At 41.6% G+C, this 72089-nt stretch overlaps 3 protein-coding genes across 5 annotated transcripts; 2 read left to right on the forward strand and 1 right to left on the reverse strand.

Annotated features, from left to right (window-relative positions):
* Positions 1–4799: 4799 nt before the first annotated feature.
* Positions 4800–5506, forward strand: LOC123180926 (probable E3 ubiquitin-protein ligase XERICO). The gene has a single exon (XM_044593113.1). The coding sequence runs from the start codon at positions 4977–4979 to the stop codon at positions 5304–5306; it is 330 nt and encodes a 109-aa protein (XP_044449048.1). The 5' UTR covers positions 4800–4976; the 3' UTR covers positions 5307–5506.
* On the reverse strand, positions 5497–29943 carry LOC123180924 (DNA polymerase epsilon catalytic subunit A). Of its 2 annotated transcripts, XM_044593110.1 has the most exons (49): positions 29541–29943; positions 28818–28883; positions 28657–28716; positions 28297–28392; positions 27611–27771; positions 27374–27462; positions 27061–27278; positions 26571–26657; positions 26343–26477; positions 25812–25934; positions 25234–25317; positions 24878–25042; positions 24135–24311; positions 23852–23965; positions 23378–23482; positions 22106–22224; positions 21901–22042; positions 21735–21829; positions 21419–21524; positions 21255–21334; positions 20955–21131; positions 20151–20235; positions 19955–20035; positions 19679–19822; positions 19463–19558; positions 19159–19359; positions 18905–18959; positions 18684–18826; positions 18187–18614; positions 16503–16644; positions 16220–16417; positions 16069–16143; positions 15798–15988; positions 14648–14819; positions 14493–14557; positions 13896–14028; positions 13709–13810; positions 13545–13628; positions 9892–9966; positions 9739–9798; positions 9053–9309; positions 8911–8959; positions 8433–8593; positions 8298–8364; positions 8071–8196; positions 7762–7932; positions 6885–7088; positions 6143–6249; positions 5497–6049 (listed from the first exon to the last, which is right to left on the reverse strand). In XM_044593110.1, exons 1-49 carry the CDS (start codon positions 29751–29753, stop codon positions 5689–5691), a joined length of 6645 nt encoding a protein of 2214 aa, XP_044449045.1. In that variant the 5' UTR covers positions 29754–29943; the 3' UTR covers positions 5497–5688. The 2 variants fall into 2 exon arrangements, with proteins under 2 accessions (XP_044449045.1, XP_044449044.1); XM_044593109.1 differs by having other exon boundaries at positions 18684–18959.
* A 193-nt stretch (positions 29944–30136) lies between these two features.
* LOC123180925 (uncharacterized) lies at positions 30137–35027 on the forward strand. 2 transcript variants are annotated; one of them, XM_044593112.1, is made up of 3 exons: positions 30137–30381; positions 33042–33577; positions 33649–35027. In XM_044593112.1, the coding sequence occupies exons 2-3, from the start codon at positions 33366–33368 to the stop codon at positions 33911–33913; spliced, it is 477 nt and encodes a 158-aa protein (XP_044449047.1). In that variant the 5' UTR covers positions 30137–30381; positions 33042–33365; the 3' UTR covers positions 33914–35027. The 2 variants fall into 2 exon arrangements, with proteins under 2 accessions (XP_044449047.1, XP_044449046.1); XM_044593111.1 differs by having other exon boundaries at positions 30139–30381; positions 33042–35027.
* The last annotated feature ends 37062 nt before the right edge of the window (positions 35028–72089 follow it).

Here is a 72089-nt window from a genome sequence, read left to right on the forward strand (position 1 = left end):
TTTATAGGGTGAAGGGGAGAGGGGGTCGGCCCCCTTAGATGCATCTAGAGGGGGGCGGCCAAGGGGGGTGCTTGCCCCCCAAGTTGGTGGGGGCGCCCCCACCCCTAGGGTTTTAACCCTAGGCGCCTTGGGCCCCTTGGGGGGTGCACCAGCCCACTAGGGGGGCTGGTTCCCACCCATATTCAGCCCACTTGGTCTCGTGGGGTAGGTGGACCCCCGGAAACCTTTCGGTGGTCCCGGTACAATACCGATAACCCCCGAAACATTTTCGGCGATTGAAACTGGACTTCCCATATATAAATCTTCACCTCCGGACCATTCCGGAACTCCTCGTTACGTCCGGGACTCCAAACAACTTTCGGTAACCACATACAATTCCCATTACAACTCTATCGTCACCGAACCTTAAGTGTGTAGACCCTACGGGTTCGGGAACCATGCAGACATGATCGAGACACCTCTCCGGCCAATAACCAATAGCGGGATCTGGATACCCATATTGGCTCCCACATGTTCACGATGATCTCACCGGATGAACCACGATGTCGGGGATTCAATCAATCCCGTATACAATTCCCTTTGTCCATCGGTATGTTACTTGCCCGAGATTCAATCGTCAGTATCCCCATACCTTGTTCAATCTCATTACCGGCAAGTCTCTTTACTCGTTCTGTAACACATGATCCCGTGGCTAACTCCTTAGTCACAATGAGCTCATTATGATGATGCATTACTGAGTGGGCCCAGAGATACCTCTCCGTCATACGGAGTGACAAATCCCAGTCTCGATTCGTGCCAACCCAACATACACTTTCGGAGATACCTGTAGTGCACCTTTATGGTCACCCAGTTATGTTGTGACGTTTGATACATCCAAAGCATTCCTACGGCATCCAGGAGTTGCACAATCTCATGGTCTAAGGAAATGATACTTGACATTAGAAAAGCTCCAGCAAACGAACTACACGATCTTGTGTGCTATGCTTAGGATTGGGTCTTGTCCATCACATCATTCTCCTAATAATGTGATCCCGTTATCAACGACATCCAATGTCCATGGCCAGGAAACCACAACCATCTATTGATCAACGAGCTAGTCAACTAGAGGCTCACTAGGGACATGTTGTGGTCTATGTATTCACACATGTATTACGGTTTCCGGTTAATACAATTATAGCATGAACAATAGACAATTATCATGAACAAGGAAATATAATAATAACCATTTTATTATTGCCTTTAGGGCATATTTCCAACAGATTGAGCACCGCAAGATTGAACCCATCACAAACCACCTTTCCCATTGCAAGAAAAATCAATCTAGTTGGCCAAACTTAACTGATAGATCGGAGAGAAATACAATGCTATAATAATCATGCATAAAAGAATTCGAAGAAAACTCAATTAATATTCATAAATAATCTGATCATAAACCCACAATTCATCGGATCCCAACAAACACGCCGCAAAAGAAGATTACATCGAATAGAACTCCAAGAACATCGAGGAGAACATTGTATTGAATATCAAAGAGAGAGATAAGAAGTCATCTAGCTACTAGCTATGGATCCGTAGGCCTGTGGTAAACTACTCACGCATCATCGGAAGGGCAGCAAGGATGGTGTAGAAGCCCTCCGTGATCGATTCCCCCTCCGACAGGGTGCTGGAAAAGGCCTCCAGATGGATCGCTGAAGAACAGAAACTTGCGCGGCGAAAAAAGTATTTCGGGTGGCTCTCTGATGTATTGGGAATATTTGGGAATTTATAAAGGTGGAATTAGGTCAAGAGGTGCCCCGAGGGGCCCACAAGCCTGGAGGGCGCCCCCTAGGCTTGTCCTCGTGACTCCCCATGTCTTCTCCCGAACCTTCTAGGGTCCCTTCTGGTCCAGAAAAAATTAATCCAAAGTTTTTTCTCTGTTTGGACTCTATTTGATATTGATTTTCTAAAAAGCCAAAAACAAGCAAAAAACAGCAACTAACACTAGACACTAGGTTAATAGGTTAGTCCCAAAAAATGTTATATAGTTGCATATAAAAGATCCAAGATTGATACTATAATAACATGGAACAAGTAAGAATTATAGATATGTTGAAGACGTATCTTTGCCCAAAAACCAGCTCTCTTCTGCCCTAAAACTCTTTTAGGCATTAACTTTTACATCATCTGTTGGAGATGCTCTTGTGTGCTCGTAGGCATAGATTTAAGGACAACGCTAATGCCCACACGTGTGGTGGGAGCGAAACCCACCCACACGCCCTATAACATATAGACTGCGCCAAGTCACCGCATGCATGCATGTGGAAATCTTTTTGGATTTTTAGTTTTTAAAATGTTTTATCTCTTAAATAAAAAATTTGATTGAAGATCCGTTTTCAGCATTAAATCCCTCGCGGCGAGATCGAACATATCAATATATTTCGATGAAATTTTTTGGGGGTTAAAAGTTGCCATGTCTATTGCACACGGATTACCATGGTGTTTACACTGAAGTTGTCATGATATGTTTCAGCTATTTTCTTCTACATTTAAAAGTAAATTTTGACATATTATAAAACCGGGGAATTAAGAAACTAGACTTGCCATGAACCATAAACTAAAATTGCCATAATACATGCACTTAAAATTACCATCGTTCATACAAAAAATAATTTCCATGGTCAAAGTACTGGAATTGCCACCATCGAAATACTAAAATTGCCATGCTCTACAAACTAAAATTGCCGCATGGCAACTTAAGTTTAAGCACGGTGGCAACTATAGTGTAAACATCATGGCAACTTTTGGGCAAAAAAAATTGGCGTAGCAGCGATATTTCGATTCATCCTTTTCTTTCAAGGATTTCATAATTGGACGTTGAACCCATTTCATATGATGGGAGTTGCCGGAGTATTAGGTGCGGCTCTGCTATGCGCTATTCATGGAGCGACCGTAGAAAACACTCTATTTGAGGACAGTGATGGTGCAAATACCTTCCGTGCTTTTAACCCAACTCAAGCTGAAGAAACTTATTCAATGGTCACTGCTAACCGCGGAACATATCAACACGGAGTCTAGTTTTGAAGATCTCGTTGAGACGGATATAATGGTGAAAACGGATTTTTAATTAGGAGATAAAATATTTTTAAGCCGAAAACCAAAAAGATTCCTGCTGATGTCATCTGTTCACACGTGGCAAAATGAGTGGTAATGAAGGCGTGTGGGCCATGTGCAAAATGCCACACGTGTGAACATTAGTTTTTTCCTAGATTTGATTGCATGACGATGTCCACACCAAGGATATGCACATGAGCCGCTTGTCTGCTCACTCTGCTACTGCTCTTACTAGTGTCTCTTCCTCTACTAGTAGTTTTGAGACACGGCATCGTGCCATGATATGGGTGCGTCTCCATGAAGTTTTTTTTTGGCAAGTGGTAGCTGCAATACACGGTTACTTTGGCTTGGTAGTGCTCTTCTAGCGCCGGTTCCCGAGCTCTGAGGTGAAAACCCTTAGGCTGACCTTTGGTGGTTGAACCTGACAATGGCGGTGTCTTGCGGGCTGGTTCCTTGTTGAAGGCATTGCTTTGGAGTCTGCTCAAACATGTTCTTCAAGGGAAAAACCCAAGATTTGACCTGCGATGGTTGGATTCCTCGACGACGGCGATTGTGCGTTGTTACCTTCCCGGAGGTGGTGTCTCCGAAGAACCTTTCTCGTTCGAGGTCTTTTTAACGTGCTCCTTCTAACCTCCCCTTTCACACGAGAGGTAAGAGTATAAATAAATATGAGCCGTTGATTGCATTAAGTAGTGGATTTGATTAACTCTTACCTTCTTATCTCCTATGTGAAAAGAGAGGGTAAGAGGGAGCATGCTAAATTGCTCCTCTCGTAACTCGTGTGTTGTCAAATACGTTGGTCGACATTGATGCTGGTTTGTTGCAAGTCGTCGGCCATGTCAGCTATCTTTGCCTTTCTTCCTTCTTCTTTTCATTTTTTTGGCAGTATGCATTATTGTTGTCTCGCCTAGGCCTTGATGTTGTGTCGTTGATGTAATTGTTATAGCTTGATATTAATATATTGGTCTTTGTCAAAAAAATCACTCCTTCTGATTCATAATAAATGTCGCAGTTTTAAACTAATGTTGAGGGAGTATCCACTGGCACATAATTGACCAGATTACATGAAACTTAAAACGATCCATTGGTACAGGAGTGATGTGACACGTTACGGGCAGAGCTATGATGAATGACCGCTCACCTTCGCCCGCATTCCGCCTGCAGCTCCAGTCAGTGTACCTAACCACTGATCACTCACTCATTTCCTGCGGTTAATCCCATCCATTGCAGGTTACCTGGGTTGCTTAGCCATGGGAGAAGCTCCCCTGCTTTTGTGCGGATGAAGCAACAGGCAGGCGGCATAGCTCGGCCGACCGACACATATGGTTGGCTACAGCCGACGAACCCATGCAGGCCCTAACTAAACATATTTTTTTAGGAAAAAACATTACTGTGGGAGTATTAAAATTCTACGTACATAGTGTAGTTCTTGATGTTACTCAGGTTGCTTTTTGATCGATCTACCTATCAATGTACGTATACCCTCCCCGCTAAAAAAGTACGTATACCCTCCGCAATTCCGCATGTACGAAGTAGTATACCTCATGAAACCTTGCGGTTGGTCAGACTGACATACACGAATGATCGACGTTGCCGCTCAATTAGTTAGCTTTCGCGTCGCACAAGCTTTGTATCCACGGAAAGGGAAACGGCACTGGGGTTTCTAGGTGCGCCTTCTCCATCACTCCCTTTCCTAATCATTCCATGCAACATCCAGAGAAAATGAAAATGATTCCACGCACACACACACAGTACACACACACTCGCCTTATATATAAGCCATCGCAGTCCATCTTGGACGCTGATCCACTCGCATCAAATCTTGGCACACGCACATACATTTATATGTAATCTGCATCGCTATTTTGATTCAGATAGATAGATAGATGGTGACGACGATGGGGCACGTGGTGGCGCTCCTCTCCGCTGCCCTCTCCGGCTCCGGCTCCGGCGGCGTGGTCGGCTGCGGTCGCCACGACGACCACTACCACTCGGGCGGCTGCTGCGTGTGCATATCGAGGTTCCGCGACGGGGAGGACATACGCAGCCTGCCGTGCGGCCACGCCTTCCACCGGCAATGCGTCGACAGGTGGTTGGCGCTGTGCCGCCGGACCTGCCCGCTCTGCCGCCTGCACGTCGGCGGCGTGACAGATGAGCACCAGCTCAGCGACGACCTCGTCATCTGGTTCTCTTCTCTCTTCGTTGCCGGCTTGTAGCCTGTAGGAACATCAGTCCATCGCTGCTCTGCGGTGTAGGCTCTTAGTCGATGAGCATGTCAAGCATTTCTCATGGAGAAATCTCACCGCTCGTGGCGGGCCCTACTTCTACCCCTTGTTCTAGGCTTTGCTTCACTGATATAAGTGATAAACAGTTCAATATGGAGGCTCATGGCACCAAAAAGTTAAATTATGTCAAACAGACAGACGTCCTTCTCATTATACAACATGGGTGAAGTGTGCCAACAGTTATTCTAGTTGTCCCGACAGTTATTCATGTATACATTCTTTGCGGCCGCAAGTTGGTTGCTTCAAAACAACAAGTTACTGTAACTAATTCACTACGCTACACTAGTTGTCAACTGAAGAACTGCGACAGGCATCACCTGACCTCCAGGATCCATCGGACGCAGTCCTGGAGTAGCTCGAACTTCTGGCTCACCGCGACGTTCAGGAAGACCCGCATCTTGCCAAGGAACTGCGGCGCCTCCTCCTTGCACCGGAACGAACCTCCACAGTTGCACTGCTCCGACACATGGGCCGCCTTCACCTGCCTGCACCGGACGCACACCAGGTCCTGCAGGTGGTACAGCCTCTCTCGCTGCCGCACAATCTGCAGGAGCGCGTTCTCCATCTCCTCGCGGTGGTACGGCTGCCCGCACTGCGGCACCGCGCACCTCCACTCGTGGCCTTGCAGCGTCGAGTCGCGGCAAAGGTCAAGGTCCCGGCAATCGTTGCAATAGCTGCCAACATCACTCTATTTGTAAGAGACAGGGTGACGCTAACATAACAACATCAAGGGGAAACAAAAGCGGCTCGGTTCAAAGTTGCAATACCTGCAAATCACGTTCGGGAGGATGAATGAAGCACAGGGATCTTGGAACTGTGCTTCTGGAGCAAATTCCTTTACGCGCACCAACTTTAACAAGTTCTTTCGCATTCTCTGTCATAGATATATTGGATAATGAGAATATTAGTAATAATAATAATAATAATAATAAAGGAGTTAACTCTAAACCAGAACATGACACAGTATTCATAGACATGTAATAAATAATTCAAAATCAGGAGGCGACAGTACTACATTTAAGAGATATATCAAACTAAAATAGTCGGTTATGCACCGGCGTACATGGCCCCACCATGGCAGCTCCCAGTTATGGGATGGGATCCTCAATCTCTATATTATGTAGTCTATCAATTAAATTAAATTAGGAAGGTATCTTTCAGCTTGGCCCATAGGACAATTAGAGATAAGATCTACAATTTGTTACTAAGGTTGGGAGCCCCTATGAGGAATAAAGCAACCAAGAATTACAAGAATAGTTCTAATATTTTGCCACCAGGGGCAAGAGCCTCTTCTTAACCCTAGTGCACAACAGTACAGTACAGCGTCAATCAAGAAAGAAAACCATGCTATTAGACTGCATTTCACTTGACAACTAGATTGTGACACAAGAACAGTACAGGTAGGACACTGAACAAAGTTGATGAGCAGATGAAGATAACACATAATACCGGTTTTAAGTTGCTAAAGACAAAAGGAATCAGGCTGAATATGGTTCGATAGAGAATTACCAGAATATCATGCTGAACATTCTGATCGAGAGCAAGAACAGCACATATATGTTTAATGAACTCCAATGCAGCATTGCCTTTATGTAAGTGAGGATCAAGTTCACTATTTGAAGGTCCAACTGATTCAGACTTGCCTTTTCCTTTGAAATGGAGAAGTATATCGCTCACAATTGTGAGAAGCTTTTCCGCAAAATAAGTGCCGATCTGCAAAAAAAAAGATTATAGGAGGTCGTGTTTGATGATTCTGACAAGGTATAAAAAAGGTGGTAAATTCCTGGTTGGTAGGGTGTACCTTCATGGGCAAAAAAAAGTAGACTAAATGGCTAGAAAATTCCATTTGAATGTTGTAAAGATCATACTATATGAGCGTGTGCAAGCTAATTAAAGCTACTACCACCAATGGGTTGAGCGATTTCCATGATTTCTGAGGTGTTCAATTTACTAAAGCAATAAAACCTCGCAATGAAAATAAAAAGCCAAAAAGATTCTAGATGTACTTTAATTTACTTTAACTATGTGTACAGTTTACATCTTCAAATTCATGGCAAGTTAAGAGTAACATTAATGAAAATAATCTGAGAAATGATAAACTAAAAGTAATTGGAAGGACAAATATCACAAGATTTAATGTTCAAATCCCCAGAGAACGTATCTTTTTTGTTCCAGAATTTCATGTCTAAGTTTTGAAGGTTATTAGGACACCCTTACATAACATATTGCAGAAGATATATTCTTTGTGTCAATCTATGCCCACACCAGAAGTTGACTGAAGTGCATAATCAACACGCAGTTAAGTGGTTACGGATTAGATTACACTATAGACAATGCCAATGTCCAGAGTGACATATAATATATGAGCAGAGGATACTGGAATTACCTGCCCACGGAGGTAATCAACGACCTGTCCCTCAAGATTCTCAGCAGCCATGATTGTTATAGATGGAGTGCATGAGGTGTCATCCCTCATAGCTGCTCGACAAGCTACTTGTTCTTTCATGTATTTCCATGGAACATATAGGAACTCCGATACGATCAAGACAAAGTGATCCTGGAGATTTTTAAAGAATGTCAAGTGACTGATTATCAATTGCAGAACTATTACTGAACATTTGATGCACAATTGAGAACGCCGCAGTCAGCAAAGAGAAATGCTAATTTCAAGTGGCTTTGACTTAAGATGTCTGACCTGTGTAGCTTTGGGCAAGTATTCTGCTATGTTCCAGCTTGACACGATGTCAATATCATCATCACCATCTGAACTGTCTGCAGATGTTACATTTTGTGTTTTGGCCTGAATCCCACCGTAGTTGTACTGAAACAGGAAACAGAAAATGAAACATCAAAGGTGGAAGCGTGTTCTTAAGACAAACAGTTAATTAGTCCATCTTTCGTAACACAATAAAATATACAAACCTGATCCATGAACAGTAAGGAGTGCCAATAGTGCAAAGGTTCCAGCTCTATCCACTCAAAAAGATCCCTAAAACACAGATGCTCTTAGTTTCACTTAGGTGACACACATATCTGCAGCAGGAGGTCAAACAGTACCTTGTCTGTAAGGTTTTCAGCAAGCTATCACAGTATGCGCGTGCTGACGGCAAGTCCACTTTTCCGGTATCTATGATTATCTTAGAAAAGTTTGCAAAGATAACATTAGCTCCAAGCTTTCTAAACTCAGCTAACAATAGAGCAAAGACCTTCTTCATGACCTGATAAAGTTTGACAGCCCAAAAGAAAAGACAGGGTAAGGAAACTTACAGGCAAAGAAACAAATGCCCACAGGGTATCAAATGATACAGAAATAGAGAAGAGCATTCATCACTACGGAAAATACTTATTACACCACAAATGTATTAGCGAATACTCCCTCCGTTCCAAAATAGATGACCCAACTTTATACTAACTTTGTACTAAAGTTAGTACAAAGTTGAGTCATCTATTTTGGAACGGAGGGAGTAACAGGCAACCTGTAACTCTTGTAGCAATAGAAGAAGTCAAAGACTGACAGAGAAGTAATTTAACTTACATTATGAAGGAGGCGATGGAGAGCTGGGTCATGAAGTCTTGATCGTGGGCTGAAAATGTAGAAATGAGAATGTCAAAAGAGCATATTAAAATTAGAAAAACAATTAGTAAGAGGTTCAAGTACAAACATATCAAATTATAACCTGCAAAGCCAACGGTAGAGATGTTGCAATATCGCATCAGCAAATACATTTCCAGAAGACACTGCATCCGAGATGCATCTTTGAATGAGTTGCTTCAGCACTTGGAAAGCAGGTAGACACAAGCTGGCGTCATTATAGTCAGTTTCGGTGGCCTTTGGACCAGGAGGAATGTCATTTTCAAAGTTGCCGATAGATCCTCCTTCCATTTCATCCACTTGACTGCTCTTAAGGAGAGAATTAACCGCCAAATGATGAATCTGCAGAAGAAATATGTGCAAATGTAACTAAATTACCAGGAGATACATAACCACATGTGGATGCAGATTTGCAAGAGGCCAAACACCAGACGCCGGATCAACTCTCCCATCTTTCAGCTGTTTGCTCTAGCAGCATGGGATATTCGGAACCAACGGTTTCAAGGCTTAGTTCTTCCAATCATGGGAGCATAGATTTCAAGATCTATCTCTGCTAGTCTATAGGGTCAAAGACACCCTTAGGCTACATATTATCTCTTTCCTAGAACGCCAGTAGTTTTGCTTCTTTCGTTTGGGGCTCTCCATTGGACCATTTTGAGCTTTATAAATATTTAGAGTTTATTAATATAGCACAGTAGGAACCCCACCTACTGTTTTCAGGATGAGCTTATTACGTTCTATGATGTCCAGGCAAATGCATTAGGGGCTTACCTTAAGCTCGACAGAAATCCTCCTATAAGCGCCAGGATATGTTAGTGCAGGTTGTATGACCTGCAAAATAAGCTCATATTTAAGTCAAGCAGCAAAAAAAAGGACAGCGTAAAAAACCAGCCAGTCTTAAGACAGCGAAAGAGGGCTTCTCACTTCATCAGCAAAGCATATATCTCCTTCATATGTGCCGCCTAAATCAGGAATACCATCATCAGATATCCATAGTACCTAGCATGAACATGTCAGAAAGAAACTTAGAATTAGATGTCCATACCACACCATGCTAATTGCGACCAGTATTGTGGAGAGAAAAAAAGGGTTCCAATGTATAATTTCTTGAAAACTAATTTTGAGAAAGGACACATGCAAGGGCCAAAGAACTTCTAGCACATAAGAAAATAACCCAATCAAGATGGCGTGACAAAGGTCTCAGCATGCCATCATTCCTAGTTTCCTACTTTCATCAAAAACTGGCCCCTATGAAGGCAGAACCAACAAGTAAAAGATTGGTTTTCCAAGTCTGCCCCCAAACTATCACACAAAGTCTGGATAAGCCCCACAGCAGAACTTATTTACCCAACTTCCAAACCATGCTAAAGTACACCCTGAGGTGGTTTTGCTAACATTGATCCAACCATCCAAATCAGCATGGTCTTGCCACTGTGTTTGCCATAATGGCATGCCATCTGACTTTCACTAAAATTGGATGGTAGTCTCTCCCAGTTCTGTCGCACCATTGCCGTGAAAGCATGTGTACCATGTTTGACGAAATGTCCCAACGCAGTATGTATCAGGGCAATGGACGTAGGCCAGAGTAACTGCAGGCACAGCCATCTGAAAACTTGCCGTCCAAGATGCCCAGCACTAGAGCTGCTAGATAAAGGAGATGACTGGATCTGGCATTGCCTGACTCGAGGCACAGGCTCGGTCACACAAACTCCTAGACTTCATGTTTAGTGGTTACTTGCCTAACCAACATATATGTTCAAAGTTCTTCCTATTATGTGCACACTGTCTGGAGGTAGTTAAAGCTGGGGCTATCAATCAATCATCTGAGTGACGGTGGCACCGCAGCTCTGTACCAGCTGAGTGCCCTGACTCTGATGCTCCCTCGTAGGCCAGCACCATGGCTGTCTGTGTGACGTATGGAGCTCGACATGCCAGGAGGAAAGAGGAACAACGCTGGAATGTTGAGGTGGAGCAAATTGAGGGATCAACTAGGCATAGCATTATCGAGTGAGTTTCGGATCTGTCACCACGGAGCAAGCAGGGAAGCGAATCCGCTCCAGAAATTGAGCAGAACAGCAATGAGCACTTACGGGATGTGGAGAAGGCGGTAAGGTAGATGCTGCCAGGTTGTGATGAGGGGATGAATATATTTTTTTGCTAATTATGTACTTATCAGCAAAAAATCAAGTGGCTGGCAAAGAAAGTGACAAACCCACATTGATTTGGATCAACATAACCAAAACCACCCTTTAGAAAAAACGAGGCCAGAGGGGGGGGGGGGGGGGGGGTGATCCCTCGGCATATTTTTATAGAAGGAGCGAGCAACACAATTGTAATATCTGCTCCCTGTGGGGATCAAACCCGGCTGCCGTGAACACAGTACAGTGTCCCTACCATTGAGTTAGCGCTCGGTTCTCTACCAAAACCACCCTTTGTAACTGCCTCAAGGTGTAGTAGGCAGGAGTTTCTCAAGTCAAGAAGAACTTCACAAAGCTTTCGCATATTGACATGTTACGCAAAGCTTTTGCATATTGAAATGACAGGCAAAGTTTTTGCGTACACGTAAAAAAAACTCAACCAGAAAGCAATTTGTTCCTTGCAAAAGATGGCCTTAGTCACTAAGTTCTGAATTTTGCTTTGCACTTTTAGCAATACAAAAAAGAATCAACTTCACCATCCTGAAATCTGAAGAAGTCTGTAGTGCTATACCAATCCAATGTTCAGTTGAAGATGTGACAATAGTCAGGAGCATTTGCCTTGTGAGATGGAAGAGCTTTCTTGAAATTCTCTTGGACTGCCCTTGTCCATCAGAAAGTTAACAAAAGCCCAAGTTCAACCTATTATTGATAGAATTGCTGACCAACTTCCGGGATGGAAGGCTGAAATCATGACACGGGCTGGCCAAGCAATTATGGTTAAGGCTGTGCTAACCTCTATGGTTAAAGCAATTGAAAATCAGAAGAGAATTCTTGTGGAGAGGAAGGAAAGAGGCTAGAGGTGGTCACTGTTTGATTGCATGGCCGAAGGTTTGCCGATCCAAGGAACTTGGAGGTCTTGGTGTTCTTGACTTAAAAGGTTGGGCCCTGCGAATGTGATGGCTTTGGCTGTGCATAAAACCCAGGCGGATAATCCTTGGGCCAGGTTCACTGTACAAGTTCATCCTTGTGTTAAGTCTCGGTGGTGGATGATGGTCGTAACACCCTTTTCTGGAAAGATTGATGGTTGGAGGGGAAGCCATTTGCTGATCTTCTTCCCTCGTTCCTAAGCGCCGGGCTAATAGTCGTACAGCTCATGATGCACTGATTGGGCATTGCTGTGTTCAGGATATACAGGGCACTCCCTCAGTGGCTGTCTTGTCCGAATATTTAGATATATGGGACCTTGTGTCTGAAGTGGAGATACAGAATGATATACAAGATTTGGGGATTTGCTGGAGATGATCAGTATTCAGCAAAAACGGCTTATGTTCTTTATTGATTCAGTTAGTCTGGAGCATTGGAAGTTGATCTGGAAGTCATGTGCCCCTAAGAATGCCAATTCTTCCTTCGGTTGGTTGCCCATAATAGATGATGGACGGCTGACCGCCTTTCTCGGAGGTGTTTGTCACGTTCAGCATGCCCGCTTTGTGATCAGGACGAGGAAACGATACATTACATCCTTGCATCTTGTATCTTTGCAAAAGAGACCTGGTCGCTCCTGTTTAGATATCTTGGTCTCCCTGACTTGGCGCCCCAATCACCTTCTGCATTTTTCTTTGACTAGTGGTCCAGAACCATCTGTATTGTGCGAGGTTCTATGCAAGCTGGTTTGAACTCCTTAATCGCGCTTGGTGCTTGAATGATTTGGAAGCATCAAAATGAATGTGTATTCATCAGAAGTTCACCTAGTGTCCAAAGGGTGCTGCTGGCCGTGTCAGCTTCAACCTGGACGAGGTCGTAGCTGTGGCACTAGAAGCTTGCATCGGTAGACTGTGCGGCAAGCTTGAGGTCGTATCCCTACTAGGCCATGTGTTTCAATTCTCTGTATCCTCCAAGCGTGTTGGCCGCCAGATTGTCTCAACCTGATTCTATGGGTGTGTTTGGATCGATGCCTACGGCAGCCAAGCCAAAAACAAATGGGTGTTGACCAAAGGGTGAGCATGTGGTTGGTTGTGGGCTAATAATTTGGATCGCCCGGACCAATGCTGCTTCACCAGTTCATTTTTGCGCCAATGCTTTGGCGAGTTGCCAGCGGCTGAAAGCTGCGCCATTTTTTTGGCAAGCCCGTGGTTTAGTAGGGCAAGCAGGGGCATCATCCAAACACACCCTATAGATGTGATGCTTTTGCTCTCAAGATCTGGCTAGATCAGCTTGAGGCTAATTCTTGAGCTAGTGCCTAGCTTTCTGCAGTTTCATCCCTCTGTTTACACCCCCACCCAAATATTCTCTAGTTCAATAAAAAAATACTATCGGGGCCTCCCCTGCAGTTTTCCGCTCAAAAAGTGAAGGGGCTCACAAGGAACAGAAAAGAAGTAAAGTGTGATTTAACCTATTTAGATCAAATACAGCCTAATTACATCAACTCAAGATAAAACAAACCTGTTGTTGATCATGCAATGCCCTTGAGAAGAACACATCAGCAGTAAAAAGAAGCCAATCAAGTTCAAAGTTTCCCAATGGCACCTGTTTCAGTAAGAATTGATGTAAAGTCATTTTCATGTAAACTGAAATAATTCACTAGAACCACAATAAAGAACCCCTACATGTGCATATCTAGCAAGTGAAATTCTTTCATTGAACCATTGAGTTGATGCAGCACAGCGCTGCATGCTTGTTCTACCAGCTGTCGCTTGCCAACCAAGAGCCTGGATAAATAGGTGTAAGCAAAACAACAAGGCAAAGAAACAAAAATGCAAAGAAAATATAACCATTGGGGCCCCCATTACATACCTGATAGTTGTTATCCCGTGCATTGCAAGGAATGGTTACACACGGGAAATCATCAAGTGCACGTACAGATTCCCTTATAGCTTGGAGTTTAGGGCATTCAATGATGCCTATGACAGGTCCAGGATGTTGTTGTCTGAAATATTTCACTTAGTTTATCGTAAGAAAATATCTGAAATAATCATTACTTGGCTAGTTTTCTTTTGTTGAAAGCTTTGACTAGTATATTGCTAACAGACCAACTGGTAGAGATAGACATTCTTCAATTTAATAACATTTGATCGATACAAGACTCTACTCCATTATTGCTGCATGTACATATTTACGATGCTGTTATGCATCACAATTTTGCCAAAGAAAAAGAATATTAAATTGAGATTATGCTGAATAATTTTAGATTCAGATAGTTTTATTAAACATGACTGGCCAGTACAGGTAATCAGTAATTTACCAACAAAACCAGGCTACAGAAACTGAATACATACATGTCCATACTTGTTAGTGCCACAGCTTACTGAAGCAATTCAACAGCATAGACGACTCATAGAAAGAGACTGATGGAATACGATTGATGCTTGATTTAAACAGAAAGTGGCTTACCTGTACTCAAGTAACATTCGTTGCACATATTTGCTACCTGCATCCATTGATGTGTGGTAGTCCACCTAAAATAAGGAATCAACAATCAGAACTTAGCAAAGAAACAGCAACGTCAAGTTTGTGTTTTATGTATCATTTTTCCCTGTTATACATACCTGGAAAGTGAGATTTTCATGCAAAGGGTCAGGAGTCTGGCAAGCATCCCGAAATTGCTTTTCAAGAAACACAGGTGACAGTTCTTTATTACGGAAAGGATTGATAACCACTGCATGTACTCTGAGAGATGTAGGGAAGTACATGACATATACAGCCCTTCCTTCAGACACACTGGAAATAGGAGAATCCATAGATCAGTGTCAAATTAAAATCAACATTTTACTGTAACAAGAGCACAATGGCTTACGCACGGCAACAAGAATAGCATTGAAGTTGCCGGTTATCCAACATATCAGTACTCAAGATTATATAGTTTTGATTAGTAAATTACAGGGAAATTGCTTTTGGATCCCAGGCCCGATGGAGCCTGAATTTTTGAAAAACACAAAAAAAAACATATTTTTGAAGTTTCAAATAATTCTTCTGAAAAGAATACACATGAACATAGGGATGTATCCTACATTTATGTACAATTTCATGATGAAATGCGTTTTGGTGCAAGTTACACACAAAAAATCCATGTATTGCTAGCACACAAAAAATCATGTAATCACTCTAAAAGTCCATGGGTTTTTTTTTGTGCAGCTCACACCAAAACGTATTTCATCATGATTTTTTACAGAAATGTAGTATGCATCCCTACATTCATGTATGTTTATTTTCAGAATTTTTTTGAAACTTCAAAATATGATTTATTTATTTATTTCAAAAACCAGGCCCCATGGAGCCCAGTAGCAAGAAATCCGCTATCCTAATGTTCAACCTACCATACATTTAGGAGGGTAAAGATAGTTTTACTAGTAACGGTCTAGTTTTCATCAGAATCAATCCTTGGGTCCTGGAAAGGATTAAAAATAACATTTTACTCCATAAGTGCTTGAATGACTGAACTTCTCTTGCCTTTTCTACTTTGACAGAGACAAATCATGGGTTTAAGTGATCCCTAGAGGAAAAGTATATGATGAGTCAAAAATACAAAGATAATGCAGAAATAAGGCATTAAAGAAATAATAGTATCTCATGCAAAACATCTTTAACTCTAGCTGTACAATGATATTTACAACAAGCAAAATATAGAACTGGTATAAAGCACTTCAAATCAATTTATATAGCCATTGTAGGTCTTCTCACAGCTATCGTCAGGCCTACCTGTGGTATAGATAGAAAAATGAAACTGTTTGTTCCAGGTATGAGAACTCTGCAGTTGTTTTCATTTGCAACTCAGCAAGATCCCATCCATCTTGGATATTTCGTTTCTTTGCAGATTTGTCCACTTTGCAGACACAACCAATTTGGAGAATAGCATTTAGTTCCAGTGGAATTTTCGTTTCATATATGCCCTACATGCAAGTCCAATGTCAGTTAAGGAGATAAAATAAAAACAACACAAGACCATATGCACAAGTTGCCAAATACTCACTTCAACATCTGGCTCTGCAAGATGAGCAGCAAGTTTTCTTCCTTCAGCCCTGAACTGTTCTTCACTAGTTACAACCTGGATGCTACAGCCATTAGTATGTAATCTAAATCACATCCCTAGTTACTTTCCAGCTACTGTTTAAGATTTTCACCTCGATGAGATTGAAAGATGGTTTTCCATGAGGAAGAATCTTCTTTACACGCCTTCCTGGAAACTCATCTGTGATAGGAGCTTTTGAGTTTAGGTAGAAAACTCTAGGCACATTGATGGGAATCTTGAACATGATCCCCTCGGCAACAACCCATGCAAAAAAACGGCCTGGCAATGTACTTGGAGCAAGCTGGATTATCTGATGCGGAACATATATATGAACTTGTCAATAAATATAACTACAAATGCTACAGAAAAAAATTAAATTTTGAAAATTTACATGCCTGCCAATGTGATCTAAAGAGGGACAATTCTTGTTTCTGGAAAAATGTAGACCTATTCCTACTATTGCCATGTAACTGACTGACATTTCTTGCAGAAAACAAATTATTACTGGGACCCTCGGAAGAGGCTGCAGCACCCAACCTGATAGAAGCAGAAGCAAATATGAGCATTAATTGTCCATCAGTACTTAGCTCACTCAGCTTAGTCTCAATTGTATTAGTGGCTCCAGCATAACAGTAGATGAGTTCAAATAACATAAGTTGTCTATTTAACCCATACAAAACATGGATGGTCCATTGCTTAAAAAAACATATTAAAAAATTGGTTTTCAATGACATCTGAAACACTGGAACCTGGTGCAGCTATCATAGCACCACAGTAAGAGTTCAACTACTTTATATGATGTCTTGATCTCATAGGCAGGCAATGGCTAAAAAAATGGCCAGCGGGACTGCTTAGGCCAGTATCGCTTGACTCAGCATATGGGCTTACAAGCTGAAGATGAGGAACAGGGAGACACTATTGCTAAATTAATTCATCAATAAACTAAAGTACACCGCCCACATAGGAGCGCCACACTGTTACACTGAATTCAGTCGGCAACAGTTGTAGTCTCAAGGCATTGCATAAATTGGTACATGAGTATTAAATGTGGGTTATTATTGGTGATGGGCAACCTTAACCCATCAAAGGATGTATCTTTGGAACTTGGTTTGCAGATAAGCATGGAACTCAAGATAGATCTCAAAAAAATCAAAGTGCGGAACTCAGACCAGTGTAATCTGGCATCCACGGGCGCCGCTGTTGGGACTGGCACTGCAGCGGACCTGCCGTCCTCAGACAGGACGTAAACATGCCAGTTTTGGAGGTTTGACTGAGTTCAGCACCCATCTGGTTCATAGCTGCACTTTTGGCAAGATCCCTTTTCTACTATGTGTTCGACGCGTCCAAGACTTAGAAAAGTATGGCAAGATTTCCTTATGCCAGCCAAAGTGTGGCTCTGATTTCAGTAACCTAACCATAGGCAAGTTTGGCAAAAAAAAATGCTGGAAACTTTAGCAGCCTTAGTATATGAACCAAGCATCATGCTTTTTGAAATGAATCTGCCTGGAGTGAAAAGTAGAATTTGAATGTGGGAGAGAACAATTACAAGACATCTAGGAGGACGAGGAAGAGTCAGAGACAACTCCTCAACTATGAAAGGGGATGTGTCACATTGGTTTTGTGCATCCAATCCCATGAGTTCTGATTTTGAAACTTGTCTTATTTTAGTTAATAGGGCAGCAGAAATCTGCTAGGTAGACCTTAGCTTTACACTATATGATGATGACAAATTGACAATACAGCCCTTCATATTGCTCTAGTTGACTAAGTTTTACTTCTACCTTGCCTCTTCTTTCTTGTTGATCATCTAGTATACGGGAAACGTTTTCTTTATATTAAAAGCATTTCTATCTAATTAGCGGGTCCCTTTAAATCATAGTGATTAGGTCGATTTTGTGGATCCTTGCGTTTTAGTTTCTTTTATGGTTTTGATTGCGCACAGATTCAATACATCCTTACAATCAAGGGTCATCACAGCAGCTAGTGGTTGTCACCGTAGCAATATTTATTAACATCAAACAGAAGGGCACGGATCTACCAGGCAAAAAATATTTAACTGTGTATATTGTGTGCCATTACCTTCGACGTTTCTTCTGTTCACGGACATATTTCCATTTTCTCTTCCTGGCCTCAAGCCATCCTTGATAATCAGTACTTCTATCAACTATTTCATCAGCAGAATCATCTCGGAGTGGTTCATTTGACCTGATTACAGATTTTTGCTGGTTTTTGCAATGACCCAAACTAGCTTTTGCTGATGGTGACCCATTTGGATGATTTTCTTTGCCGATGTTAAAACCATGTGATGCAGTAGTTTTTCTCAAACCTTTGTCTGATGTTAATAAATCTTCTATGTCTCCAGTTCCATTCAAGTTATGCATCCCCATGTCTTTATTCAAGGGACTGAACATATCACGTAGTTTGCGTTGACGAAATCGATCATCCTTCTCTCTGACCTTTTTATGCAACCAATCAGGATGAAGAACTCGGGGAACAGGATTTGAAATCTGTAGAGTTGAATATCTCAGAAAATGGTGCATAATAATTAACAGGAACAAGAAAGAGTTATATATTACCTTTTGCATCGCTGCAGGAATAGTTATGATCTTCTGAATAGCCGAGCTTAGGCGCTGCTTGTAGTAAGACCAATCAAGAATAAATCGGATGTTTGCTTCCGTGGAGACTTTGCACCATTTTCTTAAATAGAACTTTGCAACCTCTGTCAAATATGAGGATAGTGTAAGTAAGTTGAACAGTTTGGAGATACAAAAGCAGCGATTTGCATGAAAAGTATTACCAGCATCTGTCTCAAAAATAGCCACCGGAACAGCACGCTCGCTCACTGGGGTGCCCTACATGATTTGGGAAAGACAAAATAACCATAACAAATTAAATACAACAGTTCAATTCACTTAAAATTATAGGAGCAAACTATTGTCATCAAATGAATGAGGGGATTTTTGTCCAGATGCTGAAAGGGTCACATAATTTATTGGCAAATATAAAGATTAATAAGTTATAGGGTAAAAAACTTAACACTGCAGTACTTACTTGTGGCTCTCGGGCAACTATATATTGGCAGTGCAGTCCTTTGTCTTTAACCATTGAGTCTCCAAGGAATTCTGCAAGTCTTTTTGCTGTAGTTACAGCACATGACTTCTGTTCTCCATAGTCAACAAGGGACTTACTCATTGTGCTTGACTCTGATATGAACCCAAGCAACTCACTGTCAGAAATATCAATTCCTTGATTCTGCAATAGACAAATATTGTTAGATAATACTGCATGGGTTTAACAATGCAAGTGAGTAGGTTAGACAAAAAGGATAAGATTGTGAATTTTGCAAACCACTTACGTCCAGTAGATCTAACCAGCGGTTAGCAACAGAGGCAACAGCTGCATAGCACTCCTCTAAAGTAGAGCCATGGAGAAATTTATCGAATACCTCCGCCTACAAATAAAAACATAAATCAAAGAAAATATATCAGCCATATACTAACTGATGTAGTAGTCCCCGTGTCCCTGTTTAGGACGCAACAATTAGTAACTGATGCAGAATTGGAGCATGTACCTGAAAAACTTTGATGAGCTTCAGCTCACCTCGACGCTTAATCTCAAAGCCTTTAAGTTCTGCCAGGGTGCCATCTTCATTGAAGACAGCATACCTCTTCTTTATCAGAATCCCTTCCTCTTTAGAGGCAGGTAGAATCATGGCCTGTAATTTTAGCATGCATTGTGACATGCAAATAAAAGTTACGATCAGTTTTGGATTAGACAAACTAACTTGGATCCGGGAATGGAAATACTGCATAAGTAGAAGGAAAGTGGTCCTAATAAATCACTTCACCTTGTATGGTCCATCTACCTCAAATTCGATGGAGCATTCACTATTTGTTGTGTATAGCTTGCTTACAGGATCTTTCAATGTCTAACAGGACAACACAGGAATAGAGCAAATATTATTCCAGTTGTTAGAAAGAAGAATATCAACAATGGATGGACCTGACAATTTAAAACATAACTTGCAGAAGAACAACTCTTACTTGATATTGATCATTGGTGTTGGTTCTTGCAACATCAACATTAAGCATCACACATGGATAAGATATTGTGAGCTTCTTCTCAGCTCTGCAATATCATCAACTAGTGTTAGCATACTAAATTGAGTGTAAGATGAACATTGGAGCGTCAGTTCATAATAAACTGGGTAAACGAATCATTTCCCTGGATAGACAGTTACTCGTTTTTTTACTACCTTAAATCCAAAATAAAGGTAGCTATGAATATGATTCACATGAACTTAAGAACTGAACATTCTTCAATTTTGGTCACTCGCATACTAAGGCGCATAAATTAACAAGAATGGACTCAAGCAAAATCATAAAAAAGGGGGTACCCAGTGCTGAAAGCCCCCACACAAGGTGGGGAAGGGAATTTCTAGACAGCCTTACCCCTGCATAATAGTTCTGCAAGGAGGCTGGTTCAAACCCAGGACCTACAGGCCAAGTGGAGAGACTCTACCAGTGCCACAAGTGGAGAGATTCTACCACAAGAATGGACTCTCAAACAAAATCATAGTATCACATTTTTATAAATTTTACCACAGTATTATGATCAGAATAAGTAGTTGAACTAGTGCCTTGGAGAATGCGCAAAAAAATGCACTAATGACAATTCTACATATGGTATCTTGCCACTAACTTGTGCCTAACTCATTGTTCGAATCACAACAGCAGCTATGGAAAACAGGAGAAGAGAACAGACTAGTGATAATCAGGCAAGCACGATACTCAGCAGAGACAAATACTTCCATTGAAATACAACAAATGGATAATTAGTGTCCTCACTTTGTCTTGAAAGTAAAATTCTCTGGGAAAGAACCAGGCAAAACACACCAAATGCCATCTGTGTCGAGTTCCAGTGGTCTTCCAATTTTGTCTACAAGTAATCGAGCATTTTGGATGATCTTTGCACCAGTATATGTTACAACACCAGCCATTTCCATAGAGTACCATCTTGCACCCCTAAATCAGAAAGTACATTCGCTATTAATTACCTTCCTTTGTAGAGAATAAACTAGTATTACATTTCCATGGAGTACAATACATGAAGACAAAGGAAATACTGTCTGTATAAGTTACACTTACTTGCGCATAACATATCCATAAAAAGAATTTAATATGCACTTGTGAGCAAGTTGCAAAGAATCATATAGCACAACCATGTCCTGCAAAAGTTAAGTAGACATGTACTAAGAAGAAGCTCAAAATGACCAAAAACATAATAGGCACCTAAATAGGCATCACTGAACCTGTGCTTCCTGAATTTTGATAGAATTTCCACCGGCTTTTGCTTCTGACAGTTTTCCTTTCCATGTTTTATTCAGGCCTTTGTATTCATACCTTCTATCACGAAAGCTGCAGCACCAAAGAAGGGGAGATTTTAGAGCAACTCCAGAAAAACACTAGCAGACAATAGTATGAAATCAACAAGAAAGTGCAGTTTTCTTCATCAGAAATTATCATGTGAGATTAATCCAAGACCAAGTTACTATATAGTATACCATCAACTTTTTTTGGAAGCTAGTATAACACCAACTTTAGGGTTATAATGAACATCTGACAGACCTTCGCACTGTATCTACGTAGAAAGAATTTTCACGCATGCATATTCCAGCTTCTCTAACTTCTGTAATTGGTTTGTCAACTACTCTTTTGTACGCCTGCATTGTGCCATAAGTATAGTCAGCGAATGCCCACCAAAAGGGTTAATCCATGAATTCAAATATACTACCTTCTGGCAGTACTTCTTCAAACGATCCTTCAGCTTTAGTAAATGCTCTGGTTTTGAGAGGTCGAGGAAAGGCTTTGAAGATGTAACCCCACCAGTTTGAATCATCTCTGACTCAATTTGCCTCTTTATATGATGATAGTCACTAGAAAATAGAATAACATTAGAACGGAAACTCAACATATTCATGCAAGTTTGTAAAGCTTACCTCTTTTTTGCCGTGTAGGTTTCTCCTCGCCAGACCCATTCGAGCGTTCTAAGGCAATTCTTTCCAGGGCGATTGAAATCACATGCCGTGCAGTCCACATCTGTAACTATGGATGGTGGCTGCCATCAACAAGTGAGGAAAAAAGCTTAATTTGGTTGCTGGGTTATAATCATGCAAATATCTAGTCTGACACTACAAGCGATGTGACAAAGCTGAATATTTCTGGTGATATCTTTCATGGTATAGGGTGATTGGCATATCTCATGGGTGTGTAGCACTGTCATCGGCAGACATAATATAAACCTCCGCCTAGGTAATAAGGGACAGACCCAGTGCTAGAAGCTCCCACACCAGGTGGGGTCTGGAGAAGGATTATACGAGGCAAGCCTTGCCCATGCACAGTGCAATGCAGAGAGGCTGCGTCAAATCCAGGACCCCTTGGCACAAGTGGGGAGTATCTTCACCACTGCGCCAGGCCTGTCCTTCATACCTCCGCCTAAGGTGCCTGCTGAAAGATATATCTAATATTCTTACATCACCCGCCATTCCATTATGACCATAACAGCTAAACTTTTAGTTCAACTGGTTTGTTCATGGAACTCTATGGTACGGCAGCAAGAAATCCTAAGCTATCCAGCACCCCTTGTGCTGATTTGACACAATGGACCTGTGAGACTTGACGTGAGTGGCAGTATTAGAGTATGAGTGAACTGCTTGCCTTCCCCTAAAGACACGTGAACTGGGGTGAAACGTAGTCACTCACTCTGACCAAGTTCTGGTGGCAGTGACAGCAGCGCTGCTGCTTGCTCAGTTTTGCCATAGTTCAGCTTAGTTGGTTTAGTCACTTTTTTGCTCTTTGCCTTTTTTTTTTTGCTTTCTTGTTTAAGTTGGTTGGGTTTGTACTTCACGTCTTCTCGGCATTCTTCTTTGAAGAAGCAAAGACACACTTGATGCATATTTGAGAAAAAGATTTGGGGTGAAAACATCTAGTGGTAAACACGCCTAACAAAAATTTGTTAATGCAACAGTCCAGATTTCCCATCCAACCTTCATATTTTCTATAACTCTCAGAATGATGCTTAAGCAAACGGTACCCAAAGAGATTCTGCATCTCAGCCAGATAATCTTCACAAATCACCATATCACCAGAACGCCAGAAAAGAAAGTTCAGCTATCTCTTAACATATTATACCGATAAAACCTTATCAGTCATGGAATTATCAATACCAGCAATACAACATTCGAATACTTCATTAAAGTATAGAAAATTACCTGGAGCCTATTTGTCAAAATGATATTTGGATACATTGCAGCAACATCCAGATGATATATAAGAGGGCATTCTTCACGAGTTGGGTGGTCTCGCAATGAAACAAGCTGTGAATTTGACATAATAACAAAGGTCAATCAAGCATGGAGCTGACAAGTTATAACATTTTATTGATGCCAGTTATGTAGATATTTGGCTAGCTCCGGTTCTGGGTTGGAAACTTATTTACTAAACCAATGAGGCCCAAGCCATCCAACATTTGCAAAATCAAACCTCAAACTGTAAATAAGTATCTTGCTAATCAAATAAAGAATGAGCTAAAATGGTGGAATAAATTTGCTTCAACAGTCAAACTTTTCATGTTTCAATGTAACCAACTATGGGAATTGGCACTAAGCTTCAGTTTGTCACATTGATCTTAAAGAGGCTGAGCAGAGAATGAAGATCAAAGACCACAGCAGGACAGGACACGATACCTTTTGCTTTATGGCATCCTTGACTTCATCATAATTTGTGACAGAATCAATATCCAATTTTCCTTCTACAGCAATGGCATATTGCAGATCACGGTCAAGGTTTTCAATTAGTTGCTGAAAGAACAAATATGCATTGAGTTAATACACTGAACATATGCATACAAATTCTTGTATGAAACCACATCGATGTCCAACAAATTAATAATCCAACCAGGTACAAAAAAGCTCAGGAACATTTTCACTAAATTAAATAACATTTCCAGAATACTATAACTCAACTTACCTCAAATGCTGAGGGTTCCAGCTGAAATTTTGTAGGAAGATCAGATCTAAATACACCAGTTTCAAGACACTCAACATGACCACCGATGTATGTTTCGCTTTCTACTAGACGGTTATTGTAAAACTTCTCCAGATCAGCTTGGTGCTTGTTAGGACAAATGATATTAGCCTGGAATGCCTATATACATAAGAAGAAACTGATTTCAGCAAGCATCACAAATCAGAAACAGTTGAGAAAGTGGTACTCCTATATTGTCACGACTTGGGAGTCCCAAGTGCTTGGAGTGCAAAAATTTTGTTTTTGCCACTCTAGATTTTGCCAATTTTCCTTATGCCATTCTAGATTTTGATATTTCACTTTTGCCACTCTTAGCTTTTGACAATTATCACAATTGCCATTCCGTGGCAAAAGCAAAATAATTTTATTTCATTTTTGCCACGGGAATGGCAATTGTGATAACTGTCAAAAACTAAGAGTGGCAAAAGTGAAATGTCAAAATCTAGAGTGGCATAAGGAAAATTGGCAAAATCTAGAGTGGCAAAAACAAAATTTTCCCAGGCCAACAAAGGGGGGAAAGACTCATTCGAAAAGATGTTGAAAACGTGGTAATTAATTTACATCTTGTTAAACAACAGGCAAGTTTTATGTGTCATATAGTTGTCCACAGACCAAAAAGGGCTATCTTTTGACTCAAATAATAACAACAGTACAGAAAACGTGGCAACAAAGTTTATTCAACACACCTGGACCATTAGCAGCATTTCACATAGTGTCCCACTTCCTTTCCGCAACACCTCATCAGGTGACATAGGTATTATGGTCGCAAGGGAGAAGATAAATGGATGAACATAAGTCATGTATAAGTAGTATGTGGCAACAGCATCTGATACAGAATAAGAAGCCATTGTCTGAAAATGAGACAATGCAAGGTAAAATGAGTAGTAGTGTCATTTCAGGTCAAGTAATGACAAGTACATTTTAAACAACAATATAGACAAGCAGCAGTATTCACAGTTAGTTTTCATGTAACCATTTGCACTTCAGCTACTTCTCAATGACAAAAGTTACCCCATCACCAAGACAGGTAGACTAGAGATACCTGTGGCTGCTCCATTGCAAAGCGAACCATATCTTCTGGATTGACCTCCAGAGGATCATAACCAAGCTTGGCTTTTGTAACAGCCTGTAAGTGTCAAAATGGAAGGAAAGTCACTATATAAATGCAAAAGCAACATATTTAGAACAAGATAACAGGCAAATAAAGCCGTCTACAACGGCAACAGTTCGGATTTTGCTAGCTACGTGGATATCATCCAGTATGGGGCACGGGTGAGAGCACCAGCCAGAGATAACGGACTCCAGACGATTCTACCAGACATATTAGTTTAGTTTCTGTTCTGTAGCATGTAGTCAGCCTTCCATACATAACTTTCTCTTATCAATGCAACGAGATGCAAGGGTTTTGCGTTTTCTCCGAAAATAAAATAAAATAATGCAAGAAAAAATCAGGCAATAAAAAAGGTTAAATGACTAACGCTAACCTTTTAATGCTAGTTCAATACCCAAACTTCAAATTTTCATAGCATTGTCAAAACTGAAGTTTGACAAATCATTTAGTACCAAAAGCATAGAACTCTCGAATTTAGAGTATTTTTCTTTCAGTATGTAAATTATCACCTTTAGACCTTGGCTTCCCTGTGGAAGGTAACTGTCTCGCTTCACCCAGGCAAAACAGTCAAGATGACAGGAAAATTTAGCTCGGCATTCACCTTGATTACTGTCGCATTGGAAACCAATCTCCTGTAAGAACAAAATAGGAAACACAAAAATGAAAAACACAGTTTTCCATTCCAACAATTTTCCTCAAAATCTAGACAAAGGACAAATTATAAAACATATGTACTACAGAGGGAGTACATAATTTCCCTCTGTAAACTAATATAAGATCGGTTAGATCACTACGAGTACATGATATTCCTTGAAACGTTACGGAAGACACTACCATGCTACTGACACTATCCCAGTCTTGTGAACTTTCCCATTTAGCTGCAGAAGTGCAGATGACTTTTTACAGATAACTTTATTTGCATGCAACTGTTTGGCCAAGATTGTGAGCATTCTATTACATAGTTTATCATATCATATGCTACATGAGTCATACCAAGAGCAACTATTGTCTGCTAAATTAAGGAGAAATTATCAGCATACCTCATTCATTTTTATCCCATGGTGGGCAGCTCTCTTCTCCAAAAACGGCCAGTCAAAAAAGTCACCGTTGTACGTAACATAAATACCAGGTTTAACCTCTTGCATGTGAGAAAACCAAGCTTTAAGTAGACCCACCTACAAATATAAAATAAGAAGAAAAAATGAGCAAATTAGTTACGATGCTGAAAAATGCATATGCCACTGGACATAATATGCAAAAGTTCATACCTCGTCTGCGACATTCTTAACTCTAAAATGCCCCTCGAATTCTGGTTTAGGTGTGTATTCCAAATCTTCAATGTCTTCCCCTACACACTACAAATAAAATAATGTGATATGCAAAACCTATTTTAAGGGAGAAAAACCATATGGTTCTTGCAAGCACAATCGAGAACAGTAGGTTCAGCTAAGTTAATGATCTAACTGTTATATGTATGTAGTTGATTCTGAAGTATGCATCTGGTGGTTAATGCACGTGACAGCTCTTGGATTCCCCTTGGCAATTGCCATCTTTTTTAACATGGAAATAACATTCTTGTAAAGACTTTTTTCCCGGAGGAAGGAGAACTGGAGAATTGCATGTTGCTTCAAACAAACAGAAAGTAAACGGCATACAGACATGCCAGGTAACTGATGCTGTCCAAGACTAGGCAATAAATTGAACACAATAAACTGGACAAGTCATGAATAACTATAGCACAAACAAAACAATTCGTACCTCTCGGTTGATTATCAAGTACCCTTGCCCATCTATCATGTAGGAGATCATCATTACACTGTCGTATTCAGCATCTGGAAACTTCAAGGGAAGCTTTGTGGTCTCAATATCAAATGCACATACATGAACTTCTGCACGCTGAAGCAGATCTTCCCTTCTCTGAAGCAAAACATCAGAACCAGATACACCAACATTATACCACTGTCCAGATCTCACATCTGCGAAGAGGTTCAATGCAGAATAAATAGTGTCAGTTCATCGATGTTATATTAGCACATGCTTACAAAACAAGACTTGCAAACTTTAGCCTCACCATTATCTATAGCGAAACGAACATGATAGGGAACATCGTATTCACGCAAATCGATGATGCAGTTTATGTAATCTTGTGGCCTTTCTACCCTGTTAGATCAACAAACAATAGGTTAACAATAAATGCAAAATATGCATAATACATAAAAACATGGAAAGGATACACAGTAAAATTAACCCCATAGAAACAAAACATAACTGGGGAACAGCAAAACTGGAGCCATTTAATGCAGGGTACCTTTTTACACCATAAATTGATTCAAATGCATCCACGGCATCTCTTTCTTCTTCATTCTTTTCAACAACATGCATTAGATCACTCCTCACACGCATTAATTGCTGCACGGTATCGAACTGAATCTTCAAATATTTTCTCTTCAAACCAGAAAGGTGGTTTTTCTGCAACAGGGAGACACAGAAAGACGGCGTGTTAAAATTATCTGCTACATTCGGCCCAGCAAAATATAGATGACAAAAAATTACACGTGCATGAGAGCATTGGCACCATTGTGGAGTCATAGTAGGGACAGTCAGCAGAAGTACAAAACAATAACAGGTAAACTTAACATATTGCAACTAGCTTGTCCGTTGGTTCAATTTAAGTAAAACTACATAGCACTTAGCGTGTGAACGTCACTCTACTGTAACAAGCAACAAAGGTAAGAAAAAAGGACCGCAATGAAATCTGAACATCAGCCCTAAAAAAAATGGAATCTGAAGATAGAATCAAACTCATCACAATGATCGCATTTGCTAAAAAAAGGACAGACCCAGTGCATAGAAGCTCCCACACAAGGTGGGGTCTGGGGAGGGATTATAGGAACCTAGTCTTGCCCCTGCAAAGTGCAATGCAGAGAGGCTGGTTCGTTTTCTGATGCATACGAAATGATATGCTGAATTAAGCATGCACATTAAGGCACGTACAAGATCCAGATCCTCTTTTTCAATTATTTCTATATCAGCAATTTCCCCTTCATAACGTCGCCTGAGATACGCCTCAACTTCCAACTCCGTCTTCTCCTGAACATTTCAATTCACAAAAATAGAATATCAGTCAAGAAACAGACTCGCCAGGAAAGTTCACAGAGAAGTTGTGAGTGTTACATCTACTCCCTCCGTCCCAAAATGCTTGACTTAGATTAGTCTAGATACGGATGTATCTAATACTAAAACGTGACTCGATACATCCGTATCTAGACAAATCTAAGACAAGAATTTTGGGACGGAGGGAGTATATAAATACTTTGATGGGATAAGAGAACCCTCAGAAAACCTTAAGCTCACCTTAGTTGCAGCATAAAAATAAGGCGGGAATTTGTACTTCACTTTAAATGTAGAACCATCCTGCAAGAAAGCATAAACAATTAGACATGGCAAGTCAAACAGTGCTGTTTTTTTTTTTGCAAGATGGTCAAACAGTGTTACTTTAGTTGCATTTTGTTTACCTGGGACACAAAGTACAGGTCAACACAGCTGTAGATTTTCCCTGTATCCTCGTCCTCCCATGATGACTGCAGGTGTTATTGCAGTGTAAGAGATCACATAAGAAAGCCACTCATTCATTAGATTTAGCAAATCGGCTAAGCCAATGGCTCTTGACCTTCAACTAAGCATCTCCGAGTTGGTTCTACCATGTGTTTGATTCGTTCACAATATAGATGGACCTGTATTAGGCAAATCATTTTATTCAAGATGGATGGACATTTTCGGCGTTCTCCCAGGTCAGGTCCTACTCTATATTGCAGCAGCATTATCCGTGCTTTTAAGAGATTGTATCAGTTAATTCCCTTGTATAATGCACAAATTTTTGCTGTTGGAAAAAAGTTGCTCATTCTTGTGGAACCATGGAGATTCTGCAGCTTCAAGTAATTTCGTTGTTACTTTAAGTTGCAGTCAGAGACAGCATTTCACTATACCGACAATAGCAGCAGACTCACCACCCAACGCTATGGATTTGAGGTACAGAAATTTAGATAATGGAAGCGAACAATTCCTTCCGCGATTTCACGCTCTGGGTGGTCTACACACCCTACTGATCTGTCAATTTCACAAGCGATTGCGCTTGAAATGAGAAGCATTTCACAGCCTCTGCAGAATTCAGCTGCTAATTCCACAATACAGTCGACACGAAATAGAAGCTAGAGCAGCGAGATCGAGAGGGAACTCACGGGGGAGAAGGTGAGGAGCCAGCCAAGCCGGCGGTCGCCTTGGGTGTAGGGCGCGAAGCCAAGCCGGCCCTCGAGGAGCTCCTCCGCGCCCAGACGTATCCGCTGCTCCTTAGCCGCCGAAGATCCAGACCTCCGACCGCCCCAGCTGCTGCCGCCGCCACCTCCACCTCCTCCGGCCGACGGTCTCCGTCGCCGGCCATCACCACCGCTCATGCTCGGCTGCCCTCAGAAAGCTGGAGAGGGGGGGGGGGGGGGGTCGCCGGCCGGGATGGAGCTTCTTGAGTGGCGGAGGGAACGGGCTGGACCAGGGGCGCCAGCGAACGGCGAGAGGCGCTGTGGCGGCGGGGGGGCGGGGATTGGAGCGAACCGCGCGATGGGGTTTGCGACGTGAGTTTTCTTTTTTCCTTCTTTTTTTTGGAGGAGGCGCGTATTTGGCCGCGCTGCCGTTTTGGTTTTTGGCGCGCTCCTTTTCCGTTTTCCCGCTTCCCACCATTGCACGTGCAACCTCTTCCGGTCTTCCCTTGAGGCCTCGTTTGGTAGAGGTGGATCGAGGGGGTTTTCAGCGGATCTTTCTCGCGTGGCCCACAAACCTCGCAAAAGCCCGAGACACCATTTGGCACGCGGGGTTTCCAAGGCCCAACCCGTCCGAACCCCTTCCGATCCCCTCCTTTCCATGCGGTTCTCAGCCCTCGAGGGGGGGCTCGAGGATTTGGAGGAGACATGCTGCCGCCGCCAGCTCAACACGCCGCCGTCCGACTCCTCCTCAAGACGCCACCGCCTGACGCCTCGACGCTGGCGTACCTCCTCCGCCCAACGCCTTGACGCCGATTTCTTCCAGGCTGTAAGTCCTCGCCTTCGCTCACCTCGCCTCCCTTCCTTTCCGCTCGTCGTCTAGGTTTCTTCCATCCGCCCGGCCATGGCTGCCACCTTGTCCTCCCCGGAGAGTTCGCCAAGCACGTCGTCTCCGAGGGCATCAAGGTCGTCACCAAGTTCACCTCCTCTTAGATTGTGTTGCTTGTTTCTAGTAGCAAGTTACTGTTGGTTTAGTTGTTGACTGTCGACTTTGGTTATCTGCAAGTAGTAGTGGTGGTGGTAATGCTGGATCTGAACTGCCGAATTGCGCCAATGTTTCGTTGGCTCGTCGGTTGCAATAACTGAATTATGTGCGGTGGTTTGTTTTGGCAAATGAAGATCTGCGTTGTTGCTTCTTATTTATTTACTAATTTCCGTTGTGATTTAATTAATGCTTATTTTTGGAACTTATCTCAGCTATGTGATTGTGCTTAAAATTCCTGGCCCGTCGCATATAGATTTGTGTTTCATCAGTTTGTGCAGAACCTAGTGTTCTGCAGCTCTTGTCTTAATTGTTTCTTGTACAAATTTGTCAAGTTTGGGTGTTTGTGTTTACTGTTTAACCTGCGTAGCATGAATCTTAAAGAAGGGTTTGGTTAATCGCATGAATTTAGAGAACTTTGCATTTGAGACTCGGTAGAGGCTGATCGAGGGTATGCATGCTCTGGTCCATTGAGCATTTGAATATCTGACGTTTGGTTGCTTGCATACGTGTTTTAACGGTGAGCACATGTAAATCATAGCTGTTTGATTGTGTGCACATCTGCTGATGTGCTCACACCTTTCAAATGTGATGGACTTACCATCACAATACATAGCAGCACATAACACAACAATAAAAGTGCAGACGTAAGCAGCAAATTCAGAAATAAGCAGCAAGCACACAGCAGGATCAGTACTAACATCACTAATCACGATGTTAACTTAATAGGAGGAGTTTTAAAGCCAACAAGGGCATCCCATGCCCCTGCACAAACTCGGGGTGTTGTTCCTGATCAAAATATACAAGTTTAAACACCAACGATCGACAATTTAATAGCTAACATGTTTACACAACTAGACGCACAACAGGAATTTAGTGGCCGATGATAAAGGGGGCTTGGTAGACGAACTTCTTGCATCTGTATCTGGCAATGGTGGTCTTGTCGTCGTAGATCTACATTGTGGACTCGAGGTTGGAGAGCTTGAACACGAGGAGGTCGCCGGGGATGATCTTGTGCTTACGGTAGAAGTAGTCCCACTCCACCGAGCACGATCTGGTCTCGATTCCTCTCCACCCACATCCAGTAGTCACCAGTCTTGTTCGCCGACAGCTTCACGACTAGAAACCAAATTTGTCCTACTCAAATCACATACACGGTACTAGCAAACATTCTAGTCAAACTTGTTATTCATTATAACCTTGCACGAATCATAACATGCATGCAGCAAACTTGCTATTCATAGCAACCATTGCATGTAATCATGTATGGATCATAGTACATCCTATTCTAGCCAGCATACTTGCTAGAAACATAGCACTGAAGCAAGCATATACACAGCGAAGCATGGATCCGAAATGAATCTAAGCAAATCAAATCAAATGTAATCGATTGGATTCTGAATGCGTCTGATTTATTCGAAACGAATCAAAGCATAAAAAACTAACCGTCGATGAAGGCTGGAGGTACTTACCAGCTGCGGAGGTGGAGCATGTGGATAAACATATCCCGTCGGTGGATGTGGTATGAAGCCTAGCCGGTAGGAGAGACCGTTCGGCGCCGACGAGAATCGGACCAATGTTAGGGCCACCGGCGTCGCCGTTGCAATGCTCCTGGTCAAGCGCGTCGTAGATGTACCGACCGCCGCCCTCGAGGCACCAGCCACCGTCGAGGAAACCCCTTATAGGATTTTACTACTACCAGCGTCCAGACAAAACAATACGCCGCAACTACTTAGCCCAGATGCCTCCACCATCCAGCTAAATACTGAACGCTGCTGGTGACAATGCGCTTTGCAGCATGCAGACGATGCCGACGCTGCTAGTTTGTCGGAACCAGGTAGCCCTCTGGCCAGACCAAATTGGGGGCGTGGAAGAAGCGTTGCTACATTTAGTAGCATCTAGTAGCGTGCACCTAAAGCCATACGCGGCTCGGTTAGCTCGCAGGCCCCGCCCGTTGACACAAGTGTGGGACCCATAATTTCGTAGCGTGTGCTTGTCATGAACGGCGCTAATGTTCGTTCCACAGGCAGCGCGCCATTTTAGAGAACAACGCTACTAGTTTTAGGCTCGTGGGACCACTCTATCTGCGTGCGTGCACTTTTGTTGCACGTTGCTGACTTGTAGGGTCGTAGTCGTGTGTATGTTTACACAACCACTGCAAGATTGCTCACGTATGCATAGTCCATGTGCACGTGTTTTATCAATGCATGATATACTAACAAATTAAATTCACTTTATATTTGTAAACTAAATGCCAAAGTTGGATGTGTAACTCTAAATTGTCTACATTTCATGTATACAAACTAATAAAAAACAACACTACTTTCTCTCTCTCAAACTGCCCACTTCCCCCCTTCGAAGCTGTCACATCCCTAGCTTTGGTTTGCACTAGGTTAACACCTTCCACGTTGCATCATGTTTAAATTCCGGTGGACTGGCTTGACCAGGGCCAGTTCGAGACCAAGGGCGAGCGACAAGCCGATCATCGTCGACATGGAAGCGGCCCTGCGTGCGGTGGCAGGGAAGTTGGCTGTGTGCCGGGTCCTATCACCATACCTAGTCAACCACAAGGCGGTCATCAATGACCTGAGAGGACCCTGGCGGCTTCACAGCGATGCCGTGGGCCAGCGGGTCACCAGCAAGGACGGACGCTTCATTATCACCTTCTCGGAGGATGGCGACCGACAACATGTGCTGCGAGTTGAAACTTGGCATTTCAGGAACAATGCAGTGCTGCTCGCAGAGTTTGATGGAAAACGGCAACCCCGCCGATGTGCCCCTGGACTCCTTCAAGGTTTGGGGTGCAAATCTGCGACTTGTCGGTGCCGATCAAGACCGAGGAGATGGGCCGGATCCTTGGGGACAAGCTCGGTATGGTTCTGGCGGTGTCGCATCGGAACAAGCAGATAGTCGACGAGCATCTCCGAGTCCACGTCATTCACCAAGTAGACGAGCCACTCAAGAAGACCGCGACATCATCCATGTTGGAAGCACCGAGGAGATTCATTTTGATGTTAAATATGAAAAACTCCCTAATTTTTGTTTATGTTGCAGTATTGTGGGACACACTACGGCTAAATTCTGTAGCATACCAAAAGTGTTGCGCAAGGCGAACTACTCCACTGGCATCAAGGCGCCGCCATTCTGGAAGAAAATCCAACGGCACCTCGACTTCGAGGGGCTGTTGGGTTCCCCTGATCATGAGGATTCTTGGAAGAAGGCCAAGCTGCTAGACAATGTGATAACTGTGGTCACTACAGCAGTGAAAAATCTGTCTGTGGCGGCTGCTCCGCTGCTTGCTTCATCGGATGGGGCTTAGACTGCTTCAGCAAGCACGGAGGCGCAGGTGCTAGGAGTCCCCCAGGAGGGGAGGCTTGTGTTGGCTGGATCCGGCTCAAGTGTGGCCAATGATTTGTCTCAATCAAAGAAGCAAGCTGGAACTGCTATGGACAGGGTGGCTGATCTCAACACCAACATGATCGACTCCCTGCCTATGGCTACTTTTAGTCTCCAAGAGGACCAACATGTGGGTGTTGCGGACGGAGAGGTTGATCCCTTCACCAGCTCGGTCAGTCTCCTACCAGTGGTTGTTGCTGGTGCACAAGAGGATTATCACCGTACACTGGTGCGCTTCCTCGAGCCGGTTCGACCATCACAGGAGGACAGGTCGGTCCTCTGCCTAGCCGTATCTTGGGCAAGCTCCAGGAGGTTCAGGAAGGACCGCCTGGCTTTGCTGCTACTGGAGCGCTTGTGGCGGCTAATGTTGGTGGCGCTCGTCAAGGTACTGGGCGCCCTATGGTTGATGCTTCTGGAGCAGAAACTATATGGGGGCACTGGAAGAGGTATCATAGAGAGGAGATGAAAGAGCGTGTTAAGGTCCAGTACGCAGGCGTCAAACACGCCAAGTTTGGGGTTGTTACTCCCCCGAACAGTATGAGCGACCTCTCGAGCCGTAAGGTTGCTTTCGCCACCATCCTTCAGAGCACTGCTAGAAGTAAGAGACGCTTCGCTGAGGATCAAGAATTCTTTATCAACATGAACAATAATAGTTTTGAGAGTCTAGAATTTAGGGGCTCTGATGATGTGAGTGTGTCATGTAAAAGAGTGTGTGTGTTGAGGCTCATCTAGGTGTTGATGGGTTTGTAACTCATGTAACTCAGCAAGTTGATGGGGGTGAGGAGGTCTTAGAGGATAGGAGAGAGTTTGTAGGTGAAGAAAAAGAGGAAGGTCCCAACCTTTAGGAAGCTACCGGCCCTGGGGCTGCCGGTCAACTAACGGGCGCGCATGGTGACGCCCGTCAGGAGCCATGAAAATGCTAAGCTAGAACTGTCGAGGCTTGGGTCAACCTTGTACAGTTCAAGAGTTGGTGTGCCTCAATAAGACGCACATACCCAATGTTGTCTTCCTTTCAGAAACAAGAAAAATTAAAAGACTATGTTGAGTGCTCGCGCTACCGCTTGGGTGTGAGGAATGTTTTCACCGTATATGTTCCAGGTAAAGATGGGGGTCTTGCTGTGTTCTGGGATGAGCTTTTCTCGTTGGAATTAAATAATTTTGGCGATCACTTCATCAACATGTATATTCGCAATGAAGATGGCTCTTCCTGGAGGTGCGCCTTTATTTATGGGGAGTCGAAAGCGAGTCAAAGGTACGTTATGTGGGATCTCTTGAGGCGTGTGAAACCTCTTGGGGTGGGTCCTTGGTTTTTGGTAGGTGATTTTAACGAAGCCATGTGGCAGGATGAGCATTTTTTTCGTCATTAAAGATCACCTCGGCTTATGGCTATTTTTCAGGAAGTTTTATCAGATTGCAATTTATTTGGCTTGGGCTATCATGGTATTCCATGGACGTATGATAATAAACAAGATGGTAATAATAATGTGAAGGTCCGATTGGACCATGTGGTGGCTTGCCCTCTTTGGTCGTCTATTTTCCCAAAGTGCAAGGTGTCTCACGTTATCAGCTCCAGGTCAGACCATTGTCCTCTCTTTATAGAGCTATTGGGACCGCCTCCTGGGGGCAGTCTTTTTTCTAAACAGTTGAGATATGAGGCTTATTGGGAGAGGGAAGGTTCTTTGTTGGATGATCATATCAAATCTTGTTGGAGTTTTGTGTAGCAGATAAATGATCTAAAAGACGTGGCTACAAATTTAGACAGTTTAATAAAATCCCTTCATGGGTGGAGCCGAAAGCATATAGGTTATCTACCAAAAAAGTTATATGGGGCACAGAAGAGATTATTTGTGCTTTGTAAAAGAAATGATCAGTCTGCCAAGTTGGAGAGCAAGAAAATTATTAGAGAGATGGATAAGCTCCTTCTAAAGGAGGAGATTATGTGGAAACAGAGACCCCGTATGGATAAAATGAAGTGGGGTGATCATAATACAAAATTCTTTCATAGAAAGGCTTCTTGGAGAGCGAAGAAAAATAATATTTCTGCTCTCAGAAAGAGTGATGGATCTTCACGGAAAACATAGAGGAAATGAAGAGTATCACAAATTCTTTCTTCAAGGAACTTTATATTTGTGATGATATGATTAACCCTGGACGTATTATTCCTCTTTTTCAACCTTTGGTGAGTGATGACATGAATGAAGCTCTTTGTAAACCATTATATGAACAAGAGATTAGTGATGCACTTTTCAAATTGGGCCTTTGAAAGCTCCGGGTCCTGATGGTTTTCTTGCAATATTTTTTCAGCGGAATTGGGGTTTGATTAAAGAGAATATCGTTCGTGCTGCCCAACAATTATTTACATCTGGATGTATGCCAAATGGAATTAATAATACAACTATCGTTTTGATTCCTAAAGTGAAGAACCCCCATTCTATGCAATGTGGTATATAAGATCATCTCCAAATGTCTTGTCAATAGACTAAGACCTATTTTGGAGGGTATGATCTCTCCTACCGAAAGTGTGTTTATTCCGGGTAGATTAATTTGTGATAATGCTCTTATCGCCTTTGGATGTATGCATTAGTTGAGTATGTTAAAAGATTCTCGTGGGGAATTTTGTGCCTATAAGTTAGACATGGCTAAAGCTTATGATCGTGTGGATTGGAATTTCTTGAAGAGTATGCTTGGAGCTTTTGGTTTTGCGCCGGTCAGGATCAACTGGATTATGACTTGTGTTACATCAGTAAAATTCTCGGTACGTTTTAATGGCCAACTGTTGGATTCTTTTTCTCCTTCTCGTGGCCTCAGACAAGGGGATCCCTTATCTGTTCTTGTTTGTGGGAGAGACCTTATCGTTATTGTTTAAGAATGTGTGTGATAATGGAACCCTTCAGAATTTTCATCTCAACAGGCAGGCACCAGGTATATCCCATATGTTCTTCGCTGACGACTGTCTCCTCTTCTTTAAGGGGACCATTGATCAAACTTTGGCGATTAAAAACATTCTGAATATTTATGAAGAGGGAACATGTCAGTTGTTGAGTTCTGACAAGTGCTCCATTCTGTTTGGGAAGAGTTGTACTCTGGAAAATCAAGTATCCACTATGGTTATTTTAAAAATTACGACTGACGGTTTCGATGACAAATATTTGGGCTTACTAGTTCCAGAAGGAAGAATGAAGGTGGGTAAGTTTCAATCAACCAAAGACAAAGCTCTAAAAAGGCTTTCTGATTGGATTGAAAAATATGCTTCTAGTGGGGTGAAGGAAATCTAGATTAAATCTGTTATTTAGGCCCTTCCTGTCTTTGCAATGGGGATCTTTAAGTATTTGACCTCTCTTTGTGAGGACTTGTCCCAGATTATTCGGAATTTTTGGTGGAGAGATGAAGAGAATATAAGAAAAAACCATTGGCTGGCTTGGGACAAATTAACAAGACCAAAGGAGAGGAGGTATGGGTTTTCGTGATCTTAGGCTTTTTAATCAGGCTTTATTGGCTAAACAAGCTTGGTGATTATTGATAAATCTAGAGTCCTTTGCGTAAAGCTGGTGAAAGCAACGTATTACCCTCAAGGACATCTTCTTGATATGTTTTTTCCGCACTCAACTTCGGCGGCTTGGCAAGGTATAATGCATGGTCTTGATCTTCACAAAAAGGGGGTTATCTGGAGAGTTTTTATGGATTTGGTATAAATATTTGGAGAGACAACTGGTTGCCTAGGATGTCTGGACTTAAATTTTCAGCTACAATGAATAGAACCAGGATTAAATGGGTGTCAGAATTATTCTTGTCTGGGTCAAGGAGATGGGATGTGAATTTAGTCAATCACTTCTTCTTTCCCCATGACACCGATGAGATTTTAAAGTTGCGTATCCAGTCCTTGGGTGAGGGTGATTTCATTGCTTGGCACTATGAGAAGAGTGGTTTGTTCACAGTAAAAAGTGCATATAATCTGGCGCTTTGTCTCAAGGAGGGGAAGGAGGAGCGAGGGCAATCTAGTGGAGGCATGAATGGGGATAGGAAGCTTTGGAATGTCATTTGGAAAGCCAATGTCCCTCAAAAGATCAGATTTTTTGTGGGGCGGACGGCTTTTAATAGCCTAGCGGTACAGGTTAATAGAGTTAGGCACCATCATGCTACTTCGGGATTGTGCTCTATTTGTGGTATGGAGGATGAAAGTACATTTCATGCCTTGGTGACATGTCATAAGGTGAGAACTCTGCTCATGGAGTTGAGGGGAGTGTGGAATATTCCTAGATAAAAAAGTGTTCAAGTGCTTAGGACCCGATTGGATGCTTATCTTGTTGGACCAATTAACCCCTACTGTTCGTTAGGAATTCTTATTCATGTTCTGGAGAGCTTGGCACTTACGCAATGATCTTATTTTTGCCAAAGGGAAAGAGTCTATTTCAAACTCGGCTAATTGTGTGGATAATTATTGGGCGACGTTCTCATCTTGCCATCATGCAAAAACTGTCACATGAGTCAAAGGTAAGGGAGATGAGGTGGGGTTGCAGTCTCGTACGTCTCCACTGAGTATCTGCGAGGTATGGTGCCCCCGCCTTTTGATTATATTAAGATCAATGTGAATGCTAGTTTTGTGGAGAGCATTTGTGATGCGAGTGTGGGAGTTGTTGCCAGGAATTCGGCCGGCAACATTGTCGTTTCCTCTTTGGATTATATTGGTTCGTGTACAAGTGTTGATGAAGCAGAACTCCAAGCGTGTCTGGTGGGACTATATATCGGTATCACTCTCCATAAGCCTATTATTTTGGAAACAAACTGCTCTTTTGTGGTTTCTCTTCTTGCACATGATAACCTTGATAGATCGTCTATGGTGGATCTCAAGAAGGAAGCCTTAGCCCTTACCAAGATTATTCCAAATTTTAAGCTGGCGAAGAGCAAAAGACGGGTAAACAAGGTGGCTCATCAGATAGCTAAGCTTATTTTTGATAATAGGTTAGATGGCCTTCTATGTAACAGTTTTCCGCCCTGCATGGCGAATGTTGTAATGAACGATTGTATCTGACCTTTGAATTAATTATACATTTTTTTTTCAAAAAAAAATCTTTTAACTTGAAATGGGGATGATCAAACCCTAGCACTAAATCAAATCAAATAGGTTCAAACAAAAAAATTCAGTGAACCCAAAATGCCCTTAAAAAATGTTCATGATTTATGGGAAATGATGAAAAGCTCCACCATAAATGTTCCACATTTTTTTAGGATATTTTTTTATCTTTGAATGAACTCACTACCTATTTGAATTACAGTTATAAAATGCTATAAATAATTATATATCTCCAATAATTCTAAAATTTGTTGTGCGGTTTTGGATTAATACATATTGCATCAACAATTAATCTCAGAAGCAACTAAATTGATTTGGTCTAGTAACTAAACCAAAACATATTGAAAAAAATAGAAAACAGAATGCCCAGCTCCTGCAGCGGCCCAACCCACCAGGGGTTGGTCGTCTTCAACCTCCTGCCAGTGGGAAGGAGGGCTTGTGCCCGACGCACACACACGCTCTGGCCGCCACGCATTTTCCCTGTCTGGACTCCCCTGGCCAGCGCGACACTTGGGATGGACTCGCGGGAGTCATCCCGATAGAGCCAACCCCCCTCTCCACTTTCCCCCTCGCCTCGCTCGCTCTCTCCCCACCATGGTCGAAGTCTTCGAGCTCGCGCCACCATTGTAGTCGTAGCCATCACCGTCTCTTCGTCCCTTCGTCGTGTCAAGAAGGACCGCACTGTCGCACTTGTCATCCTCGCCCAGCCACGCAACGCTGGACACACCCAAACACCATCGTCATCATCGTTCATCCTAGGGCATCCGAGCTCATCATCGTCGATTCGCTGTCTCTGATGCCTCCCCGAGCTCACTGAGCTACGCTTCGACTTCAGTGTGAGCTCCGTCGCCGTTACCCTTACTCCCGCGCTCGTTTGCGTTTGCTACTTGTGAGCTGCATTGGGATTTCCTCGAAGAGGAGAGGACGATGCAGTAAAGTAGAGATAAGTATTTCCCTCAATTAAGAACCAAGGTTATCAATATAGTAGGATAACCACACGAAACCTCGTTAACAACACCTGCACACACAAAAGCAAATACTTGCACCCAACGCGATCAAGGGGGTTGTCAACCCCCTTAGCGATTATTTTCAAGGATCAAATCTGATAGATAGATAAAATAAAATAACGGTAATAAAATTGCAGCAAGGTATTTTTTGAATTTTATATATGATAAAAGTAGGCCCGGGGGCCATAGTTTTCACTAGAGGCTTCTCTCTTGAACAAAAAGCATACGGTGGGTAAACAAATTACTGTTGGGCAATCAATAGAAAACCGCATAGTTATGAGAATATTTAAGGCAATGATCATGTATATAGGCATCACGTCCGAGACAAGTAGACCGACTCCTACCTGCATCTACTACTATTACTCCATTCATCGACCACTATTCAGCATGCATCTCGAGTATTAAGTTCATAAAAACGGAGTAACGCATTAGGTAAGTTCATAAAATCGGAGTAACGCATAAAAACTGAGATATATAGCACCGCGAGATTGAACCCATTACAAAGCACCTCTCCCATTGCAAGATAAATCAATCTAGTTGGCCAAACCAAACAGATAGATCAGAGAGAAATACAAAGCTAAAATAATCATGCATAACAGAATTTAGAGAAGGCTCAATTAATATTCATGAATAATCTGATGATAAACCCACAATTCATCAGATCCAAACGAACAACCGCAAAAGAAGATTACATTGAATAGAACTCCAAGAACATCGAGGAGAACATTGTATTGAAGATCAAAGAGAGAGAAGAAGCCATCTAGCTACTGGCTATGGACCCATATGTGTGTGGTAAACTACTCACACATCATCGGAAGGGCAACAAGGTTGATGTAGAAGCCCTCCGTGATCAATTCCCCCTCCGGTAGAGTGTTGGAAAAGGCCTCCAGATGGGATCGTAGAAGAACAAAAATGTGCGGCGGCGGACAAAGTATTTTGGGTGGCCCCCTGTTGGTTTCCCGATTTTAGAGAATTTATAGACGTGGAATTAGGTCAGACGGAGCCACGAGGGGCCCACAAGGAATCATGGAGCGCCTACCCCCCTAGGCATGCCCTATGGCCTTGCCATCTCCTCGTTTTCCTTCTGGTCTCCTCCCAAAGCTTTTAGGGTCTCTCTTGTCCAGAAAAAATGTCAAAAAGTTTTGTAGCGTTTGGACTTTGTTTTGTACCGATTTCCTGGAAAACCAAAATTAGGCAAAAAATAGCGCCTGGCACTTGGCACTAGGTTAATAGGTCAGTCCCAAAAAATGATATATAATTGCATATAAAACATCCAAGATTGGTAGTATAATAGCATGGAACAATCAAAATTCATAGATACGTTGGAGACGTATCAAGCATCCCCAAGCTTAATTCCTGCTCGTCCTTGAGTAGGTAAATGAGAAAAACAAAAAAATTGATGTGGAATGCTACCTAACATGTCTATCATGTAATCTTTCTTTTATGGTATGAATATTTAGATCCGAATGATTCAAAGCAATAGTCTATAATTTGACATAAAGACATGAATACTCAGGCATACTAACAAACAATCATGTCTTTCAAAATAAAAAATGCTAAAGAAAGCTTGATATGTCTTCAATGTATCTATAATTTTTTATCATTCCATGCTATTATAGTATCAATCTTGGATGTTTTATATACATTTACAAGCAATTATATATCATTTTTTGGGATTAACCTATTAACTTAGTGCCTAGTGCCAGTTGCTGTTTTTTGTTTTTCATAATATTAGTACCAAACGAAGTCCAAATGCCACGACACCTTTTTGGTGATTTTTTTCTGTACATAAGAGACCTTGGAAGCTTTGGGAGGGGACGAGAAGATGGAGCAGTGGCCCACAAGGCACCAGGGCACGCCCAGGGGGTAGGTCGCGGCCTAGTGGCTTGTCGAGCCCACGTGGCTCCATTTGACCTAACTCCGTCTCTATAAATTCTCTAAAATCGGGAAACCAACAAAGGATTCCATGAAATACTTTTTCTGCCACCGCAAGTTCCAGAACCACGAGATCCCATCTGGAGGCCTTTTCCGGCACTCTACCACAGGGGGATTCGATCATGGAGGGGCTCTACATCAACCTTGTTGCCCTTCCGATGATGCCTGAGTAGTTTACCATGGACCTACGGGGTCCATAGTTAGTAGGTAGATGGCTTCTTCTCTCTATTTGATCTTCAATACAATGTCCTCCTTGATGTTCTTGGAGTTCTATCCGATGTAATCATTTTTTGCGGTTTGTTTGTTGGGATCCGATGAATTATGAGTTTATGATCAGATCTATCCATGAATATTATTTGAGTTTTCTCTGAACTCTTTTATGCATGATTACTAGCTTCGTAATTCTCTCCGATCTATTGATTTGGTTTGGCCAACTAGATTGATTTATCTTGCAATGGGAGAGGTTCTTTGTAATGGGTCCGATCTTGCGGTGCTCAATCCCAGTGACTGAAGGGGACATGACACGTATGTATCGTTGCTATTAAGGGTAAAAAGATGGGGTTTATTCATACGTGAGTTTATCTTGTCTACATCATGTCATCTTGCTTAAGGCGCTACTCCGTTCTTTATGAACTTAATACTCTAGATGCATGTTGGATAGCGATCGATGTGTGAAGTAATAGTAGTAGATGCAAGTAGGAGTCGGTCTACTTGTCTCAGACGTGATGCCTATATATGATCATTGCCTTGGATATCGTCATAATTACTTGCTTTTCTATCAATTTCCCAACAGTAATTTGTTTACCCATCGTATGATATTTTCAAGAGAGAAGCCTCTAGTGAAAACTATGGCCCCAAGTCTATCTTTTATCATATATTAAAACTAAAAATACCTTGCTGCATTTTTTGTTTATTTATTTTATTTTGTATTTTTGTCTGATCTCAATCAAAAACCATATAGTTTAATCTTGCTCGTAACCGTCGAGGGATTGACAACCCCTTGTTCGCGTTGGGTTGCAAGGATTTGTTGTTTGTGTGTAGGTGCTGCTAACGAGGTGTTGCTTGGTTCTCCTACTGGATTGATAACCTTGGTTCATAATTGAGGGAAATACTTATCTCTATTGTACTGCATCATCCTCTCCTCCTCGTGCAGCTCACAAGTAGTAGGAAGAATTTCTGGCTCCATTGCCGGGGAGACATCATCAACATCTATCGTTTAGTATTCTGCTATTGCTTTCTTCATGACTTATACATGTTCCTATGACTATGAGATTATGCAACTCCCGTTTACCGGAGGAACACTTTGTGTGCTACCAAACGTCACAACGTAACTGGGTGATTATAAAGGTGCTCTACAGGTGTCTCCAAAGGTACTTGTTGGGTTGGCGTATTTCGAGATTAGGATTTGTCACTCCGATTGTCGGAGAGGTATCTCTGGGCCCACTCGGTAATGCACATCACTATAAGCCTTGCAAGCATTGCAACTAATGAGTTAGTTGCGGGATGATGTATTACGGAACGAGTAAAGAGACTTGCCGGTAACGAGATTGAACTAGGTATTGAGATACCTACGATCGAATCTCGGGCAAGTAACATACCGATGACAAAGGGAACAACGTATGTTGTTATGCGGTCTGACCGATAAAGATCTTCGTAGAATATGTAGGAGCCAATATGGGCATCCAGGTCCCGCTATTGGTTATTGACAAGAGAGGTGTCTCGGTCATGTCTACATAGTTCGAACCCGTAGGGTCTGCACGCTTAACGTTCGTTGACGATATAGTACTATGAGTTATGTATGTTGGTGACCGAATGTTGTTCGGAGTTTTGGATGAGATCACGGATATGACGAGGAACTCCGGAATGGTCCGGAAGTAAAGATTGATATGTGGATAGTACTATTTGATCTCCGGAAAGGTTCCGGAATCCATCGGAAGGGGTTCCGGATGTTTCCCGAAATGTTTGGGCACAAGAACACATTATCTGGGCCAAAGGGGAAAGCCCATGAGGTTTTTGGAAAGCGCAAAAGGAATTTTTGCGGAGTCCAGGGGCCAGACGCCAGGGTCCCTGGCGTCTGGGTCCAGACGCCGGAAACCCTAGCGTCTGGCCCTGGAGTCCGAGAAGGACTCTTGCCTTTCGGGTGAAACCGACTTTGTGGAGGCTTTTACTCCAAGTTTCAACCCCAAGGCTCAACATATAAATAGAGGGGTAGGGCCAGCACCCAAGACACATCAAGAAACACCAAGCCGTGTGCCGGCAACCCCGTCTCCTCTAGTTTATCCTCCGTCATAGTTTTCGTAGTGCTTAGGCGAAGCCCTGCGAAGATTGTTCTTCACCAACACCGTCACCACGCCGTCGTGCTGTCGGAACTCATCTACTACTTCGCCCCTCTTGCTGGATCGAGAAGGCAAGGACGTCACTGAGCCGAATGTGTGCAGAACTCGGAGGTGCCGTGCTTTCGGTACTTGGATCGGTCGGATCGTGAAGACGTACGACTACATCAACCGCGTTGATATAACGCTTCCGCTTACGGTCTACGAGGGTACATAGACAACACTCTCCTCTCACGTTGCTATGCATCACCATGATCTTGCGTGTGCGTAGGAAATTTTTGAAATTACTACGTTCCCCAACAGTGGCATCAGAGCCAGGTTTTATGCGTAGATGTCATATGCACGAGTAGAACACAAGTGAGTTGTGGGCGATATAAGTCATACTGCTTACCAGCATGTCATACTTTGGTTTGGCGGTATTGTTGGATGAAGCGGCCTGGACCGACATTACGCGTACGCTTACGCGAGACTGGTTCTACCGACGTGCTTTGCACACAGGTGGCTGGCGGGTGTCAGTTTCTCCAACTTTAGTTGAACCGAGTGTGGCTACGCCCGGTCCTTGCGAAGGTTAAAACAGCACCAACTTGACAAACTATCGTTGTGGTTTTGATGCGTAGGTAAGAACGGTTCTTGCTCAGCCCGTAGCAGCCACGTAAAAACTTGCAACAACAAAGTAGAGGACGTCTAACTTGTTTTTGCAGGGCATGTTGTGATGTGATATGGTCAAAGCATGATGCTAAATTTTATTGTATGAGATGATCATGTTTTGTAACCGAGTTATCGGCAACTGGCAGGAGCCATATGGTTGTCGCTTTATTGTATGCAATGCAATCGCCCTGTAATGCTTTACTTTATCACTAAGCGGTAGCGATAGTCGTAGAAGCATAAGATTGGCGAGACGACAACGATGCTACGATGGAGATCAAGGTGTCGCGCCGGTGACGATGGTGATCAGGACGGTGCTTCGGAGATGGAGATCACAAGCACAAGATGATGATGGCCATATCATATCACTTATATTGATTGCATGTGATGTTTATCTTTTATGCATCTTATCTTGCTTTGATTGACGGTAGCATTATAAGATGATCTCTCACTAAATTTCAAGATAAAAGTGTTCTCCCTGAGTATGCACCGTTGCCAAAGTTCGTCGTGCCCAGACACCACGTGATGATCGGGTGTGATAAGCTCTACGTCCATCTACAACGGGTGCAAGCCAGTTTTGCACACGCAGAATACTCAGGTTAAACTTGACGAGCCTAGCATATGCAGATATGGCCTCGGAACACTGAGACCGAAAGGTCGAGCGTGAATCATATAGTAGATATGATCAACATAGTGATGTTCACCATTGAAAGCTACTCCATTTCACGTGATGATCGGTTATGGTTTAGTTGATTTGGATCACGTGATCACTTAGAGGATTAGAGGGATGTCTATCTAAGTGGGAGTTCTTAAGTAATATGATTAATTGAACTTAAATTTATCATGAACTTAGTACCTGATAGTATCTTGCTTGTCTATGTTGATTGTAGATAGATGGCCCGTGCTGTTGTTCCGTTGAATTTTAATGCGTTCCTTGAGAAAGCAAAGTTGAAAGATGATGGTAGCAATTACACGGACTGGGTCCGTAACTTGAGGATTATCCTCATTGCTGCACAGAAGAATTACGTCCTGGAAGCACCGCTAGGTGCCAAACCTGCTGCAGGAGCAACACCAGATGTTATGAACGTTTGGCAGAGCAAAGCTGATGACTACTCGATAGTTCAGTGTGCCATGCTTTACGGCTTAGAACCGGGTCTTCAACGACGTTTTGAACGTCATGGAGCATATGAGATGTTCCAGGAGTTGAAGTTAATATTTCAAGCAAATGCCTGGATTGAGAGATATGAAGTCTCCAATAAGTTCTACAGCTGTAAGATGGAGGAGAATAGTTCTGTCAGTGAGCATATACTCAAAATGTCTGGGTATAATAATCACTTGATTCAACTGGGAGTTAATCTTCCGGATGATAGCATCATTGACAGAATTCTTCAATCACTGCCACCAAGCTACAAGAGCTTCGTGATGAACTATAACATGCAAGGGATGGATAAGACGATTCCCGAGCTCTTCGCAATGCTAAAAGTTGCGGAGGTAGAAATCAAGAAGGAGCATCAAGTGTTGATGGTTAATAAGACCACCAGTCTCAAGAAAAAGGGCAAAGGGAAGAAGAAGGGGAACTTCAAGAAGAACAACAAGCAAGTTGCTGCTCAAGAGAAGAAACCCAAGTCTGGACCTAAGCCTGAGACTGAGTGCTTCTACTGCAAGCAGACTGGTCACTGGAAGCGGAACTGCCCCAAGTATTTGGCGGATAAGAAGGATGGCAAGGTGAACAAAGGTATATGTGATATACATGTTATTGATGTGTACCTTACCAGAGCTCGCAGTAGCACCTGGGTATTTGATACTGGTTCTGTTGCTAATATTTGCAACTCAAAACAGGGACTACGGATTAAGCGAACACTGGCCAAGGACGAGGTGACGATGCGCATGGGAAACGGTTCCAAAGTCGATGTGATCGCCGTCGGCACGCTACCTCTACATCTACCTTCGGGATTAGTATTAGACCTAAATAATTGTTATTTGGTGCCAGCGTTGAGCATGAACATTATATCTGGATCTTGTTTGATGCGAGACGGTTATTCATTTAAATCAGAGAATAATGGTTGTTCTATTTATATGAGTAATATCTTTTATGGTCATGCACCCTTGAAGAGTGGTCTATTTTTGATGAATCTCGATAGTAGTGATACACATATTCATAATGTTGAAACCAAAAGATGCAGAGTTGATAATGATAGTGCAACTTATTTGTGGCACTGCCGTTTGGGTCATATTGGTGTAAAGCGCATGAAGAAACTCCATACTGATGGACTTTTGGAATCACTTGATTATGAATCACTTGGTACTTGCGAACCATGCCTCATGGGCAAGATGACTAAAACGCCGTTCTCCGGAACTATGGAGCGAGCAACAGATTTGTTGGAAATCATACATATAGATGTATGTGGTCCGATGAATGTTGAGGCTCGCGGCGGATATCGTTATTTTCTCACCTTCACAGATGATTTAAGCAGATATGGGTATATCTACTTAATGAAACATAAGTCTGAAACATTTGAAAAGTTCAAAGAATTTCAGAGTGAAGTTGAAAATCATCGTAACAAGAAAATAAAGTTTCTACGATCTGATCGTGGAGGAGAATATTTGAGTTACGAGTTTGGTCTACATTTGAAACAATGCGGAATAGTTTCGCAACTCACGCCACCCGGAACACCACAGCGTAATGGTGTGTCCGAACGTCGTAATCGTACTTTACTAGATATGGTGCGATCTATGATGTCTCTTACTGATTTACCGCTATCATTTTGGGGTTATGCTTTAGAGACGGCTGCATTCATGTTAAATAGGGCACCATCGAAATCCGTTGAGACGACGCCTTATGAACTGTGGTTTGGCAAGAAACCAAAGTTGTCGTTTCTTAAAGTTTGGGGCTGCGATGCTTATGTGAAAAAGCTTCAACCTGATAAGCTCGAACCCAAATCGAAGAAATGTGTCTTCATAGGATACCCAAAGGAGACTGTTGGGTACACCTTCTATCACAGATCCGAAGGCAAAACATTCGTTGCTAAGAATGGATCCTTTCTAGAGAAGGAGTTTCTCTCGAAAGAAGTGAGTGGGAGGAAAGTAGAACTTGATGAGGTAACCGTACCTGCTCCCTTATTGGAAAGTAGTTCATCACAGAAACCGGTTCCTGTGACGTCTATACCAATTAGTGAGGAAGTTAATGATGATGATCATGAAACTTCAGATCAAGTTGTTACTGAACCTCGTAGGTCAACCAGAGTAAGATCCGCACCAGAGTGGTATGGTAATCCTGTTCTGGAGGTTATGTTACTAGACCATGACGAACCTACGAACTATGAAGAAGCGATGGTGAGCCCAGATTCCGCAAAATGGCTTGAGGCCATGAAATCTGAGATGGGATCCATGTATGAGAACAAAGTGTGGACTTTGGTTGACTTGCCCGATGATCGGCAAGCCATTGAGAATAAATGGATCTTCAAGAAGAAGACTGACGCTGACGGTAATGTTACTGTCTATAAAGCTCGACTTGTTGCGAAAGGTTTTCGACAAGTTCAAGGGATTGACTACGATGAGACCTTCTCACCCGTAGCGATGCTTAAGTCTGTCCGAATCATGTTAGCAATTGCCGCATTTTATGATTATGAAATTTGGCAAATGGATGTAAAAACTGCATTCCTGGATGGATTTCTGGAAGAAGAGTTGTATATGATGCAACCGGAAGGTTTTGTCGATCCAAAGGGAGCTAACAAAGTGTGCAAGCTCCAGCGATCCATTTATGGACTGGTGCAAGCCTCTCGGAGTTGGAATAAACGCTTTGATAGTGTGATCAAAGCATTTGGTTTTGTACAGACTTTTGGAGAAGCCTGTATTTACAAGAAAGTGAGTGGGAGCTCTGTAGCATTTCTGATATTATATGTGGATGACATATTGCTGATTGGAAATGATATAGAATTTCTGGATAGCATAAAGGGATACTTGAATAAGAGTTTTTCAATGAAGGACCTCGGTGAAGCTGCTTATATATTGGGCATCAAGATCTATAGAGATAGATCAAGACGCTTAATTGGACTTTCACAAAGCACATACCTTGACAAAGTTTTGAAGAAGTTCAAAATGGATCAAGCAAAGAAAGGGTTCTTGCCTGTGTTACAAGGTGTGAAGTTGAGTAAGACTCAATGCCCGACCACTGCAGAAGATAGAGAGAAGATGAAAGATGTTCCCTATGCTTCAGCCATAGGCTCTATCATGTATGCAATGCTGTGTACCAGACCTGATGTGTGCCTTGCTATAAGTCTAGCAGGGAGGTACCAAAGTAATCCAGGAGTGGATCACTGGACAGCGGTCAAGAACATCCTGAAATACCTGAAAAGGACTAAGGATGTGTTTCTCGTTTATGGAGGTGACAAAGACCTAGTCGTAAATGGTTACGTTGATGCAAGCTTTGACATTGATCCAGACGATTCTAAATCGCAAACCGGATACATGTTTACATTGAACAATGGAGCTATCAGTTGGTGCAGTTCTAAACAAAGCGTCGTGGCGGGATCTACGTGTGAAGCGGAGTACATAGCTGCTTCGGAAGCAGCAAATGAAGGAGTCTGGAAGGAGTTCATATCCGATCTAGGTGTCATACCTAGTGCATCGGGTCCAATGAAAATCTTTTGTGACAATACTGGTGCAATTGCCTTGGCGAAGGAATCAAGATTTCACAAGAGAACCAAGCACATCAAGAGACGCTTGAACTCCATCCGGGATCTAGTCCAGTTGGGAGACATAGAAATTTGCAAGATACATACGGATCTGAATGTTGCAGACCCGTTGAGTAAGCCTCTTCCACGAGCAAAACATGATCAGCACCAAGACTCCATGGGTGTTAGAATCATTACTGTGTAATCTAGATTATTGACTCTAGTGCAAGTGGGAGACTGAAGGAAATATGCCCTAGAGGCAATAATAAAGTTATTATTTATTTCCTTATATCATGATAAATGTTTATTATTCATGCTAGAATTGTATTAACCGGAAACATAATACTTGTGTGAATACATAGACAAACAGAGTGTCACTAGTATGCCTCTACTTGACTAGCTCGTTGATCAAAGATGGTTATGTTTCCTAGCCATTGACATGAGTTGTCATTTGATTAACGGGATCACATCATTAGGAGAATGATGTGATTGACTTGACCCATTCCGTTAGCTTAGCACTCGATCGTTTAGTATTCTGCTATTGCTTTCTTCATGACTTATACATGTTCCTATGACTATGAGATTATGCAACTCCCGTTTACCGGAGGAACACTTTGTGTGCTACCAAACGTCACAACGTAACTGGGTGATTATAAAGGTGCTCTACAGGTGTCTCCAAAGGTACTTGTTGGGTTGGCGTATTTCGAGATTAGGATTTGTCACTCCGATTGTCGGAGAGGTATCTTTGGGTCCACTCGGTAATGCACATCACTATAAGCCTTGCAAGCATTGTAACTAATGAGTTAGTTGCGGGATGATGTATTACGGAACGAGTAAAGAGACTTGCCGATAACGAGATTGAACTAGGTATTGAGATACCTACGATCGAATCTCGGGCAAGTAACATACCGATGACAAAGGGAACAACGTATGTTGTTATGCGGTCTGACCGATAAAGATCTTCGTAGAATATGTAGGAGCCAATATGGGCATCCAGGTCCCGCTATTGGTTATTGACAAGAGAGGTGTCTCGGCCATGTCTACATAGTTCTTGAACCCGTAGGGTCCGCACGCTTACGTTCGTTGACGATATAGTACTATGAGTTATGTATGTTGGTGGCTGAATGTTGTTCGGAGTTTTGGATGAGATCACGGATATGACAAGGAACTCCTGAATGGTCCCGAAGTAAAGATTGATATGTGGATAGTAGTGTTTGATCTCCGGAAAGGTTCCGGAATCCATCGGAAGGGGTTACAGATGTTTCCCGAAATGTTTGGGCACAAGAACACTTTATCTGGGCCAAAGGGGAAAGCCCACGAGGTTTTTGGAAAGCGCAAAAGGAAGTTTTGCGGAGTCCAGGGGCCAGACGCCAGGGTCCCTGGCGTCTGGGTCCAGACGCCGGAAACCCTGGCGTCTGGCCATGGAGTCCGAGAAGGACTCTTGCCTTTCGGGTGAAACCGACTATGTGGAGGCTTTTACTCCAAGTTTCGACCCCAAGGCTCAACATATAAATAGAGGGGTAGGGCTAGCACCCAAGACACATCAAGAAACACCAAGCCGTGTGTCGGCAACCTCGTCTCCTCTAGTTTATCCTCCGTCATAGTTTTCGTAGTGCTTAGGCGAAGCCCTGCGAAGATTGCTCTTCACCAACACCGTCACCACGCCGTCGTGTTGCCGGAACTCATCTACTACTTCGCCCCTCTTGCTGGATCGAGAAGACGAGGACGTCACCGAGCCGAACGTGTGCAGAACTCGGAGGTGCCGTGCTTTCGGTACTTGGATCAATCGGATCGTGAAGACGTACGACTACATCAACCGCGTTGATATAACGCTTCCGCTTACGGTCTACGAGGGTACGTAGACAACACTCTCCCCTCTCGTTGCTATGCATCACCATGATCTTGTGTGTTCGTAGAATTTTTTTGAAATTACTACGTTCCCCAACAGGAGGGGATTAGACCCTCAAAAGTAAAAGTGGACATTTTTAAGTTTTCCAAGTTAAGGTGGAGTTTTAGCACAAGTTTAAGCATACACAATACATTTCAAGCAAGCATGACAAGAGTATGACCAGAGGAAAGACTAAAGCATGCTAATTGCAAGAAATTAAAGGGGTGGGATTGGAGTGTGCAAACGCAATGTAGACTCGGAGATTTTTGGCGTGGTTCCGATAGGTTGTGCTATCGTACATCCACGTTGATGGAGACTTCAACCCATGAAGGGTAACGGTTGCGCGAGTCCACGGAGGGCTCCACCCATGAAAGGTCCACGAATAAGCAACCTTGTCTATCCCACCATGGCCATCGCCCACAAAGGACTTGCCTCACTCGGGTAGATCTTCACGAAGTAGGCGATCTCCTTGCCCTTACAAACTTCTTGGTTCAACTCCACAATCTTGTCGGAGGCTCCCAAGCGACACCTAACCAATCTAGGAGACACCACTCTCCAAAAGGTAATAAATGGTGTGTTGATGATGAACTCCTTGCTCTTGTGCTTCAAATGATAGTCTCTCCAACACTCAACTCTCTCACACAGATTTGGCTATGGTGGAAAGATGATTTGAGTGGAAAGCAACTTGGGAAGGCTAGAGATCAATAATCTTGTGGTAGGATTGGAATATCTTGGTCTCAACACTTGAGTAGGTGGTTCTATCTCAGAAAATGAGTAGTGGAAGTGTAGGCACGTTCTGATGGCTCTCTCACATATGGAGAAGGGGGTGGAGGGGTATATATAGCCTCCACACAAAATCCAACCGTTACACACATTTGACTCAACTCGGTCAGACCGAATAGAAGAACTCAATGAGACCGATTCAGTTTAAAATGTGAATGTTAGGAATCTCGGTGGGACCGACTGGAACAACTCGGTGGGACCGATGTGCTAGGGCTAGGGCAAAACCTCATCTCGGTGAAGCCGATTGCTTGAACTCGGTGAGACCGATTTCAGCAAAGAGCAAACAGAGAGTTGGTCAAGCAAACTCGGTGGGACCGATTGCACATTTCGGTGAGACCTAAATAATTGCAACATGCAACAGAGAGTTTGCAGGGCCATCTCGGTGAGACCGAGATCCGTATCGGTGTAACCAAATTGCTAGGGTTTCTGGCAGTGGCTATGTCAACTGAAGTCGGCGGTGCCGGATGGATCATTTCGGTGGGGCCGAGTTGGACTTTAAGTTTTGGACATATTTGGAAGAGAAAGTGGATGAGGGTTTTGGAGCAATATCACTGAGCACTTTGAGCAAGTAGACCATTAAGCAACACCTCATCCCGTGTTAATAGTATTGGCTTTCCTATGGACTCAATGTGATCTTGGATCACTAAAATATAAATGAAGAGTCTTGAGCTTTTGCCAATCTTTGTCTTTAGCATTCTGAAGGGGTTCCATATCCTCTTGTACTTACCATGCCATTGTTGAACTCATCTGAAATATACTAGATAAGAGTATTAGTCCAACAAGAGATATGTTGACATTAATTACCAAAATCACCCAGGGAGCACTTGTGCTTTCAATCTCCCCCCTTTTGGTAATTGATGACAACATATATCAAAGCTTAGGATTAAAGATATACAAGGTATCAAGTAAAACTTTGGAGAGACGTGTAACATGCATAGGCTCCCCCTTCATGTATGCAATCACGTGAAGTTGGAATGTGGGAACATGTGAATACATAAGCATGATAGAGCAAGCAATGAGTTACATGCATCCTGGCTATATGCATCAGAGCAAATGATGTGTATAGGAAGTGTACCTCCATGTTCATGAATCCTTCTTGCAAACAATATGTACATCAGCAAGGGATCATCATGCATATGAGTGTGATGCGTATACTTACCTTGTGGTCTTGGGCTGGCTTTAGAAGGAGTGGACTCGAGAAAACAGGGTTAGATAACACAAGAACACTCTAGGTAAAGCAATTTCAGGAAACCACAAGAGTACCAAGACTGGGATGACATGTAATGGGTGAGTACTAGGTACTCTATTTAGATACTGACATGTCCCCAAAGATTTGAAAGATATGCAATGAATTCCAATATTTTCTTCCCTAGATATGGACGTTTTCTCCCCCTGAATCTGATATTGGATAATGGAGAAAGTAGGGTAAGAGGAAATCAGAGCAAGAAAGGGTAGTATTAACCATAGTCAGAATATTAACCACAGTCAGAGAATAATGATATGCAATAACAACAACTAAGATCAAACATATTGGCATGTCTTTCCCCTCTAAAAGACATGTGACTACTCTCCTCTTTGTTTAACTAGCATCTGGAAGAGCTTAGATGTGCTCATATGATAAGCTTTGATGTGCTCTCTCTCCCCCTTTGACATCAATTTCCAAGAAGGGCACTTCTGGAGCATGAGTCAAATAGGTGCGGTCCTTGAGACACACTACAAAGCAGCATGTAGTTTAAGATGCAGGTAGAGGATAAGAATCATTGATTGGAGCTGGAGAAGAAATTAAATATTCAGATGCAATGGAAAAAAGTTTTCTCATTAGTGAAATCGGTGACACTGATCTATTTCCATCGGTGACACCGAATTGGCTGTGTCATGGATGATGCATATCGGTCAGACCGGGTTAGTCCATGTTGGTTGTACCGATGAACTGTCTACAAGATATCCTGGTAGTTGGTATAGCCGGTAGGCTTGGATCGGTGAGTCCGAGTTCAATGCAGAGGAATTTGTTTGTCAACTCAGCTCACTTGGCAAATTAAATCTCACAAGGATTTGCAAGGAATTAACTGACGGATTTGCAATGGATTAACAGAAACATAGAAAAGAGAACTAGATGAAGTTTTTTTATAAGGGGAACAAGATAGCAAGAAATATCTGCAAGAACACAAAGTTAGTGAACAGAGAAACACTAGAGAACTTCATCTAGATGTGGCCGGCGACAAAGTCACCTATGTTAGAGTATATTGACTTAGGAGTCAAGTGAGATCACTTGATCATAGGTCATACTCATTGTTTAAGCTCAAAATGGGGTTACCATTTTTCATTTAAGCATTTTGATGTATTCACATCTCGTTGAGTTGCTTTGTCTCATGTCTTGGAGCAAAGCTTCCCTAAGATGGAATATCATACCTTGGGTCGTGATGTCGATCATGTAGTTGAACTTGTGTTGGATGCTCAAGGTCGATGTAGTCCATCAAGAGTTGGGAGCACCACTTAGGGTTTGAGTTCATCTTCCTACATGAGTTAGTCTTGCAAGGAAAAGCACTTGTGTATCCAACATGACAATCATGAAACTTGGTATCAATTGAAATTTGATATAGAGAAATTGTCAAAGGGTATGTCGAGTGAGTTCATGCTTCCTTGTCTTCAACATCCATATAGTAGGGACTTGGTGATGTAAAGATTTCTCAAAATGTGAGTGACTTGCAATCTCATAGATTTGGGTTTATCCAAGTACCTACAAGGGTTAGATAACATGCAAGGGTACAAGTATAGATCCAAGACATATGATCATCATGATTAGACATAAAAGGCTCATGCCTTGCATGTATCCAAATAGAGTTTCTACTCTAAGTTTGAGGCATCAATGATGTTCAATTCACCTCTCAAACGGCAAAATACTTTCTCATCAAGCGGTTTGGTGAATATATCCGCCAATTGCTTATTGGTACGAACATGCTTAAGACTGATGTCACCTTTAGCAACATGATCTCAAATGAAATGATGACGAACTTCAATATCCTTAGTTCGAGAGTGTTGCACGGGATTGTGAGCAATCTTAATAGCACTCTCATTATCACAAAGCAATGGAACATGTTTCACATGTATCCCATAATCCTTAAGGGTTTGGGTCATCCAAAGTAACTGAGCACGACATGATCCGGCGGCAATGTTTGTTTCTTGGAGGACCAAGACACAAGGGATCTACCCAGAAATTGACAAGTGCGTGAAGTGGATTTTCTATCAACCTTGTCACCGGCATAGTCCGAATCGGAGTAGCCAACAAGATCAAAAGAGGACCTCTTAGGATACCAAATGCCAAAGTTTGGTGTATGAATTAAGTATCTCACTATCCTTTTCACAACCTTAAGATGTCATTCTTTAGGGAACGCTTAATATCGTGCACACATGCACACGCTTAGCATAATACCGGGACAGGAGGCACATAGATATAACAATGAACCAATGATAGAGCGGCAAACCTTTTGGTCAACCGGTTTGCCATCCTTAGTCAAGTCAAGATGTCCACTAGTAGGCATGGGTGTCTTCATACCATTGCTTTCTTACATGTTGAACTTCTTGAAAAGGTCCTTGGTGTACTTTGTTTGAGAAACAAAGGTACCTTCCTTAGTTTGGTTGATATGCAAACCAAGAAAGAATTTGAGTTCACTCATCATAGACACCTCAAACTTCTCCGACATTAGCCTTCCAAACTTTTCACTAAAATGAGGGTTAGTCAAACCAAATATGATATCATCCACATAAATTTGGCACACAAATAATTCACCATTAACTCTTTTAGTAAAAAGTGTAGAATCAATCTTCCCAATTTCAAAGCCTTTTTCAATAAGAAACTTGGTCAAGCATTTATACCATGCTCTAGGAGCTTGTTTAAGACCACAATGAGCTTTGTGAAGTTTGTAGACATGATTAGGTTTCTTAGGATTAACAAAGCCGGGAGGTTGTTTAACATAAACTTCCTCCTCAATTTCACCATTTAGAAAAGCACTTTTAATGTCCATTTGGTATAAAGTTATATCATGGTGATTGGCATAAGCAAGTAAGATGCGTATGGACTCAAGTCTAGCAACGGGGGAATAAGTCTCACCATTGTCCATACCTTCGACTTGAGTGCAGCCTTGAGCGACGAGACGGGCCTTGTTGCGTACAACTTGTCCATCCTCATCTTGCTTATTCTGAAACACCCATTTGGTTCCAATGACATTGAGGTTGTCGTCCGGCTTTTCAACCAAAGTCCACACTTGATTCCTCTCGAAATTGTGTAGCTCTTCATGCATAGCGTTCACCTAATCCGGATCCTCAAGAGCTTATTCAGCCTTAATAGGTTCAATACTAGAAATGAATGAATAATGTTCACAAAAGTTAGCCAAACAAGTATTAGAGCGAGTAATTCTCCCGGTTTGAATATCATCAAAGATTTGTTCGATGGGATGATCTCTTGTGATTCTTGCTCTAACTCATGAGAGCTTTTGTTTGGGTCGGGATGGAAAATCCTCTTCATTATCTTCTTCTTCTTCTTCTTCTTCTTCTTCTTCTTCTTCTTCTTCTTCTTCTTCTTCTTCTTCTTCTTCTTCTTCTTCTTCTTGTCCTTCTTCATTGTTGTTGGCGTTTTTGTTCTCTTGTGGGGGTGGAGAAGGAGGTCGCTGAGGTTCATCTTGTTGTACTTCATCAGTTCCTTCGTCTTGATGTGTTCCACTTGTGGATGCCTCCAAGTCAACTTGTGGTTCACCTTGGTGTGAAGTTGAGGCTTCCACTTGAACGGACGAGGTACTCTCCTTCACCTCCTTTGGGCAAATCTTGCCAATGGACAAATCTTGAATTGCTTCCGAAGGATGTTTGTCTCCTTCATCAATTGGCAATTGCTCTACTTGCGAGCCGTTAGATTCATCAAACTTCACGTCTACCGTCTCTTCAACCTTTCGGGTGAAATTGTTGTAGACACGGTAAGTGTGAGAGTTTGAGCCATAACCGAGTAGGAAACCTTCATGAGCTTTAGGGGCAAATTTCGAGCGATGATGCTTATCAAGAATGTAACACTTTGAGCCAAATACTCGAAAGTATCCAACTTGGGGTTTGTTACCAGTGAGAAGCTCGTATGCCATCTTGCCGAGAAGCTGGTGAAGGCATAGTCGATTTGTAGCATGACAAGCTGTCTCAACCACTTCCGCCCAAAAGTGTCTTGGCGTCTTGTACTCATCGAGCATCGTTCTCGCCATCTTATTGAGTGTCCGGTTCTTCCTCTCAACAACTCCATTTTGTTGATGTGTGTATGTCCGAGAACTCATGTGAAATCCCTTCTTCGTCAAGAAAGGTATCCACATTGGCGTTCTTGAACTCTGTTCCATTGTCGCTTCGAACCTTCTTGATCTTTACTTCAAATTGGTTTTGGGCCTTCCTAGCGAAGTTCTTAAAGATCTTTTGGACCTGCGATTTATCATCAAGAAAGAACACCCACGTAAATCTTGAGAAGTCGTCAACAATGACCAATCTGAATGAGATACCACCGAGACTCTTGTAGGCGTTGGGACCAAAAAGATCCATATGAAGTAGCTCAAGCGGTCTTCTTGTGGTCATGATGTTCTTCACGGCATGACTTCCTCCAACTTTGTTTTCCTGCTTGACAAGCACCACAAAGTCTATCCTTGTCAAATATAACATCTTTAACACCAAGGATATGATCGCCTTTGATAAGCTTATCAAGATTTTGCATGCCCACGTGACCTGGCCTTCTATGCCATAACCAACCTTTAGAAGATTTAGCAATTAAGCAAATTCGAGGTTGAGCTTTCTTAGTGAAATAAACAATATATAGATCACCTGTACGGACACCGGTAAAGACCATATTATGGTTATCATGGGAGATGGCCACCTTACCAAGGCCAACTACCTTACCCTTTGAGTTATCACCAAAAGTGACATACTTTCGGGGACATCATTTTCAGCAAGCTCACGAAACATGTCCTTGTCTCCAGTCATGTGATCGGTACATCCACTATCAAGAACCCATTCCTTTCCTCCGTCCATGTAACCACAAAGGTTAGCCATAAGACCAAAGTGTCTCATTGACCCATCAAGATCAAAGTCACTATCATCATCCTCATCATAATATCAATGCTCAACATCGTCATGTGAATGATCATCATCTGGACAGAGTGATTCATTAGATGTATGACCATGACAATGTGCATGTTTATGAATTCTAATGACTTGTGAAATGATGCTACTAATGACTCCAACATTTCCTTTGGCACGCATAAGGTCATGGAGCTCAAATAGACATTCATCTAATTTGGGATCACTAGGATTCATTTTATGAAAATCTATGGACTTTTCAAGAATCTCATCAAGATTTTTCAAGGAATAGTTTGGAAAATGTTCCTCAAGATATTTCCATATAATATAAGCACATTCAAATGTAGGCAAGCATACAAGCAAATTTCTAGGAAATCCTCTCATGATAAGGTCAATAGTTCTAAGATTGCGGGTCATGTCAAGATACTCATCGGGGGTAGCATGCAAGGGATCAATAGGGGGCATGTGAGGGCTAGTAAAGTACCTGTTCAAGTTATATTCATTGAAAATCTCAAGCATCTCATTTTTCCAAGAGCTATAGAATTATCCGTCAAGCATAGGCACTCTACGTCTAGTACTCCCAATCGTAGACTCGTCCATCTTCCTCCAATGGTGATTAAACCAAATCAATGGAGACCAATGCTCTGATACCAATTGAAGGATCGAGAAGAGGGGTCTAGAGGGGGGGGATTAGACCCTCGACAAGTAAAAGTGGCAACTTTTAAGTTTTCCAAGTTAAGGTGGAGTTTTAGCACAAGTTTAAGCATACACAATACATTTCAAGCAAGCATGACAAGAGTATGAGCAGCGGAAAGAGTAAAGCATGCTAATTGCAAGAAAGTAAAGGGATGAGATTGGAGTGTGCAAACGCAATGTAGACTCGGAAATTTTTGGCGTGGTTCCGATAGGTGGTGCTATCGTACATCCACGTTGATGGAGACTTCAACCCACGAAGGGTAACGGCTGCGCGAGTCCACGGAGGGCTCCACCCATGAAGGGTCCACGAAGAAGCAACTTGTCTATCCCACCATGGCCATCGCCCACGAAGGACTTGCCTCACTCGGGTAGATCTTCACGAAGTAGGCGATCTCCTTGCCCTTACAAACTTCTTGGTTCAACTCCACAATCTTGTTGGAGGCTCCCAAGCGACACCTAACCAATCTAGGAGACACCACTCTCCAAAAGGCAATAAATGGTGTGTTGATGATGAACTCCTTGCTCTTGTGCTTCAAATGATAGTCTCCCCAACACTCAACTCTCTCTCACAGATTTGGCTATGGCGGAAAGATGATTTGAGTGGAAAGCAACTTGGGAAGGCTAGAGATCAAGAATCTTGTGGTAGGATTGAAACATCTTGGTCTCAACATAGGAGTAGGTGGTTCTCTCGCAGAAAATGAGTAGTGGAAGTGTAGGCACATTCTGATGGCTCTCTCATATATGGAGAAGGGGTTGGAGGGGTATATATAGCCTCCACACAAAATCCAACCGTTACACACATTTGACCTAACTCGGTCAGACCGAATAGAAGAACTCGGTGAGGCCAATTCAATTCAAAATGTGAACATTAGGAATATCGGTGGGACTGACTGGAACAACTCGGTGGGACCGATGTGCTAGGGCTAGGGCAAAACCTCATCTCGGTGAAGCCGATTGCTTGAACTCGGTGAGACCAATTTCAGCAAAGAGCAAACAGAGAGTTGGTCAAGAAAACTCGGTGGGACCGATTGCACATTTCGATGAGACCGAAATAATTGCGATAGGCAACAGAGAGTTTGCAGGGCCATCTCGGTGAGACCGAGATCCGTATCGGTGTAACCGAATTGCTAGGGTTTCTGGCAGTGGCTATGTCAACTGAACTCGGTGGCGCCGGATGGATCATTTCGGTGGGACCAATTTGGACTTTGAGTTTTGGACATATTTGGAAGAGAAAGTGGCTGAGGGTTTTGGAGCAATATCACTAAGCACTTTGAGCAAGTAGACCATTAAGCAACACCTCATCCCCTTTTAATAATATTGGCTTTCCTATGGACTCAATGTGATCTTGGATCACTAAAATATAAATGAAGAGTCTTGAGCATTTGCCAATCTTTGTCCTTAGCATTTTGAAGGGGTTCCATATCCTCTTGTCCTTACCACGCCATTGTTGAACTCATCTGAAGTATACTAGATAAGAGTATTAGTCCAACAAGAGATATGTTGACATTAATTACTAAAATCACTCAGGGATCACTTATGCTTTCAAATTTTCTGGTAGTCCTAATGAAGATGCTGCATCCCATCTTAACACTTCCTTAGAATTGTGTGGTATGCAAAAGAAAAAAGATGTGGACAACGATGTTGTGAAATTAAAATTATTCATGTTCTCATTGCGGGGTCGTGCAAAAATTTGGTTTTCATCTTTGCCACGAAATAGTATTGAATTTTGGGATAGGTGTAAATATGCTTTTATTACCAAATATTTTCCTCCCGCGAAAATTATTTCCCTTAGAAATCAAATTATGAATTTCAAGCAAATTGAGAATGAGCATGTTGCGCAATCTTGGGAAAGGATGAAACTAATGATAGGAAATTGCCCTACACATGGTTTAAATTTGTGGATGATCAAACAAATTTGTTATGCAGGATTAAATTTTATCTCTAGAAATCTTTTAGATTCCGCCGCAGGTGGTACTTTTATGGAAATCACTTTGGGAGAAGCTACTAATTTTCTTGATAATATTATGGCAAATATTCACAATGGCATACTGAAAGAGCTCCTACTAGTAAAAAAGTGAATTCGGTTGAAGAAATTAGCACTTTGAGTGATAACGTTGATGCGCTTATGAAATTGGTTGCTAGCAATAATACTCCTATTGATCCTAATGATGTGCCATTGTCCACTTTGATTAGGCGAAATAATGACCCCGTAGACGTGAATTTTGTCTCGCGAAATAATTTTAATAGTAATGCTTATAGAGGTAATTTCAATCCTAGATCGTTTCCAGGAAATTCATCTAACAATTATGGCAATTCCTATGGTTACTCTTATAGAAATAATAATAGGATGCCCTCTGATCTTGAGAATAATATAAAAGAATTTATTAATGCTCAAAAAGTTTTCAACACTACGATAGAGGAAATATTAAATAAAATTGATGATATGTCTAGGAGCATTGATAGAATTATTCATGATGTGGAAAATCATAAAACTAAAATTTTGCCACCTAAGATTGATATTAATGAATCAATTAAAGCTTTATATGTCTCCATGGATGAGAGTAATAAAAAGAACCGCTATGCTAATAGATAAACGAGAATTGTTGGAAAAAGTGTTTCCTCTCGATTTCTATCGTAGTAATGATGAGGATATTAAAATGATTGGTGTTTCATCTATTGATTCCTTGTTTGGCAATATAAAACTTGATTAGAAGGGGACTGAAGAAGAGTCAAATTATCTGGAAGGCGTCCCCATAATTCGGAGGGTGAAAATCTTGATGAAAAGATTGATAAAAGTGGGTTTGGAGAGGTAAAAACTTTAACTAGTGATGTGCCCACTCTGTTGGATTACAAAGACTTTAACTATGATAGCTGTTCTTTGATTGGATGTATTTCTTTGTTGCAATCCATGTTAAATTCACCCAACGCGTATGAACAAAATAAGGCTTTTACTAAACACATTGTAGAAGCAATGATGAAAGCCTTAGAAGAAAAGCTAGAACTAGAAGTTTCAATTCCCAAAAACTTATATGATGAGTGGAACCTACCATTAAAGTTAAGATTAAAAATTATGAGTGCAACACTTTATGTGATTTGGGTGCTAGCATTTCCACAATTCCAAAATCTCTATGTGATGTGCTAGGTTTTACTAATATGGTTGAATGTTCTCTTAATTAGCACTTGGCGGATTCTACTATAAAAAAGCCTTTTGGTAGAATTAATGATGTTCTTATTCTTGCAAATAGGAACTATGTGCCCCGTTGATTTTATTGTACTTGACATTGATTGCAATCCGTCTTGTCCCATAACACTTGGTAGGCCGTTTTTACGAACCATAGGTCCATAATAGACATGAAAGAAGGGAATATAATTTTTTAGTTTCCATTAAAGAATGGTATGGAACACTTCCCTAGAACTAGAATTAATCGACCATATGAATCAATCATGAGGGCCACCTATGTAATTAGAACCAAAGATGACTAGTTGAAACTATGCATTATGCCTAGCTAGGGGCATAAAACAATAGCGCTAGTTGGGAGGCAACCCAATAGTTATCTTTATTTTCTTGTTTATTTTTCTATTTTATTGTGTGTGCACAATTATGCTACTGTTATGATTGTTTTTTATGTTTTAATTCGTGTCTGTGCCAAGTAAAGCCTTTAGGATGGTTTGTATGATAGTTGACTCGATTATGTGAAAAAGCAGAAACTTTTGCGCCCAATTCTGGAATTTTGTAAATTCACATAAACGTGTTTTTGCTCTGAATTTTTTAAACAGAATTGATATACCAATTGCCCACGCTATCCTAATTTGTCAGAATTTTTCGAGTTACAGAAGTATGGTCAATGTTCAGATACTACAGACTGTTCTGTTTTTGACAGATTCTGTTTTCGTTGCATTGTTTGCTTATTTTGATGAATCTATGGATTGCATCGGGGGGTATAAGCCATGTTAAAGTTAGAATATAGTAGGTATAATACAATATTAAAATATGAATGGGTTTACAACAGTACTTAAAGTGGTGATTTGCTTTATTATACTAACGGATCTCACGAAGGTTTCATTAAGTTTTGTGTGATTGAAGTTTTCAAGTTTTGGGTGAGATCACGATGGATGAAGGAATAAGGAGTGGTAAGAGCCTAAGCTTGGGATGCCCGAGACACCCCAAGGTAATATTCAAGGACTCCCAAGCAACTAAGATTGGGGATGCCCCGGAAGGCATCCCCTCTTTCTTCTAACGACCATCGGTAATTTTACTTGGAGCTATATTTTTATTTGTCACATATCATGAGTTTTGATTGGAGCATCATGTATTATACTAGTCTTTGCTTTGTTTGTTTTTTAGTTTGTCACAATCATCTTTGCTGGACACAACTATTTAAGAGAGCCACACATTTATCATGATTTGTTAGAATGCTCTAAGTGCTTCACTTAATTTTTTTGAGCTAGGCAGTTGCTCTAGGGCTTCACTTAAATATTTTTGAGTACGGTGGTGGTTATATTTTAAAGAAATACTTGCACTCTCATGCTTCACTTATATTATTTTGAGACTTGATAAATTTTTGAAGAATTTTTTGCACACTCATGCTTCACTTATATCTTTTTGAGAGTTGATAATAGTAATGGTAATTTGCACAAGATATGAATTTGGTCCCAAAGTGCTGAATATTAAAGAGGGATATAATAAAAACTTTCATGAAAAGATCATTGGATATGATAAGTTTGATTCCTTGCAATAGTTTGAGATGATAATATGTGAATCATGTTAGTGAGTAATTGTGGTTTAGTAAGAATGTTGGTGTTAAGGTTTGTGATTCCCTATGCAAGAACATAAAGTCAATAGTTATGCAATGAAGTTATATCCTACTTATGGTGCATTATTCAGTGTTAGTTATGTTCAATGCGTGTTTATGACCGTTTTCATTGTTTTTGTTGGTCGCTTCTCAATCTATTTGCTAGCCTTCATTTGTACTAAGCGGGAATGCTGCTTGTGCATCCAATTCCTTAAAACAAAAGTTGTGCCAAATGAGTCTACCATACCTAACTATTGAGGTATTTCCATGCTGTTCTAAGTAAATTTGCATGTGCTAACTCTAATTTTTCAAAATAATTTTCCGTTTTGTGTGTCCGTACCGCTCATGAAGCGGCAGGGCGTGGCCAATATTTTCCATGCTAGGTGGGTTATTCTCGTGATGAGTGTTTATTCATTTGTCGTTGCACGAGAGTGTGGCAGGTAATAGGGATGTCCAGTTCCGAAATGGATTTTTTAATATAATAATAATAAATTCCTTGGAAAGTGTTGGTATGGAAGGCACCTGTGGATACGGCTAGCCATGGATTGTGAAAGAATGGTGAAAAGGAAATAAACATTATTTTCTGTTTGGGAACCGCATATAATGTGTCTAGCATGGAAGATATTGGGAATTCACGGTCGCTTTCGTTGATAGGAAAAGCATGACTCTCAAAATAATTCTATCTCTAATTTAAGCCTTGAGCTCTGGCACCTCTGCAAATCTCTGCTTCCCGCTGCAAAGGGCCTATCTATTTACTTTTATGCAATTTTTATTTTTATTTTGAGTCTCCATCTTCTCTTACAAAGCACCAACTAGGGAACACTATTGTCATACTTGTGCATTGGATGTAGCTAATATTTGAGTATTTTTCCTGAATGGATTAATGATTGAGCATAATGGGCTAGGGATAACTTTCTTTAGCGTTGATATTTTGAAAGACATGGTTGCTTGTTGGTATGCTTGAGTATTGATGTCTTCATGTCAAATTATAGACTATTGCTTTGAATCATTCAAGTCCAAATGTCCATGCTACAAAAGAAAATATTATGTGATGAGTACGATAGGTAGCATTCCACATCAAAAAATCTGTTTTATCATTTACCTACTCGAGGACGAGCATGAATTAAGCTTGGGGATGCTTGATACGTCTCCAACGTATCTATAATTTTTGATTGTTCCATGCTATTATAGTATCAATCCTGGATGTTTTATATACATTTACAAGCAATTATATATATCATTTTTTGGGACTAACCTATTAACTTAGTGCCCGGTGCCAGTTATTGTTTTTTTGCTTGTTTTTGTTTTTTTAGAATATCAGTACCAAACGAAGTCCAAATGCCACGACACTTTTTGGTGATTTCTTCTATACATAAGACCCTGGAAGCTTCGAGAGGGTACGAGAAGATGGAGCAGTGGCCCACAAGGCACAAGGGTGCGCCCTGGTGGCTTGTGGGCCCATGTGGCTCCGTTTGACCTAACTCCGCCTATATAAATTCTCTAAAATCGGGAAACCAACAAAGGAGTCCATGAAATACTATTTCCACTGCTGAAAGTTCCGGAAACACGAGATCCTATATGGAGGCCTTTTCCGGCACTCTGCCGGAGGGGGATTCGATCACAGAGGGGCTCTACATCAACCTTGCTACCCTTCTGATGATGTGTGAGTACACAGGTGCAGAGACGTGCTATACAAACGGCTTTTACCCCCTTTCCACGATGGAGTTTTAAACCGTCGCCTAGTGAGTGTGTGCGATAGTAGAGTCCTTCCCACACGACCCAGAAACCGTCGGGGATAGGCCCTCCGGTCGCACACGCGGGGCAAAATGAGCTCGTGTGCGATCGGGCGAGGCATCGGAGACAATTATACATGCCCAATCGTTTCCGTTCGTATGTACATCCCACACGGTGAATCCCAGAAAAATGTTTCTGTTCGTATGTATATCACACACAATTTTTTATGTGGAAACGTTTGTGCAAGGTGGCCTAACACAAACAGTTCCCTGGCGGAAGCCGCGTGTGATTGTTAATTGATCCAACACGCCTTCTTTCTAGAAACCGTGTGGGTTGTATGAGTTCATCGCCCATGGTGTTGTTAGATAAACTGTCTGCAATAGAAGACCCCAATAAGCACGGTAATTGCCCTATTATTGATAATCCATGTAGTAATGAAATTAACATTTCTTATAAAACACACCATATATTTCATATCCATATAACGGCAACCATAATTTTATAATTGAATTACATCAGATAGCTTCAGCACTCAGTTACACCATATAGGGATATAGCTAGCTACGCCATTACGCAGTAGCACCAAGTTTCACATGCAACATCGAAAACCTTTGGAAAGTAGCATCATACACGATAAATAGACAGATGAATCTGATACGTCCATTTTGCATCATGTTTACCTACTATTATTTATAATGTTTTTATGCATAATAATGCTTTTTGGGGTAATTCTCATGCCTTTTCTCTGATAATATGTAAGGTTCACACAAAGAGGGAGAATACCGGCACTTCGAATTCTGGACCTGAAAAAACTACGTTAGGCCACCTATTCTGCACAACTCCAAATGAGTCGAAACTTCACGGAGATTTTTTAGGAATATATAAGAATTATTGGAGCAAATAACTAACAGAGGGGGCCCACCAGGTGGGCACAACCCACCTGGGCGCGCCAGGGAGCCCATGCGCGCCCTGGTGGGTTGTGCCCTCCTCGGACCACCTTCGGTGCCTCTCTTATGGTATATAAGTCACTTTGACCTAGAAAATAAGAAGGAGAGGACTTTCGGGACGAAGCGCCGCCGTCTTGTGGCGAAACTTGGGCAGGAGCACTTTGCCCTCCAGCGGAGCGATTCACCGGGGGAACTCCAGTCCCCGAGGGGGAAATCATCGTCATCATCATCACCAACAAATCTCCCATCTTGGGGAGGGAAACCTCCATCAACATCTTCAACAACACCATCTCCTCTCAAACCCTAGTTCATTTCTTCTGTTCAATCTTTGTAGCGGAACTTTAGATTGGTGCTTGTGGGTGACTAGTAGTGTTGATTACATCTTGTAGTTGATTACTATATGGTTTATTTGGTGGAAGATTATATATACAGATCCATTATGCTATTTAATAACCCTCTGATCTTGAGCATGATTATCATTTGTGAGTAGTTACTTTTGTTCTTGAGGTCACGAGAGAAATCTTGTTGCAAGTAATCATGTGAACTTGATATGTGTTCGATATTTTGATGTTATGCATGTTGTGATTCCCTTAGTGGTGTCATGTGAACGTCGACTACATGGCACTTCACCTGATAGGGCCTAAGGGAATGCATTGTGGAGTAGTTATTAGATGATGGGTTGCGAGCATGACAGAAGCTTAAACCCTAGTTTATGCGCTACTTCGTAAGGGACTGATTTGGATCCAAAAGTTTAATGCTATGGTTAGATTTATTCTTAATACTTTTCTCATAGTCGCGGATGCTTCCGAGGGGGTTAATCATAAGTAGGAGTTTTGTTCAAGTAAGAACAACACCTAAGCACCGGTCCACCCACATATCAAGTTATCAAAGTAACGAACATGAATCAAACCAACATGATGAAAGTGATTAGATGAAATTCCCGTGTACCCTCAAGAATGCTTTGCTTATCATAAGAGAACATTTTGGCCTGTCCTTTGCCTCAAAAGGATTGAGCTACCTTGCTGCACTTTTTTTACCGTTGCCGTTACTTGCTCGTTACAAATTATCTTGCTATAAAACTACTCGTTACTTATAATTTTTAGTGCTTTGCAGAGAATACCTTGCTGAAAAGCACTTGTCATTTCCTTCTGCTCCTCGTTGGGTTCGACACTCTTACTTATCGAAAGGACTACGATTGATCCCATATACTTGTGGGTCATCAAGGCTCTTCTGGCGCCGTTTACGGGGAGTGAAGCACTCTTGGTAAGTGGAAATTGGTAAGGAAAAATTATTACTACATGCTGAAATTTATTGTCACTTGTTACTATGGAGAACAATCCTTTGAGGGGTTTGTTCGGGGTATCTTCACCTCGACCGAAACCACAATTAGTTACCCCTCAACCTACTGCACCTACTGAAAATATTGGTTATGAAATTCCTTTGGGTATGATAGAACAACAGCTAGCTAATCCTTTTGCAGGAGATGGAACCGAACATCCTGATATGCACTTGATATATGTGGATGAAATTTGTAGATTATTTAAGTTTGCAGGTTTAACCGGAGATGAAGCTAAGAAGAAGGTTTTCCCTTTATCTTTGAAGGGAAAAGCATTGGCATGGTATAGGCTATGCGATGATATTGGATCTTGGAATTGGAATCGATTGAAATTGGAATTTCACCAAAAAAATTATCCTATGCATCTAGTTCATCGTGATCGGAATTATATATATAATTTTTGGCCTCGTGAAGGAGAAAGTATCGCTCTAGCTTGGGGAAGACTTAAGTTAATGTTATATTCATGCCCCCATCATGAGCTCTCAAGAGAAATTATCATTCAGAATTTTTATGCTCGGCTTTCTCGTGATGATCAATCCATGCTTGATACTTCTTGTACTGGTTCCTTTATGAAGAAGACTATTGAATTCAGGTGGGATCTTTTAGAAAGAATTAAATGCAACTCTGAAGATTGGGAACTCGACGAAGGTAAAGAGTCAGGTATTAAGCTTAAGTATGATTGTGTTAAATCTTTTATGAATACCGATGCTTTTCAAAAGTTTAGCACTAAATATGGACTTGACTCTGAGATAGTAGCCTCCTTTTGTGAATCATTTGCTACTCATGTTGATCTCCCTAAGGAGAAGTGGTTTAAATATCACCCACCTATTAAAGAAGAAACTAAAGAACCGGTAAAAGCTAAAGATGAAACTATTATTTATAATGTTGATCCAGTTGTTCCTACTGCTTATATTGAAAAACCACCTTTCTCTGTTAGGATAAAGGAACATGCTAAAGTTTCAACTTTGGTCAATAAAAGTTATATAAGAGCACCTAAACCTGCTGAACAAATCAAGGTAGAACCTATAGTTGCTTTGGTTAAAGATCTCTTGGAAGAAACTATTGATGGGCATGTTATTTACTTCTGCGATGAAGCTGCTAGAATTGCCAAGCCAGAGGAGAAAGATAAACATAGACCTGTTGTTGGCATGCATGTTGTCTCAGTCAAAATAGGAGATCACTGTTATCATGGTTTATGTGATTTGGGTGCTAGTGTGATTGCTATTCCTTTTACCTTATATCAAGAAATTATGAATGATATAGCACCCGCTGAAATAGAAGATATAGATGTTACTATTAAACTTGCTAATAGAGACACCATCACACCACTTGCGATTGTTAGAGATGTTGAAGTCTTGTGTGGGAAAATAGAACATCCTACTGATTTTCTTGTTCTTGGTTCCCCACAAGATGACTTTTGTCCCATTATCTTTGGTAGACCTTTCTTGAACACCATTAATGCTAAAATAGATTATGAGAAACAAACCGTCGGTGTTAGTTTTGGTGATGAGTCCCATGAGTTTAATTTTCTAAGTTTAGTAGAAAGCATCATAAGAAAGAATTTCCTAGTAAGGATGAAATAATTGGTCTTGATTCTATTGTCGTGCCTCCAACTGATCCACTAGAACAGTATTTGCTAGACCATGAAAATGATATGCATATGCATGAAAGAAATGAGATAGATAAAATTTTCTTTGAACAACGACCTCTGCTTAAACACAATTTGCCTATTAAAACTCTGGGAGGTCCTCCTCCACCTAAAGGTGATCATGTGTTTGAATTAAAACAATTACCAGACACTTTGAAATATGCTTATCTTGACGAGAAAAAGATATATCGTATTATTATTAGTGCTAACCTTTCAGAACATGAAGAAGAAAGATTATTGAAAATTCTGAAGAAGCACCGAGCTGCTATTGGATATACTCTTGATGATCTTAAGGGCATTAGTCCCACTCTATGCCAGCACAAGATTAATATGGAAGCTGATGTTAAACCCGTTGTTGATCACCAACGACATTTAAATCCTAAGATGTAAGAAGTGGTAAGAACTGAAATACTGAAGCTTTTGGAAGCAGGTATAATCTATCCTATAGTTGATAGTAGATGGTACGTCCCGTTCATTGTGTGCCTAAGAAGGGAGGTATTATCGTTGTTCCTAATGATAAGAATGAACTTATTCCGCAAAGAATTGTCACTGGTTATAGAATGGTAATTGATTTTAGAAAATTAAATAAAGCAACTAGAAAAGATCATTACCCTCTGCCTTTTATTGATCAAATGATAGAAAGACTATCTAAGACACACACTTTTGTTTCCTTGATGGATATTCTGTTTTTTCTCAAATACATGTTTCACAACTTGATCAAGAGAAAACCACCTTTACTTGCCCTTTTGGAACTTATGCTTATAGACGTATGCCTTTTGGTTTATGTAATGCACCTGCTACCTTTCAAACATGTATGACTGCTATATTCTCTGATTTTTGTGAAAAGATTGTTGAGGTTTTCATGGATGATTTTTACATCTACAGAACTTCTTTTGATGATTGCTTAAGCAACCTTGATCGAGTTTTGTAGAGATGCGAGCAAACTAATCTTGCCTTGAATTGGGAGAGGTGACACTTTATGGTTAACAAAGGTATTGTCTTGGGACATAAAATTTCTGAACGAGGTATTGAAGTGGATGAAGCTAAAGTTGATGCAATTGAGAAAATGCCATGTCCTAAAGATATCAAAGGTATTCATAGTTTCCTTGGTCATGCTGGTTTCTATAGGAGATTTATTAAAGACTTCTCTAAAATTTCTAGGCCTCTTACAAATCTTTTACAAAAGGATGTTCCATTTGTTTTTGATGATGATTGTGTAGAAGCCTTTGAAACACTTAAGAAAGCCTTAATTTCTGTACCTGTTGTTCAACCACGTGATTGGAACTTGCCTTTTTAAATTATGTGTGATGCTAGTGATTATGCTGTTGGTGTTGTTCTAGGACAAAGGGTTGATAATAAATTAAATGTTATTCATTATGCTAGTAAAACTCTAGACAGTGCCCAAAGAAATTATGCTAGTACTGAAAAATAATTTTTAGCAGTGGTGTTTGCTTGTGATAAATTTAGACCTTACATTGTTGATTCTAAAGTAATTGTTCACACTGATCATGCTGCTATAAAATATCTTATGGAAAAGAAAGATGCTAAACCTCGACTCATTAGGTGGGTTCTTTTGCTACAAGAATTTTACTTACATATCACTGATAGAAAGGGAGCTGAGAACCCCGTGGCTGACAACTTGTCTAGGTTAGAAAATATTCTTGATGACGCACAACCTATTAATGATAGTTTTCCTGATGAAAATTAGCTGCAATAAATGTTTCTAATAACACTCCTTGGTATGCTGACTACGCTAATTACATTGTTGCTAAATATATACCACCTAGCTTCACATACCAACAAAATAAAAAAAAATTCTTCTATGATTTAAGACATTACTTTTGGGATGACCCACATCTTTATAAGGAAGGAGTAGATGTTATTATTAGACGTTGTGTACCTAAGCATGAACAGGGACAAATCCTATGGAAATGTCACTCTGAAGCTTATGGAGGGCATCATGCGGGTGACAGAACTGCTCACAAGGTATTGCAATCTGGATTTTATTGGCCTACTCTCTTCAAGGATGCACGTAAGTTTGTTTTATCTTGTGATGAATGTCAAAGAATTGGTAATATTGGTAAGTGCCAAGAAATGTCTATGAATTATTCACTTGCTATTGAACCATTTGATGTTTGGGGTTTTGATTACATGGGACCTTTTCCTTACTCTAATGGGTATACACATATTTTGGTTGTTGTCGATTATGTTACTAAGTGGGTAGAAGCTATTCCAACTAGTAGTGCTGATCACAACACCTCTATTAAAATTCTTAAGGAAGTTATTTTCCCAAGGTTTGGAGTCCCTAGATATTTAATGACTGATGGTGGTTCACACTTTATTCATGGTGCTTTCCATAATATGCTTGCTAAGTATGATGTTAACCATAGAATTGCATCCCCCTATCATCCTCAGTCTAGTGGTCAAGTTGAACTTAGCAATAGAGAAATAAAATTAATTTTACAAAAAACCGTCAATAGGTACCGAAAGAATTGGTCTAAGAAATTAGATGATGCA

The sequence above is a fragment of the Triticum aestivum genome, chromosome 1D, assembly GCF_018294505.1.
Source record: "Triticum aestivum cultivar Chinese Spring chromosome 1D, IWGSC CS RefSeq v2.1, whole genome shotgun sequence".
Taxonomy (NCBI): Eukaryota; Viridiplantae; Streptophyta; class Magnoliopsida; order Poales; family Poaceae; genus Triticum; species Triticum aestivum.

Excerpts from the sequence above, each read along its gene's own strand:
- LOC123180926 (XM_044593113.1), top strand. The coding sequence starts at position 4,977 with ATGGTGACGACGATGGGGCACGTGGTGGCGCTCCTCTCCGCTGCCCTC.
- LOC123180924 (XM_044593109.1), bottom strand. The coding sequence starts at position 29,753 with ATGAGCGGTGGTGATGGCCGGCGACGGAGACCGTCGGCCGGAGGAGGT. Across the intron at positions 16,645-18,186 it reads GAACAGAAGAAACGTCGAAG|GTTGGGTGCTGCAGCCTCTT; the intron begins GTAATGGCACAC and ends TGCTTCTATCAG. Across the intron at positions 16,418-16,502 it reads TCTTTAGATCACATTGGCAG|ATAATCCAGCTTGCTCCAAG; the intron begins GCATGTAAATTT and ends GTTCCGCATCAG.
- LOC123180925 (XM_044593111.1), top strand. The coding sequence starts at position 33,209 with ATGCCGTGGGCCAGCGGGTCACCAGCAAGGACGGACGCTTCATTATCA.